Source organism: Scylla paramamosain, chromosome 16 (assembly GCF_035594125.1).
Source record: "Scylla paramamosain isolate STU-SP2022 chromosome 16, ASM3559412v1, whole genome shotgun sequence".
NCBI classification, from domain to species: domain Eukaryota; kingdom Metazoa; phylum Arthropoda; class Malacostraca; order Decapoda; family Portunidae; genus Scylla; species Scylla paramamosain.
The window spans coordinates 5,479,022-5,551,110 of NC_087166.1; the positions used below are offsets into that span (position 1 = coordinate 5,479,022).

The 72,089-nt window shown below is 38.4% G+C and overlaps 3 protein-coding genes and 2 long non-coding RNA genes across 6 annotated transcripts in view; 3 read left to right on the forward strand and 2 right to left on the reverse strand.

Moving 5' to 3' along the window:
- LOC135107927 (uncharacterized) overlaps positions 1-2,128 on the forward strand; it is a 172,229-nt gene extending 170,101 nt beyond the window's left edge. The window contains exons 8-9 of the mRNA XM_064018376.1: positions 1-12; positions 732-2,128. The exon at positions 1-12 is cut by the window's left edge and continues 113 nt beyond it. Of these exons, the coding sequence (XP_063874446.1) occupies positions 1-12; positions 732-897 (178 nt within the window). The 3' untranslated portion in view covers positions 898-2,128. The remainder of the gene's footprint in view (positions 13-731) is intronic.
- A 1,874-nt stretch (positions 2,129-4,002) lies between these two features.
- LOC135107933 (uncharacterized) lies at positions 4,003-11,761 on the forward strand. Its single transcript, XR_010272055.1, has 2 exons — positions 4,003-4,941; positions 7,227-11,761. It is a non-coding gene; the product is annotated as an uncharacterized LOC135107933 (long non-coding RNA).
- LOC135107932 (uncharacterized) lies at positions 10,728-24,987 on the reverse strand. The gene is made up of 5 exons (XR_010272054.1): positions 24,859-24,987; positions 15,781-15,850; positions 12,844-12,971; positions 10,982-12,469; positions 10,728-10,903 (listed from the first exon to the last, which is right to left on the reverse strand). It is a non-coding gene; the product is annotated as an uncharacterized LOC135107932 (long non-coding RNA).
- Positions 13,673-30,346, forward strand: LOC135107930 (uncharacterized). 2 transcript variants are annotated; one of them, XM_064018378.1, is made up of 14 exons: positions 13,673-13,832; positions 18,223-18,357; positions 18,628-18,752; positions 19,746-19,820; positions 22,169-22,285; positions 22,545-22,697; positions 23,609-23,749; positions 23,895-24,065; positions 24,457-24,592; positions 24,818-24,990; positions 25,221-25,628; positions 25,729-25,865; positions 26,752-26,893; positions 28,085-30,346. In XM_064018378.1, exons 2-14 carry the CDS (start codon positions 18,252-18,254, stop codon positions 28,505-28,507), a joined length of 2,307 nt encoding a protein of 768 aa, XP_063874448.1. In that variant the 5' UTR covers positions 13,673-13,832; positions 18,223-18,251; the 3' UTR covers positions 28,508-30,346. The 2 variants fall into 2 exon arrangements, with proteins under 2 accessions (XP_063874448.1, XP_063874449.1); XM_064018379.1 differs by lacking the exon at positions 19,746-19,820.
- A 3,205-nt stretch (positions 30,347-33,551) lies between these two features.
- On the reverse strand, positions 33,552-58,547 carry LOC135107929 (tyrosine-protein kinase transmembrane receptor Ror-like). Its single transcript, XM_064018377.1, has 16 exons — positions 58,378-58,547; positions 54,509-54,694; positions 53,645-53,802; positions 52,678-52,765; positions 41,734-41,860; positions 41,425-41,549; positions 40,855-40,981; positions 39,335-39,494; positions 38,825-39,064; positions 38,276-38,509; positions 37,830-38,050; positions 37,343-37,472; positions 37,022-37,157; positions 36,529-36,661; positions 35,904-36,049; positions 33,552-35,780 (listed from the first exon to the last, which is right to left on the reverse strand). The coding sequence occupies exons 1-16, from the start codon at positions 58,545-58,547 to the stop codon at positions 35,351-35,353; spliced, it is 2,811 nt and encodes a 936-aa protein (XP_063874447.1). The 3' UTR covers positions 33,552-35,350.
- Positions 58,548-72,089: the final 13,542 nt, after the last annotated feature.

Sequence of the window (72,089 nt, forward strand, 5' to 3'; positions counted from 1 at the left end):
GCTGGAGAAGAGGTGGGTCCCGCATGTGGTTCTTGTAAATAGGTAGATAGATAGATGGATAGATAGATAAATAGATGAATATGTATATATATAACTGGACAAATAGATAAACACTTAGATAAACTGATAGATAGATAGATAAATAGATATGTTGGTAGTTATATAAACATGTTAAGATCTTTATTGACCACATACATACATGCATACATACATACATGCATACACATGTATGTATAGTTACATCATCTGATGAGTCACCAACTAATGCATAGAACATTTTATCCGAAACTCATTCATTATAATATATCTTTATTTTATTTATTTCTGATATTTTCACTTCACCACGAAATACAGAAAGATCTTGAACCGTTATTCGCCTGAATACCAGTAAACTTTAGGACATGACTGAATGTTAGAATAATTTTCAGCATTTTATACTAAAATGACCCTTTGGATGCAATTTGAGAAAATATGTATGGAGCTTTTTTTCTTTTTCTTTTCTTTTTTTTCTATTTTGATGTTCTGTTTGATTTGCGTATTGTTTTTTTTTCCGATGCATTACGTTACACATCAAATATACAATAAAATCAAGATTCTTTTCTTATGTGTATTTTTATGATATGTTAAGTACGTTTACGTAATTTTGGAATGTTTTTTCCTAGAAACTATTTGTTTTCGGAATATTCTAAGATTTCTACATCAGAAACGTTTATTCACCGTTTTCTCTTCAGGGAAGCGCACTTGAAAGAGCTCCGTGACAAACTGCAGGCACAGAACAAGAAAGCCAAGCAGGTGAAGCTCAAAAAGATAATAAACGCCCCTCCTGTCCCCGTCCCCTTTGGCCCCACTGCTCAGGTCTTCCTCGGCTCAAACAACAACGACAGCTTTTTTGACTGAATAACCTCAGTTTGATATCCTGGTTATAAAGATTTATATTTATCTCAGAGAATATCTGAATCGTGAAGCTGTGTAGATGGTTTAAAATATGTCACAAAAGGAATTATGCGTGTGCCTGTGAAAGTAAATCTGTGCTTAGAAAGCATCCGAATATGTTGATGAATGGGAACTAGTGTATGAGGCAGCACGAGAAAATGTTTGGAATGTGGCCTGTCTGTGCACATAGGTGGCGTGTGGTTGATGAACAGAAAACCACATATGTGGTGTACGAGTACACCTACACTTTCGGCAGAGTGAATGGAATCACTGGAGTCGTGCGATTGAGGTTGAGAAATTTGAGAAAAGTTTTGATAAAGGACACGACGTGTTTACGTCTGGATTTCCAGGATATCCAGGTGAAAGTGTAGACCTGGATGAATGGGAAGAAACTGATAGTCATTCGTCATAATAATTTAGTAAGAAAAGCAGCATTTTTTTTTTTCTTACCGGACTGCTTATTAGAAATAATAAATAAGTGAAGAAAAAGTTTCAAACTGAAACATTTTACGCGTCACTTTTCGGAAAGAATTATTTTCATCGTGAAACAAACAATACGAATGAATGACTACCTTTCCATCCAAGGTTCAATGTTGTCAGAAAAATCCTACTTTGTTGTTTTGTATGAATATTACAAAGATGAAAATACGACGTACTTGTACGTACGTACGTATATTAGTGCATATTAGGTCAGTAGATCATGTAACGTATGCCATGGTCGTTGCGTGATTCGTACAAACTTAGTCAGTAGTGTTAAGTGGTGCATAACCAGTGGCAGGTCCAGGGGGAGGGTGTAGCGGCAAGACCCGAACATAGCACGTGCCCAGCGTGTCACATGAACACGTGTGCCTGTCCAGGAAACACGTACCTTTTCCTGACCTGAGGTGGTGTACTAATACTATGCCGTCCTTCCTAGGTGAGTCTTTTTAATAAGGTCTGATGTGCCTTAACCCCTTCCCCCAGTACGTACTGTAAGGATATACCGCGCACTTCATTGAGGGACCTGCTCTACGCCCTCTCCCCACTAGCCGGGCAGGACCCGCCGCTGCTTGTACATTTTATCAGTAGGCAGTACTAGTGATATCAGTAGAGACGGTTAATGTCAAGTTATAGTCAGAATATAAAACATATAATGCCAAGTATATTGTATGTCCTAAGTTTCTAAATGTGTATTTAAATAAACATTGTAAGTGAACGTGAAGCTGTTTTATTTCCATGTTGAAAGTGTTTTTAACATTACGAGGTGAGATTACTTATGATAATTATGAAAAATGCTAGAGAAAAAATATGCATTTTCTAAACTTTCCACAACATTTAAATATTACATGTATAATATTGATCACTTCACTTACTTTACCCTAAGTTTCTGGCATCGTCACGCTCTATGTAGTGCAACATTATTACATAAGCCGCAACATGCCATAGATTAGCAATGTACGTACGAGAAGGTTGTGGGTTGTAGGAGGATCCATAGGATGAAACAATGTGGATCTTGCTAATTCGTAGCACTGCCACTAGACAGTGTGCATGTAACCCACATAACCTATTACATACGTACAGCCAGTGGTTAAAGAAATAAGTTTTTAATTGGAAATCATTTTACAGTTTCTCTCTGACGCACGATGCAAGCAATGCGTATTATTTTTTTTTCTCACATTCTTGTCGCCGGTTCTCACAATATGGAAGTATGACTAGAATAGCTTCTTTTTAATACCTTAACATTTTCCATCCTTTGAGGCTGTCGTGCCAATGATATTTACTGCAGGTGCGGCCATCAGCTAATAATATTACTGATAACTATTTTTGTTTTACTAAATTGTGGTAATGGAGAGTATCATGAAAGCTGCAGCGTTGTTTTTATGATGATTAATCCTGTTGTTATGAGGGAGTGAGAACAATGTAATTCTTTTGTCATTTAATATTCGGTTTGTGATTTGGCTTATAATTATCTTAGTGATATTAACACCGTGAACCAACAGTCATTATAAGTTGTACAAGTTTAACGAGGATCTTACGAAATTGCAAGGAAGACTACTGAGCTGTAAAAAGCCCTCATACCTGATTCATAATCATCCTTGTGGCATTCTTTCCTCACCTCCCTCATTCTCCCCTCACACACGATGTTACCATAATACCTGGAGTTTATGAGACACAATGGAATGTGGCTTTGTGTTTTACCAGATATTTCACGCACCCACCCTGTATCTGGGAAAGTATTAGGATCGTTAATGAGCCATGAGAGTAACTTGTTGTAGTTGTATAATTATGATATTTAGGAAAATATCATTAAATTCATGTAATTGATACTAATGCTTGGTCGTTTGCATTTTCTTATAACATTTAGGAGGAGATAAGAGAGAAAAATGAAAAAAAAAAGTGCGTAAAGTAAGTTTTTGGTAGAAATAAGACAACGAGGGAAAGATGAAGCTTCGTGAGGAATGTTTCAGAGTATCAGTGAATCGGAGCTTGAGAATGGCAGCTTCTCTTGTTGGTACAATAAGTTCCGTACATTTAGTGAATCTAGTGCGAAGTGTTACATGTAAGAAAATGCAATTACGATAAGAAAAAAAATAGTAGTCTCTATGCCTGTAGTCCGTGTACTTTTATTTGAATATAAATGTATTATGATTTAGTGAGATTGATTACATGCTACGATGGGAATATTATCTACATACTACAATGGGGATAGCAGTGCAATATTTCGAATAATAGCTATATGAAAATAATTTCTAACAGAAATACTAATCAAGCAGTGAATTGGGAATGGTATCTGAGAAATGTTATAAAAGTACGATGGTTTTGTTCTTCCTGTCACTAATATCATTTCTCTCTCAAATCAGCTTTTTTTTTTTTTTATATGGAGGCAGCAATCGAACAGTATTTTCCCCACTTTTTTTTATATTCCCAAAATCAACATTCCATTTAGACACAAAGAAAAAGGATAAAAGAATATTGGAACCTGATCACGTGATATGGAGGAATAGAGGTGCGCGCTCATTAAGGTGACGTGTCTTGTCGGTGACTCTGTGAGGGTTGGTCAGCCTTGTAAATTTCACGTGGTAAGTATCTTTGTACTCAGGTTCTGTCAAGAAGCCTAGTATATACCTCTTATAAGGTAAATAGTATGTAGTGTATTACTGTAAAAGGGTTTCGGGTGTCAGGGAAAGATACTGGGAAACGGAGAGACCATATTGTTTACGTATCGAGCAATGTATGGTTGATTCTTCATGCTGGGGCTTGTCGACTTTCACGCCGTGCATCTATCCAGTGTTATGTTCTTGTTGCCACAAATTAATCACGGTTCACCCAGTATTATAATAATCATGGCGGCATCATTGCCAGTCTTGGCTTGAGTCTTACCTATTGGCTTAAGTCTTCTAACATAATACTATATTGATGCTGGTTATGAATTGAATCGCCATCGTGTTTTTCCTCAGATTTATATATACGTTTCAAGGTAATATCAGTATGTAAAAGTCTCTCTCTCTCTCTCTCTCTCTCTCTCTCTCTCTCTCTCTCTCTCTCTCTCATGCTACATGGAACTGGGTTGTTTGATTTCGTATATCTGCAGGGTTGGACCTCCTCTCTATTCATTAAAAACACATTGCAGCGTGATAGAGTACTTACTATAGAACATGTCTGTGATGTTTTCAATGTGGGGAAGGCTTTTGTAAGGCCATAGTAATTAAATTAATAGCGCGCCGCCTCCAGAAACTAAGTCCACAATCATCCCTTCCGAGTGAAGCTACACAAATTAATGCGTGTGTTCGTGTGTTGGTAAGTGTGTGGCGCACGCAGCTGGAGCGTGACGTCGTCAATTCACGTGATAATACATCTGTCAATCACCATACAATACGTGTGATCTCTTAGTCACGGCTGGCAAGGGTGGCCTGCTGATATACGAGTACTCTTAGTTGTGCCATGGCGGGAGATGGGTGTGCTGACTGCGATTACGGATTATTTGCAGTTTTACCCGCATTTTATAATATCTCCACAGCAACCGTAAACGTAAGTCACATTGGTGAATTTCTTATTAGATTATCATCATATCGGGAGTTTTTTGGGGGAGGAGGTATAAAATAGCTATAAATACATTTTTTTTCAATCTAGGGAAATTTCCCGAGGTACTGTACTGTTATTGCGTGGCTAAGTTACTATCGCATGGCTAGGTTACTAGCCAAGGATATAAGTTAGGTTAGGTTAGTAACCTTAGGGGGGGATTCAGGGGGGGCGCAGTCCCCCGGTTAGGTTAGGCTAGGTTAGGTTAGTAACCTTAGGGGGGGGTCCAATGCAGTGAGTGTCAAACTAATTGGTGATAAGCAGATGTGATTCTTATACCGATGAGGAACTTTTTTTTTACTTAGAAGTGATGAATGAATGTGACCTTAGAATATAAGAAAATAAGGGGAGCTGCAAGAACCCATCCAGCTTACACGTGAAACATACCTACCTATCAATTTTCACTATCATCCTCTTCCATAAATTTGTATAATCTTTTAGTTTCTTAATGATTCGACTCCCTAATGACGTAACCACTGCCAGAAAAGGTTAGCATTAGTAGCATAAATTCATATAACTTGTACTGTTGTAGTTTATTGCCCCATATTGAATTGTATGGCAATTTGTGACCCATCAGCTAGATGCCACAGGTTCCAGTGGTTCTTTTAATACCACAAACAAAACTGGTATTTTGGCCTGTCAGTCTGTATTAATCAGTAGTAGGCAGTAAATATGTAATGTGCCCTTGTGTTAAGGAATGCATACTTTTATCCCTGACCTCCTTATCCCAACAAATTTGTAGCTCTGGCAGGGAAGCTATTCAGGCATAAGAACACAAGAAAATAATAGAAGCTGCAAGAAGTCATCAAACCCACATGTGTAAGCCTCCAACTGATTTTCATCTGTCAGCCCCATGCATAACCTTTTTTAAGCACCCAAATGACTCAACACTAGCAATCTAATTACCAAATGTTCCATTTGTCTGCCATTCTACTTGAGAACCAACTTCTTCCTATCTCGTCTTAAATTTTTTCAAGCTTGAATCATCATCTTTTTGTCCTATCCTGATTACTGACCTGCAGGATTTTATTTGTTACCCTTATGTCCCTTATACAGTACTACCTAAAGATATCTATCAGATCTCAATCTAAGGAATATAAATTAAAAAAGCATCAATCTCCATTCATAAGGAGCATTTCTCTTTCTCATTCCCTGAATGTTTTTTAGTTATTCTGTTCTGTAATGGTTTGATTTAGACATGCATATATTCTTCCAGAATTTAATTTGAGTGAGCTCTAACCAGTGACAAATACAACTTCAATATTATTTCAGAACTTGTGCTTTTAATGCTTCAAAATAGGTATTTTAGTACATAATCTGCATTACTTCTGGGCTCTGTGCATTGTATTATCTGTCAAACCAGAGTTATAAAAAGGGTAGTTTTATGTGTGGGTATCTATTATGTAGATTTCCTTTACCTGTGCTAAGTATGTACTTTGCATTTGTAAATGTTAAATCGTATTTATCATATATCTGTACATGTTCATCATATTAGAGGCTGTCTGTAGCAACATTCTTGAAAAGTAGTTAAAAAAAATTATAATAATTACAGTGCTGAAAAAAAAAATTGCCACCCTTGTAAAAGTGGTGAGACATTGACAGGTTTTGTTCTTATTATTATTTAAGAGAAACATGAAAGATACAAATTTGCAGCACCTGCATGATGTCACAGTATCCTAAACACTCCCATCTGAAGCAAGCATTATGTAGTTGCTCGCAGGCATCCATCAAAGCTAGTTCTGTGTTACCCATGTTATGCACAAGTCTGGTCGAATTTATGCTGTTAGTTTGGTTTTGTGGATTTTTTGTAGATTTTGTATGGCCTTTACAAATTGAGACCAGACAGATGAAGTACTCCAAGTAATTGTGCTGGAGGCAAACTGCAGAACTAAGGAAATTAATATTTTTGGTGATCTTGTATTCATCACCATAGTGGTGGTAGTAACAATCACATCATAAGAAAAAAAAATAGTAGTTTGCCACTTGTTCTTACCAATGCCTTCACAAATGCCTTAATATTTGCTTAATTTTCTCGTCTTGCCATCACATGGAGGACAGATTTGACAGAATGTTATACCACATTCACAGCCATTGCAGAACCCTTTTGGGAATGGCCATAGGTTTTCTTAAGTATAGATGGAAAACCACTTATTTTCTTTATGATGACACACCCACTACTGCAGTCAACTACATTATATCAACCACTTAATTTCACAATCATCTCTTAATTTCAGGAGATGGCCTGCCTCTACCCTCCTCACCATGAGAGCTTCTCTCAGCTAAGTTATGAGATAGTATATACATCCTAACCTTACCTTAGTCCCATGAATACCTTGCACAAACAGGGCTCATCGTGCTGCCAAAGAATGGTCCTCTGGAGGTTCATGGTCTCAGGGCATTCCATTCTCACCTTAGTCAACTTTTTATAGCACACATTATAATTATACTTTGTTTTACCAGTCAGGAATGACCATAGATATTTATTTTTCATTATAGCTTCTGGTAACAAAAAAATTAAATAAATAAATAAATAGCGGCAGCTTGCACATAATTGTGAAAGTATTTTCCATACTTGCAGTCACAGACTGAAGCTTGAATCATTTTACTTTGACAACCTACTTGTCTGAGACCATATTATGTAGTACACTTTAAAAATACCAATCACCATAGAAAAATATACAAACAACATTTATCATTTTAATATTTGAAACAAAAAATATCTTATTATACTCACCATTGTTACTTACATATTATTAATATTGAGTATTCTTAAAATGTATTTTGTTCTTGGGCTCAGGCATGTGTTGACAGGTACATTGACAGAATTTAGTGATGCAGCTTTCAGCTCCTGTGACTGCTATAAACTAGCCAGTGGGAGCCAAAGTTATTGTGTTTTAACATTGAAACAGCCAGCTGGAAAGCATGCCCCATTTGTTTCATAACTTATCTTCAGCTAATCTCATCCTTCAGGGAATACCCAGAATACACACCTTTCCAATTGTTTTTGTCCTTACACTCCATTCTTCTCATGGTCTGATTCCTCCTTTCTGAAGTATTCAAACATTCCTAACATTTTATCTGCATTCTTCCTCATACTCTCAAATCATCTACTCTTCATCCATCATAATTTCATCCATCGTCTCATTCAGGTATTCTAAGGTTACCTTTGTATCTATTTTATCCTTCCTCTCTTATTTTAGAATTGTCTGTACCTTTGCATCCATTTTATCCTTCCTCTCTGATTTTAGAATTGTCTACATTTTATAGAGCTGCTTCTCATCATTCACTGTTTTCTGCCATATGGTGCTTGGACTTGGTGCCATGTACTGTATGAATGTTCATTTATTCCTGTCCTTTGCATCTTTTGTTATTCCTATTCTTTGCAACTGCATTTTTAAGTTCATGAGTCTCATTCTGTCTCCAGCAATTTCCTGCCTTCAGCAGATGTTATTTATAGGTTCTTCATTTGGTGCAGATAATGAAACCATATCCACTTCTGTTTCCATACCACCTCTCTTTCTCCCTCATTTTTGTTACCAAAGAATTTTCTTTCCTCGCATTATGCCCTTTCATGCTTTCATTTTTTCTTCTCACCAAGATTTTGATGTCTACATACTTATTCCTTCCCTTGTATGTTCCTGTCATTCAGTTTCTTTCCATCTCCAAGCTCTGTCCTTGTATACTCTGATACTTTCTCCTCTTGCATATTTCACATACTCCATCATTATTTACTTTCCTTTTATTCTTTTCTTTACATCTAATCATGTCAGTCTTTTCTGCCCTTTTCTCTTTATGCTCCAACATTATCCTTCCATATCATTGGAGGTCATCCTCCTGGACCCACTACATTTGCATACCTTCATGTATATTGTGTGTGTGTACACATTAGTTTTAATTTCTTCAGCCTTTGTGGACCTTCCAAACTTAATGACCTTAAAACTTTTACCAGTGTACTGGTATATTTGAGGCATTATCATTTCTTCAATAACAGGAAGGACTGAGAGGAAATAAGTATTTTCTTATATTTATTGTTGTTCATTACTTCAAATGTACATATACATAGGTATTTTTATTACTTAAATCCTGCATAAATACTATATATTAGTTATATAAAAAAAAAAATCTACTTACATGATGATAAAATACATTTCAACAGATTATTTGATGGCCTGTGTTCCTCGGGGGAGAGCATTGCAACTAGCTTTGCCAGCTGCCAACAATTCCCTGTGAAGAGGATAAGATGGCTACAGAGAGGAGCAGCTGCATTTCTTCCTTGAGGGAAGGATGTTGTGCATGAGCATGGTGTTGATATTATCAGTGGAGTGAATACACCAGAGAAAAGAAATAAGATAATAGAGTAGAAAGTTTTAAAATGGGGAGTTAAATTATAATCTATATAAATGATACAGGATGTTGGTCAGTGGAATGTACAAGCAAGGTTGGAATGTAATGATACAGGATGTGTGGGCCAGTGGAATGTACAAGCAAGATTGGACGTAAGGATGAGTGGTGTAGTATGGCATGGATGAGGAAAACGGGCTAGGAGGAAAGAAAGATATGCACTTAGTGCATGAGTGGAGAGGACCAAGAATAGTGGAGACAGTTGAGATGCTAGGGAATGTGTGTGCAGAGAGAATTTTGGAATTATCTAAATTAGTGCCTGAGTAAAATTAGGAAAGGATGAAGGAAAATCTTCACTAGAAATGAAAGGGAAAGGTTTGAAGTTACAAAATAACTAACTGCAAGAGGGACAGCATTAAGAAGGTGTTTGGTATAGCAGGCTGAGAGAAGAATGGGAAGTGCATACTGGACAGCTGAAAAAGTCATTAGAGAATAGAGTACAGGAGTTGTTATGAACACAAAACACCAAAGTGAAGTGAGGAAGAGAACTCTGTAATTGTCTTACAAAAGGTGAATGATGTTGCTGGAAGAGCTACATGGCTACGTTCTTGTCCAATGCTTTGAATGACAACATTGTTTAGTGTTTTAATATGCTTGCTTGGAGAAACATGTACTTTACGAAGTGCTTATGATCTTAATCCCCCCTGTCCCTGCAGCTGCGAGTTATGCACACATTTCCATGTGCAAATTTCCCCTATTATCTGAGATATGCATAAGGGATTCTATCTAATATTGTATAAGTCATTGGATGCTGCAGATTAAGGACCAATACTAGGAAAATTTAATGTTAAACAAGAATTAATCCAGTAATATGCCATCTAGTTCCTGAGCTGCTTCTATAGAGTCTGGGATACCTCCCCAAAGATTTCAGGGGATTTTCCCATGGAAATATGTGAGTGTAACTCTCAGCTGCAAAGGTAGTTTAACTACTTAATAAGTACACATTTCTACAAGCAAGCATGATAAAAACTGCCTGTTGCTGTCATTCAAAGCATCAGCCAAGAACTCGCTGTCATTCAAAGCATCAGCCAAGAACTCTATGTTGCCATACACTGCTTTTTCTGGTGCAGTTTTTCCATGGTGTATACAGTGGCCAGATTGACAACAATAAAGTTTCACAACACCCTCTCATTATATAGGGGTCAGCAGCTGTGTCAGTCTAATGTCTCCCACTTTGAGATGCTGATCTCTGCACATTTTCACTTCCCTGTATCCCACTTGATATATGTGATGATGGATGTTTTTTCCATAATTGAACAGAAGGATTGTGTAGATTATAGCTGCTAACAGATATTCAAATTGCTTTTTCATGAAAATGTAAATAAAAACAGTGGTTTGTAATAGTCAAGTCCTTCAGAATAGGATGATCTTAACAGATTTTAGTGTCCAACAGATTTTAGTTTGGACACAAAGGAGATGGTAAGATGATACTTTCTTATCTTTGGTGGTAGGCACAGGACATAGCAGTTAAGCATGTGGAAAGTCATAATGAGCTATTATTCTCCTGTGCCTACAGCTGTGCCTACAGCTTGGAATACAAAAAATTGCCTACCACTTTTCCTTTCTGCCTAATATCTATCTCCTGTGCCTACAGCTTGGAATACAAAAAATTGCCTACCACTTTTCCTTTCTGCCTAACAAGTATTTGATGGTACCATTGTCCTGGGAAACTTACCATAAACCACTGTATTTATATATACTAAATATTACTTACACCATATATAATGAAGAAAGAGTTAAGTTATTGTGGCCAGTGGTATGTAAACATTGTGACATGAAAGGAGAATTAAAAGCGAGAGGACCAAGAAAGGTAGGCATACAAGTATCATGGGATCACTTGCATGAGTTACCAGAGAAAAATGATGTCTGAAGAGGTTTAAGGAATAGTATTCTACCAATAATGAATTATGGAATAGGATGGAGCAAGACGGCAGTTGAGTACATGCATGATGAAATGACAAATGAGGTGACAAAATGGAGGATGAGAGTTGTGAAAATGTCCAAGTGATGCAGTAAGAACACCCATACTAAAGGAGTAAAGTGGTGGTCCTAACAGAAGGCTGCTATTTTTATCTTCCTCTCTTGCGTGATTTCTTGCCTCTTCTCCATCTTCCTCTTTTCTTCATAATAATCTTTTTTTCTTCTCTTCCATCCCTTTCCTTTTCTTTCTTTTTTTGTCTTCTTTCTAGCTCTTGTGGAGTTGCACTGTGGGAAAAGGAGCCAGTGAGAAGTTCTGAGAAAAAGGAGTGGGCAGAATGGGCCACTTCAACAACTTGATCTTAGCAGTAATGTCTGTACACTATTATAATATCTGTACACTTATAATATTTAAACAATGTATAATATGGTAAATAAAATCTATATCAATATATCTCGTTTAGCACTATTGATCAGTGTTCCTCAACCTTTTCTAAGTCCATCCATCCTTCTGAGAGCTTTGAGAAATTCACGTACCCTAGCATTTTGGACAATTAATTTAATTAAACATAGAGAATAGCTATTCCATCATAAATAATTGTTATACAGGTGCTAAATTAATAAAACAAAATGCCACATCTCAAACACATGAGGTGAGTTGTGTCCAAATGTAATAATGTAATGCATAAATTTGTATTACTTTAATCTCAATTTAAATCAATTTCTTCCATGACACTTACTAAAACATCTTTCTGTACTTAGCACTCTTACAAAACCTTGGTCATATGGAAATTATCTATTATAATTGCCCCAACTCGTTCTTTCAAAATGCCTAATTGTTGGGCTATTAAGTGCAATGTGACTCGTCTATCTCCCATGATTATATGAATTTTGTTCCTGTCTCCTTGTGATCACTGTCAAAGGCCTTCCTTCATGTGGGTCATGTTCCAAGTTTCCCCTAACCCGTTTAAACTTAGCTGCCCATTTCTTAACCATGCTATATAGGAAAGACAATTGTCCCCCAGTGTGACCACCATATCCTTGAAGATTTCCTTAGGAGCTAATCCTTTGATGAAGAGGTAGCGAATCTAAGCATGGTGTCCAACTTTGTCCATTTTCTTCATTATATATTCACCCACTTCTATTTCAAGTACCCTACCTGGAATTGAAGAAAAAATAGTATAAGACATTTCAAAGTTTGCAAGCAAGCCAATAAAAAAATTGTTTTATAGGTGGTCAAAATCTCACATCTCCAGCTATTTTCTTTCACCCTCAAGCCACGAACTTTTTGGCCATCACTTGTTTACACACTGGCCATGTCATATACTACTACCCCTCCATGCACCACACTATTTCCAAGTACCTTTTGGAGGGAGAGAGAGCTGACACGATAGCTAATTGTCCAAACACTTAACCAAGCAACCTAACTTAATACTAACAGTAACTAAAGTTCATCTCCATTTCTCTTACTACACTGACACAAGGTAAAACAAGTACAGTGTGAAGTTTATTACAATGTTCACATCCACTTACGTGACTAAACGCCTTCCATGGTGAGAAACTGGTCAAACTACCACAACTCTTCCTCTTCCAAGTACAACTGACACTTGAGTCTCATGGCGGGACAATGTTGCTAAATCTGCCCCTACGTTCCTGCCTGTCTGTAAAGTATATGCATTTTTATTAATAATCACTTATAATTAAATGCAATACATATATGTTCAGGCTATCAAGCTAATACATTACCAAAGCGACGTCCTTAATTCCCGTTAATCTTTATAAACAAACCATATGCGAAAATTACAGGCTCCACTGGCAATACTCAGGATATTCGCCTTTGTAACGGCACTTTTCTTTTGTTTTGGATCCTATGCCTTTCACTTTCTTTCCTCTTAACGTTAGGAACTAACGTAGGGTAATTTACGACTGTAATATTTTCGTCAGTGTCCTTGTCTTGTCATTTTCTTCCTCGTATGGTGGTTATAGTTGCATGGGTTATATCATCCACTTAGAGAGAGAGAGAGAGAGAGAGAGAGAGAGAGAGAGAGAGAGAGAGAGAGAGAGACTATCGAAGAAAGGACAAGAAAGTTCTAAAATAAAGATTCTCATCATACCATGACTGACAATACGTTCGTTGCATACGTGTTTAAGTGAGCAGCCTTTAAATATTTAGCTGCACAGTCTACCAATAGTTTCAATATTCAAACATTATGTACAACTTAGTAAATATTGAAAAAAAAAAAAAACATGCTATACCGAAACCTTTTCCGTGTATATAGCAGACTTTGAAGGTAAGTAATTAAATTGTTTTGCGGGAGGTGTGGAGGCATCTGGCAACACTTTGAGGAGGTAGAATTTCGGCCTTCAAGCTCAGTGGCCTGCAGTCTGTGGCTTGGGAAAGTGTGGTTGTGCAGGCTCAGGATTTCGTTTTCTTGGTTAAATAGTTCCACAAACGAGGCTTTCCAGACCAACCCATTCAAGTTTTCATACATGTCCATGCATCTTGCAGTAGTCTTCTGTGTGTAAGTAGTTTTTTGATCTGGTAGTGAAGTTTGGTTTTACTTTTCAGTGTTTGGATACTTCATGAGTGGTATCGTGTGTTGATAGTATTTTGGTTATTTCATCTGGATACATTTTCTAAATGAAAGAACATGATAATACAACTGGACTAATGTAATTGGTTCACTAATTTAATAATATTTAAGTAAATAAATACGTGTATCGGTCTTGAATACGAGCGATGTAATACAGAAAAAAAAATTTATATATATATATATATATATATATATATATATATATATATATATATATATATATATATATATATATATATATATATATATATTGTGTGTGTGTGTGTGTGTGTGTGTGTCGCAAAGCAAGACGGTTTTACCGTAGCGACTCATGACATGAAGACCGTGCAACCACTACTATGGTAGAAACCATATCAAAACAATACCACACGCAAAAATCTAAGCTCAGCTCACAAACAGCACGCTATTTTAGATCATAAGTATACATGCATACAGTAAGAACAGAAAGGATCGTTAAATTCAGTTATATCAACAATGTGAATATGCATAATGATTTTAACCATTCCGTTTTTATGCTTTCTATGTCTGTTATCATCAGTTGAACGCTTACATTTTATTTTCCAACGGATACTAGAATCTCAACCTAACAGTGTCCTATCCTAACTTATCAGGACATCACTCATTATCTTGGAGAACAAACAAATGGATGCTGAGGGGAGGAGTCCTTCATTAGGACCACTAATGCACCGACTCATCGTATAGACGTCCACTAATCGTGGCGTCAACAACCGTAGGGAGAAGAAAAAAAAAAAAAAATCAAGCAACCTTAAGTCGTGACAAAGATTTCCAAGGAAGTGATGCAAGAGGAACCGTGGATGAAAACGTCAGTTATATTCTGTTGAAGGTTTCAGTGTCCCGGCGTCAGACAAAAAGTGCTGAAATACTATAGCACTCGGATTTCCGGTGCTCGAAGCCAATCATAATCCCGTACTGACCTCTTTCCCTGGGTATCGCCGTTAAATAAGCGAACTTGAGCAGAAAATAACTTATGAAATAGAATTAACAGACTGATTTATGACGCTACAACAACTGAAAAATTCTTACGAGAAACAAAACACCAATCTCTCTCTCTCTCTCTCTCTCTCTAGGGTCACAGATGCGTGTGCGTTTTTATGTCGCATGACTGAACCAAATGAACTGTCTTACGACTTGCTTTGTAAACAACTCGTGTATTGCGATGCAACCACCTTATCTGGTACACACCACACACACACACACACACACACACGTGATTCTTAAAACACTGATGACAAAATACAGTTCACTCGGAAAACTGCAGCAATCTCTCTCTCTCTCTCTCTCTCTCTCTCTCTCTCTCTCTCTCTCTCTCTCTCTCTCTCTCTCTCTCTCTCCGGTGAGCCTCCGAGGATTACAATAAGGAGTAAATATTCCACCAATCTTTCTCTATACGTTTTTTGAATACAAATGACTGACTGACTGGCCTTTCCTTACCCAAAGTGCGCGCGCGCACACACACACGCGGAGGCAGTTACATTATGCAGTGTCAAATGTCTTAAGCTAACGTACTGACAGAGAGAGAGAGAGAGAGAGAGAGAGAGAGAGAGAGAGAGAGAGAGAGAGAGAGAGAGAGAGAGAGAGAGAGAGAGGATGTTCAGGGACAAAGGAAAGACGCTTTGCCTTCTTACTTTCTATAAAGCTTTTATTAAAACTTGCAAAACCAAATCTACCTCTATACCTAGGGAACAAAGAACTATCGTACGCTTCGGAACAAATCTCGTACACATCAAGCATCCTCTTGGTCTTGGAATCTGCAATTTCATTGGCTTGGTATCCCGTTCCAGTGTGGCAAATTGTAACGTTTACTCGGAGCCTCTGACCATCCTCTCTCTCTCTCTCTCTCTCTCTCTCTCTTTACCTTTTATGAAGCGCTTCCTGGAACGTGTGCAGTATTATCCTGGTGGGTATTCAGGTCAGTTCTCTCCAATCTGAAAACAATGAAGTGTCATGACGTTGCGTACTAAACATATTATAGTGGTTGTTTTGTTGTCTTTGTGGTTTGATGTCAGGCCTCCGGTACGATAACTTGGTTGCTTGAATGGTGCGTTAGAGCTTTTTTTTTTTTTTTTTTTTTTTCTTTGGTGTGTGTGTGTGTGTGTGTGTGTGTGTGTGTGTGTGTGTGTGTGTGTGTGTGTGTGTGTGTTAACTTACCAGAATAAAAAAAAATGCTTTGTTACAGTGTTCCGGTGTTAAAACTCTCTCTCTCTCTCTCTCTCTCTCTCTCTCTCTCTCTCTCTCTCTCTCTCTCTCTCTCTCTCTCTCTCAAGGATTTCCTTTTACATTCTGGGAGAAGGGTACAAATTGTCTAGAGCGTCTACGCACAGCAAAACACAAAGCACTCTAGGGCGTTGAAAGGAAGCACGTTTTTCCCTTTTTTTAAGCAAAAGTTACAATAGGCACAAATACGATATGATTCAGTTATTCACTTCGACAATATAGTTTGGTGGATTGGTCAACATGCAAGATTGCAACTGGGCTAAAAAAAAAAAAGTCTTAAAGACTATTGGCTATTAAAAATATATACTTTACACCAATAAAAGGATGGGACTGAACTAGTCAATTCAAGTATGTAGCTTGACGGATCTGTTAGTATTCAACAGCCACAAGGATTGATACAGACTGCAACTGGGCGAGAAGGAAATGGACGGCGGAGGGTTGAAGCAGGTTCAGTAGGACGAGAGGGAGAGTGGCCTTCACATCCGGTGCAGGCATCACTAGAGGAGGATGGGGTGCCTACAGCCAGCCCAATCTCCACGGCCCATGCTCTGTGTACCGTGCACCCATACCCTTACTTTCCTTTTAGGTTTCTCTCGCTGTGGATGATGTGGATCGTCATTGTAACCTAACGCTCCTTTAAAATTACATTAACCTTATGTTATAACAAATGCAATATACAAGTAATTTTCAGGCATACTAATAAGTTTACGGAAGTCTCTTGGTATTATAAATCATCACTATGTAAGACGAGGGTAATGGAGATGGATATGCAGGGGAAAGGATGTAGGGGAAGATTGATGCCGTGATGGATGGACTAGAGAAATTTTGAAAGAAAAAACAACTGTCTGAGAAGACGTTTGAAGAAGAAACATTAAAGTATAAGCATAACTTTACAGCTGAATATGAACCGCATTAGCATAGGTAACACTGCTTTTGAATTTGCAGTGTGCCGGATGTACGTAAACCTATATACATGAATCACATGATAATGGGATGGTGTGTGGCAGTGACATTTAACAGCTGATTGCAGCGACGCATTTAGGGTCGTGGGAATGTTCCGAAATGAATCGGTCATTTTTCAAAAATAACTTACGCTCGTTTTCGTACCTCCTGTACGGCGCCGCATATCCTTGAAGGCCTCTGTCACTGGGCTGGGAAAACTATCAACTTCTAACTCACTTTTATCCCAGAAATATTGGTCTACATATAAACTATCTATAATTCCCATGGCCTATATTCTGAAAGGCCTTGGACTTTCATATGAACGATTCTCAAAACACGTAGAGATGATTAGTTGTTTTATTTTTATTTTATCAATAATCCTTGAGAAACTATCACTAGAATCATAAAAAAAATAATAAAAACTAGTAACATCCAATAAAGCCTCTTAATAGTCAGGAACATTAAATACTTTGGTTCCTCGTGTCTACTTGGCCGACAATCGTGAACCATAATTAATGAAAGCCTCAACACTGTGGGCCATAAACATCCTGGTGATGTGGTGGAGGACGTGGGATCCACCAAGGATGACTCAGACAGACCCTTGCACTGTAACATTATGCAGCAGAGAAGCTCATGTCACCACCACCCCTCGTCCAACACCCCCCTCCCCCCCTTTTTTTAAAGACCCTAACAAAACCATGTGTCTTTTCATGTGTTTTTTAACACCAAAAAGTAGTTGGTATTGAATTGATGACAATCAGCCATTAGTAATATTACTTTTTCTCTTCTTCATTTTATTATTATTATTATTATTATTATTATTATTATTATTATTATTATTATTATTATTATTATTATTATTATTATTATCATCATCATCATCATTTTTTTCTTCTACTACTTCCTTATATTATTATTGTAAACTACTACCACTACTACTAATAAGACGGCTATATTTATTCATGTCTGGTGCTTATGAAGTGATTAAGAGAGCAAGTTAAATGAGAGGATCAAAGGATCCTATCACTGAAAAAAAACCCAGACTTTGACTGATTTGACTGATGCACATGTCAAAGCTTTGACTAATGTGAGTGCCAATCTATTTATAGCTGCCTTATTTTATTATTTTTTCCCTTCACAGGCATACAGCCTATTGACGACTGAGACAAGATGAAGTGGAAATGGCTGTCGTGGTCACTGGTGGTGCTGATTGTGTCTCAGACCCTGCTGACCAAAACTGCAGCAAATGAGGAGGCTGTAAATGCCATTAGTATTGGTATGTGACACACACACACACACACACAGATAGATGGATAGATATATTGTATAGATATACACATAGATATATATAGATAGATAGATCTATAGGTACCTAGATAGACTGACAGACATATGTACAATATATATATATATGATACATGTCAAACAAATGCTACAAAAACTGTGATTTCTATTTGAATATTATAAATGCATTCTCACTATCAGCAATTTTACTTCATTAAGTCAAGAATACCTCCTCGTTTTCTAGCAACAAATATATTTTCAGAGAAATCAGTGCTGGACTTACTAACTCCACTCATAGGAGATGTGACCACAGCTCTTCAAGGTTTCATTGACATAGGCAAGATTGGGATGGGTGTTGCAAAGTTTATTACTATAATAAGTGACCAGGTAAGGCACTAATACTGATAGCATGTATATTTCTAATATGAAAGTAAAATAACACTTTGAAAGATAAAGTACTAATTCTTTGGTGTTAAGGTGGGAAGATATGCACGTCATAGATGGTAACAAGATTCCTATTGTAACAATTTCACTCAGTGAAGCACATGGGAGTTATGGAGGTACAGTAATGCAGGGAAATCTAAACAAAAGACAGATGCATCACATTAATGTGTAAGCTGCATGTGTCTTGAATATATGGATAAGGAGAGCTGACCCTACCTTTCCTTATCTAGATACATACTCTGGAACATCTGTCTTAAGAAGAGGGGATAAAACTGCTGGCACCTCTCTTTGATGTTATACAGATGTGTTTATTCTTTGAACAATAATATGAATCATCAGAGGACAGATGGTAATTTATAAATTCCAGCTGATTTTTTTTTTTTTTCCTTATGAAAGTCTTGTTCCCCTCTGAGGTATCACCATTAATGAAAAATGCTTGATTATGGTCTCTCATCCTCAGCTTTATAAAATGCAAGATATTTTCTTGCAGTGAATTCTCCTAATGTTGAAAATTAACTTCAATTTATGTGTTAACAAGCACAATTCTTCACATATCTATTGAAGTTCTTTTAAGCAATATTGGACATATCAATCTAAATAAAATTAAAGGCAGTGAAATATAGTGAATAGAACAAAGACATGAACTTATGTAGTCTGCATACATTTATGTAGGTAACAAATATCATAACTTCCAACATTACCTGAGTTAACAGCCTCAAAAAGTATATCAGTCTTTTTTTTTTTTCTCAAAAATATTCCTGTATTTATTTGGAAGCACAATTGTATTCAGGATACTCAACTCTGCATGTCAACTACAGAAATTAAATTACATGTGCATGGATAAATATCACCTTTATCAGTTGATGAGTTCAGGATGAATGCAAAATGCTATTAAAAACAAGATAAGAAACTCAAGAATGATAAGCTTCTCTGCAGACTGATGGTAATTTAGTTCCTAAGACCAAGACCCATCATTGGCGTTCCCGCAGACAGGCCTTTAATTACTTACATGTGAGTACTATAACCAAATAAATACTCTAATATTTATAAGTGTGGGTTTTGTTAGCTTTCTGTAATTTAATGGGTATCTATTTTATTGTCATAATGTACCTCCTTTGCTTTAAATTTCAGCTTGTATACTAACTGCCAATTTCTCTTCACAGCTGCTCATTTTTCTGAGGTAATAGGCATTCCAAAAGCACAGCTTATTTAACTGCATGCCTTTCAATCATGAATACCTTTGATAACCCATTTTCCTTGCCATTGTCTTACTCCTACTTTGAACATTACCACAGTGAAATAACACTGCAATTTGCCTTACATTATACATGATAACAATATTCTTTGTAGATATCTAATGAACAGTGCTGCATAAGTGGTGTCATATTAGACTTATGGTTATGTCTTATTAGAATCAAGATTGTGCAAAGTTTTGTTAGAGTAGGTCTGATTGGCTTGTTGTCTAATGGCTTGTTCTCTCTTTCAACACTTCCAAAAATGGGCAAGGTTACCCCTTAATACAAATGAGGTGATGACATAATTACATCAAAAGAAAGTTCCTTTGTTTCTGTTATGAGTTTTCACCTTTAGAGCATTGAATAAAAGTAAACTTTTAATATATAAAATTAGTAACCTCCTACACTGTTTTAATCTTTCAGTTCCTTGCACTGCATATCTTGCAATGTTCAAAAACTTTTCTCATAAATACTGCTCTTATGATTAGGTATCTGCATGCAGCACTGGTTTTGTATTACAGTTCTGTTTCTATATTCTCATTTTTGTCATATTAATCTTAAGTATCAGTTAACTAATATCTTGATGTCTTCATGACTTACTGGTTAACTGCAGAACAATTTGCTTTCTTCATCTTCACTTCAAGAATAGAGTATCAAGACATTGAATTTCTGGGAATAACACTGATTTCTAGAGTTACTGTTCTCCTTTGGGTATTTTCAGGAGTTTTCAAATGGTTCACTGGTGAGCACAAGCACATTAAAGGAAAATGTAATATTAACATCTTAGGTCTTCCTTCATGTAATAAAATATTTGAAAAAAGCCATGAAAAATACACCTAATCAAATGGGAAAGCATACATCTCTAAAATCAGTGACAGCACTTTTGCCCTACAGCAATCACACCTCACCAACATGAATTTGTATTATTAACTGACACATGTTGGAATGTAAAGTGCATGGGATGCTCTGAGAATATGACAATAATGGTATGCATTGTGATAACATGCATCACCATAGGCTTATCATAAATAACATCCAAGAAGTAGATAATCCTTTGCTAGACTTAAAACTTTAAATTACCAACACAAAGTTAAACTGAAGAAAAAGGCAAAAGTAATGATGCTCACATGTGTGGCTATTGTATTAATTTTATACATGGAATTTCACTTGCATTTAATTCATATGGGTTATTGATGTAAAGACCCAGTAAAGTGTGCACTTCATCCATATTGCTACTGTTTGCTACGTACTTGTAATAGCCAGGATGTGACATTTCTTATGCATGATGAATGAAGCTACAAAAGTTTCCTATTTACTTTACATTGGCAATTCAGTTTACAGTGTGTGTGTGTGTGTGTGTGTGTGTGTGTGTGTGTGTGTGTGTGTGTGTGTGTGTGTGTGTGTGTGTGTGTGTGTATTTACCTAGTTGTGGTTTGTTGTTAGGAGAGTAATCTCATAGCATCCTGTCTCTATATCTATCTAGTTTGGTCTTAAAAGCATGGACAGTTTTGGCATTCACAATGTCTTCACTGAGTTCATTCCATTTGTTCACACTTCTGAGATGAAAACTATAATTCTTGATTTTGTGTGCGTGTGTGTGTGCACCTATCAATATAGTATCTGCAGGAAACTGATACTCCTATGTAGCCAAAAACAAGTAAGACACGTCATGGTTTTCAAGTACTGTGACACAGCAAGTAAAAACAACTTTATGTTGTGACTCATGAAACCCTTCACTTCTTAGTCAACTCCGTTGTTGTATATCTTTTAATAAAAAGCATGGAAAATGTAGTCCTTTGTGAAGTTTTATGTTGACTGATCATAGTATATGTATTGACTATTTCTTTCCTTAATTAACTGAACCTGCATTATTTGCAGTGAATTTTACTTTCTGAGGATCAGTATACACTGAACTGTGCATAAACTGAAATAGACTCCACAAAAATGTCCTGAATACTGGTCTTTCCATGTACATGTAAATAAATGCACATTCTATTGTCCTACCATCCTAATGAAAAGTGTATGTAAGATATAAACTATCTAAACTGATATACATGTGTTCACCCATTTGTTATTATAAGTGTATTATTTTTCTTTTCTATTTTGGAGTTTTATTTTCTTCAGATATTCAATGTTTCCCTGGAAGACATGAACTTTGGCTCATATATTCCCTTGGCAGACCGGAAAATGTTAGCAATGTTTGAAGTGCTTTCTGATCGTCTGGACCAAATGGAAAATGGAGTAAGTTTATATAAAGTAGTGATATATATGGAGAGAGAGAGAGAGAGAGAGAGAGAGAGAGAGAGAGAAATTTCATACACTGTAACATGCCACCTTGCTACCTCTTACATGGCCATGCAGTAACCTTATTAGAAATCAAGTTCATTATCCAAGTGCATATAAACTTTTACAAGTAATATATATAGTCCAAATTTTCATATTTTAATATCACTTAATATTGTGTTTAATGTTTTAATATTGACTTTAAATGTTTCTTTAGGTCAATGGAGTAGCAAACTCACTGCGAGACCTTGCCAATGGGATGCAAAACATGGTGAGATGGGAAATTGCACTCAACACCATGGAAGAGTACATCCGGCCCATTAACACCTTGTACAGAAGATTCCGTCTATACCAGAAAATGAAAGACAAAGTAAGATGCCACGTTATCAAAGAAATTTACATTCATCTCTTTTAGTTTGTTTGACTTACTTATTATTCAGTTCTTCATAACAATCCTTGCAGTTAGGTAACTGAAGTTAATGTTAATGTTTACTATAGTCCATTTACTGTAAGCTAATAACCAAGTAAGCTGTGTGAGCCCACGTGATTTTTAAAGTTTTGTTTTACACATGCTGCAATTGAGGCATTTTTATATTTTAGAAATACTAAAAGCCAATAGTAACTGTAATATTCAAGATTTACGTTGGGAAAAAAATCTAAATGAATGCATCCCAAACATCAATCATCAAGTACATGACAGTTAGGCAGCATTGTTGCAATATAGCCACAATGATGGTATACTCGTACACTACTTCTGTTCATTTTCAGTAAAACCTTATAACATCAATTACCATCAAAACAATAATGACGACACTAAATTCTGAGAGGCACTGGACCACCGTGGTGCCTAAGTGGTGGCAGTATTGTCTAACTCTCATGTACTCACCAACAATGTTGGTCATGCATTCATTGATACTTTTTTTTTTCACGATAGGTTAAAATACAGTGATTACTATTGCCTTTTAGTATTCATGAAATCCAATAAAATGCTCCACTTGTGACAGATGTAAAACACAGAAATAAATAAATAAATAAATTTCTAAATAAAAATAATAATCAGAATAGCGAATATATGAAGGAGATTAATCAACACTCAGCTTACAAGGATACCTTGGCTCATGCAGCTTGCTTGGTTCAACAGCCACTGATTAAACTATAGTCCCCTTAACTATTTTAGTTACTCAACAGTAAAGGCACATCTGGGATTACTGATAGATCCTTTTTACTGTCATTGCACAGAAAATAATAAATAATAATGTTCACATGTTCTCTTGCCATCAGATTGAAGATTATACTCTTATGGACTTTGCCAATACTGTCGTGTCCCATGACACTCACTCAGTCATGTCCTTAATGGCTCACCTGCACAGTATGGCAGCACCAGAGGCATCACTACGAACATCATCCCTTGACGAGGCACTGGTGTGTCAATATCCTTTAATTTCTGTTTTATTTCTAAACTCAAAAAGTTTTACCAAGCATTCAAGACAAATTTTCTCTCTTGTAATATGCTGAATTATTTTTAACAAGGTAAATAAACAACCTTTATAATATACTTTGTGCATAGTCTGTTTCAGCTTTGAATGACCCAAGATTTTTCTACCATGTGAATGAAAAAGTAACACGCAAGATGATACTACAAGAAAAATTGATAACTGAAAACATGCATGATGATAATCGCCCTGAACAACTTTCACTTCGTCCAAGCCTCTTCCGTATGCTGCAAGACACCTTAAAAGTAAGGCCATTTTAGACTTCCATACTGCAAATTTGAGGTGAAAGTTTATATATATGGGTCAATATACTTCAAATACCCAGTTATTTTGCTAAGGTTAAAAACAGTTTAGTTCAATTACATAAGCAGGTAATATAAATAGTTATTCTATGTGACTGACTAAGACTGGAGATTTTCTCTATTGTCCCATTCTTTCCATGATGATTTCTATTTATTATTTTTTATAACAGATTCATTCCTCACAGATATTGGTACTCATTCCTTTTACACATAGCACCTTGCATATTCAGACCTTTCATTATGTAGAATACAGGATCATTAACACTATCAAATAACATGAGAATCCACAGGTTGACAATAATGAATTAATGAACAAGAGCATTTTCCTTTACAGACCAGTGATAATTGCCACTTGCACCAATCACCACAGCAACTGATTGAAGGACTCAATATAATACTTGCCCTCACTGAGGCACGAGGATTTGCAATGTTGGAGTTCGCATGGATGATTTTAAGAGTATATAATGAAGGTAATATATTACAAGAAAGATCAATATCACTTCCTCGTGAGAATACTTTATATGTTACCAATCTATGTATTCATTCTGCTATTCTGATGAAATGGTTGCAATAGGAGCTCCAATTTCCACATTTTCATGTTCATACACCATGATTATGACTATACATGCTTAATTTTCTGCACCTTCCTATATTAAAATTCAGTAAATGATGTGATTATTTTTCAAATTTTCTAGGCAATTTTACTGTAGAACAAGAAGTATCAAAGAAACTGTACCTGCAGTATTCTGAAGATATTATGAGTGAAGCAAAGAGTGTTCTGGACGAGGTACCTCGGGAATTCTTCAGATGTGATCCACGGCACCATGAAGAAGGCGAAACATATATTCAGTTGACTGAACTTTTGCAGGTAAGAAAAAAACAATATATAATTCTTCATGAAAACTTTGCAAGGAAGCTAAGTGATATAATGCATATAATGATAGGCTGAAAGGAAGCATATAATGACAGGCTGAAAGGAAGGAGCATCACATACATAGTATATCTAAAAGGAAACATACCAAACCTATCCCAAACATTGCTGATAAATTCTTTACATATGAAAACATATCCCAGACTTTCATGATGAATTCTTTACAGGGCTATATAGAAAATGAGGTTGACATGAATGCAGATGGCTCATGTTCACAAAACTGTGGGTATTACCAACATGCTAGAAACGAAGGATGCTACATGCCTCAATCCCAGTACTGTGGCCAGCATCGACGTTGTAATGGCATCATACATGACTGTAAGTTCTATGATGCAGATGCCACAGTGTGTCTTTCTAGAAAACCCTACAGACGGTATGACTCCATCACCTATGAAAATCGCAAGCATCTAGGAAGCTACCAGGATTGCAGAGGCACAGAAATGAAGGTGGACTCTTGGTGGAGATTTTTGTATCACTGCTCCTATTGTTTATGTCTGTGTGATGATGGTAGCTCCCCCTCAAGTGATCGTTACATCAGTCTGACTCCTGCCCTCAGTGACCTACAGAAGAACATGGTAAGCAAAACCAGGAACTATAACTATTCATGAATGTATAATTCTTTAATGAATATGTAATATGATGGGTATACAATCTAATGCATGGGTTGATTTACAGATAGTAACAGGGGTGAAGTTTACTAAACAAAGGCGAGTGATCCACGTGCAGATACAGCAAGGGCAGGTACTTCCTCAAGGCCAAATTAATAGTTCAACCATTCAATGGGTGGAAACAGAGCCCATTGTAATTAACAAGTAAGAACTTTACACAGATATGGTGCTTTTATAGTTCTGTGCACACATCCCATTTGTGTATTTTCAAGATTTCTAGATAACATGCTGTTGAGGATATTAGATATAATCATTATCATGAGTCTTTTGATCTTATTTTACTCTGGGAGCTTCCTATAAGAGATGGCCATGGCAGAAAATTCCCAGTGGTATCTTAACATAAAATTCTTACTCATAGCCACAAAGTGTCTCTCCTGTCCCCAAATGCTTTATATTATCCTCCACTTCACAACTTTAGTTTAGTCTTGCTCTTTGATGCATTCACTTCTCTTGCATACACTCAGATTCTGGTGTACACAAATTAGTTTTTTGCATGCTATCTCCTGCTACCATTCACCATACTATTCCTCTGGTCTAAAACCGTCACCATTCCATCCATAAGCATATTTAATACCCTTTGCCCAATGCTGAAGATAGCTTTCCAAAATCATGGATAACTTCATCAGGTGTCACAGCCAGGTTACATAGTGTGGCTGAGTTGGAAGGTTACTGGCACTCTCAACAAAGGGACTAGGGATCTCCTTCTCTCTATTCTAATTCTTTTGAAAAAAATAAAAAATAAAATAAATAATAATAATAAAATAAATAAATAAGTAAATAAAACAAACAAATAAATAAACAAATAAATAAATAAATAAATAAATAAATAAATAAAATTAATTTATTTATTTATTAATAAATAAAACATGTCTTACCTACCCAACTTTAAGGGCCTTAATCCCACTTGTATGTTTGGAACAGTTTATAAAAATTTTTTTTTCTTAATTTTTCATCCTTCTTGAGTATGACAGCAAGCAAGTTTATGAAGATTTATTTATTTTTATTTATTTATTTATTTTATTTTTTTCAGTCTTAATTACACTGAAGGTACAGATTACAAGAAACTGTCATTTGAGGACCGCAGCATTGATTTAGACAAACTTGAAGGACCTGGGGGCCATGTAGTTACTGGTGTACGCTTCAGAATGCTTGGTTCACACTTAAACCTAGAGGTAAGTCCCATAAATAACCTTTGAATAAGTAAGTGACTGGAGTCACCTACAGACACAAGAATTTTTGTGCATGCTCAGTAAGAAAGCAGCCACCTAATACTTATATGGATTTTGCTCATGCATTATTATTTTGTGCTAAAAATTCAAGGTTGGATACTTTTTGACTACACCTCATATACTTAATGGTATATATTTTTAGTGAAAAGAGAAATTCAAGAGAATTGATCTTGCCTATCCATCTATCTCTGATGGCCATAACAAATCATTCCCAGGGTATGATCACAACAGAGAAATATCCAGTTTTTCTTACCCTTTCATTCCCTAATTATCTCATTCTGTAATATTTTATTCCTTACAGTTACTCAAGTGCTGTCATTCCATTTCATTTAGATGTCTTCTTCTTGCATGACATTATTATTTGTATCTAAAAAAAAAAAAAACCCAAATAATTTCACAACCATCGATCACCATCATACATCTTCAGTACATACCAGATACAATCAGTTATGCTGTACTAATGAAATTAGCACAGTACATACAAGACCTCTCATTATCATGATTGAAAAATCTCATTTACACAGTGCATACCCTTTCCAAATCCTCCCTGTTCTTCATTAATTCTACAGTGATCTTTAGGACACTTTTAAGCAGAATTTCTCCATAAGCCCTCCAATTTATACTCAAGAGACTTACACTTCAAGAGTTCCCACATCCATTTTAATACTCTTCCCTTAAAAGAATTTGTCTCATCTGTTAGTACTCTCAACTCTTTCCATGCTGTACCATACATCTTAAGCATCCATTCAATTGCTGTTTCTCCTTTATTGATTTGACATCTCAGCCATAATCCTATCCATCCCTATTTTCATGTTCTCCAAATTTGCAATCATTCTCACCTCTTCTTCCCTTTTGATTTTCTATACTTAGCTTACTTTCCAGCCACTTTAGTTCTTATTTATGTTTTACAACTGTTTCACCTTCACTCTTTACATTAATTAAATTTTCCAACTATCTCACCACAGCTACTCTCTCTCTCTCTCTCTCTCTCTCTCTCTCTCTCTCTCTCTCTCTCTCCCTTTTTTTTTTTTTTACTTCTTTCATTATTTAAGTTTATTTCTTATAGTCTTTCATTTTATAAAGCAAGTTATGGTACTAAAATGTTTCATTGCTATGAATTTATATTTATTGTAGATTAAAATTACACCAATCAACTACACGTCTGGAGTGATGCAGCCCATCATGAGCTACTGGATTAGTAATGACAACACTCCAGCCATGGCAAAGAACCCTAGACAAGAAATTGACCTTCATTCCCCTGATGACCCTACCAAGTTCCCAGCTTTGTCTAAGATTGACTCTCTGCCCGACACATTCATGCGATTTGTTCCCACAGACCGAGTGAAAGATGTTGCTCAACTTACAGTTCCTTTCTTTGACTCACAAACTGTGGCACCTACTCCTAGTTCTTGGCTATCAGGCATAGAGCTCTTCCATAAGGGCCAGCCTGGGTCTGGGGGATTCTTGGCAATGAAAGTCTTTAATTATGATATGACACCTCACATGGAAGTAAGCAGTAATGAACCTAGAACAGTATTATTGCCTAAATCTCAGTAAGCAATAGTGTTTCCCTTGAAACAGATGATAACATATTTTTTTAAAGCCACCTTGGTATATGTACCATTATTTTCTGATTAAAACTGTATGAAGCCTTTGATATTTACTATATGAATATTTTTAAGAAAGAATTTTCAATTTGGATGTAACATGTTCATCAAACTTAAAAATTCATTGATATAAGCCACACTTTCATGATACAAGTTCCTTAGAAAAAGACTATGCTGAATTTTCTTATTGATAAATTTTCATAAAGCATCTCTCAAATTCAAGAAATTTACCTAAGCATATATATATATATATATATATATATATATATATATATATATATATATATATATATATATATATATATATATATATATACAGTAGTACTTCGTAATTCAAACTTAATTGGTTCTTTTGGGCTGTTCAAGCTGGGAATGTATTGGGAAGCAATTTATCCCATTCAAATTAATGTAAAAAGAATTAATCCGTTCCAGGTCCCATAATCCCTTTATTTTATTTATTTTTTTTATTTATTTTTTTTTTTATTTCAGTGGGTTTATGTTGCTAAATAGGATAAGACTGATAGAGAATGAAAATGGAATTATACGAGTGAGAAAGGATGAAGCGAAAATGACAGAATGAATGAGGGAGAGAGAGCGAGGTATTACTCTGTTGTCCCTTATGTCTGACAGATAAGGAGGAGGGGAGGTGACAGGGAGGGAGTTTGAGACAAGACGAAAGAGGAAGGGAGGGGAAAGGAACAGTGGGAGGAAGGGACATACGTGTAAGGGGGGAGAGAGAGAGAGAGAGAGAGAGAGAGAGAGAGAGAGAGAGAGAGAGAGAGAGAGAGAGAGAGAGAGAGAGAGAGAGAGAGAGAGAGAGAGAGAGAGAGAGGGGGGGTGGGTAGATAGAGGGAGGGTGGGATAGATAGAGGGGTGAAAGAAATGGGGAGGGATGGGTTAGAAGGGCAGGGAAGGGGAGGAGGAACGCAAGAGGGACTATGGCGTCGCTTGAACGGGTGTGTTGAAAATGGAAGACAAAATTTGTTCGCCAACCCTGTTTGAATTGGAAGTGGTTTGAATCGAAGGACGTTCGAATCACGAGGTATGACTGTGTGTGTGTGTGTGTGTGTGTGTATATATATATGTATGTATATATATATATATATATATATATATATATATATATATATATATATATATATATATATATATATATATATATATATAATCACATACATACATACATACATAGGCGCGCGCACGCGCGCGCACACACACACACACACACACACACACACACACACACACACACACACACACACACACACACATTCCGATACTATGCTACTTTATAAAGTTTATATGTGAAGACACAATGTATGAAAAGAAAATATGTGTTCATCTGTCTCCCTACTCCCATTTTGTTGTTGTTTTCAGTATATACTCAGGAAAATAACACACCCTAACCTCTCTGATTTAACACTGATCTTTTTTCTATCACTTATTTGTAATTCAGTTTATACCTTATCTATATAAATTTCCCATTCCTAATGACTAAATTTTAGTATTCCTATGATTAAGTAACTACTTTATATCTGGTACTAACAACTTTCGCATAGCATTCATTTACCTTTTATAGTATTCCTGTCATTAATTAGTTTATAACTGGTACTAACAACTATGACATTCAATTACCATAGAGTAAACCTTGATATGCTACGTGTTGATTACTTGCTTTTCCAGCAGGCTGGTTAGATTTAAAGCTCAGTACCTTCAACTAATTAAGAATTATAATTTATATGAGCCTGTGTGTGTGTGTGTGTGTGTGTGTGTGTGTGTGTGTGTGTGTGTGTGTGTGTGTAAAAAACTATGATGTATAGAAAGACTAGTTTCTGAACTTACCTGGGATGAATAACGATTGTGCATCTTGCTTCATTTAATGCCATACTTTTCACTGGCTCTCTACTACTCTCCTCATATTTTGTATTTGAAAGAGGTTGCTGTTTTAGATGATACTGACATGATTTTAATGCTACAACATTTGCAACTTTCTTCCTTGAATACAAGAATTACAAAAACTTACCAGCTTGCAAGACTGTAGTCAATGGTAAACCTTTGCAGTATTGTCTGAACTCGTGTTTATAATATTTTCCTTTCTATTCCTGTATAATATACACATCAGTAATTATAGTAAATGCTTGAGCTCCGTTAAATTTACTTTACTATTATTGCATTCCACTCCACTCATCTCTCTTATCACAGAGTATAAATGACTTGATAGATCTATCTCATCTATTGGGATGTTCACTAACATATATATATATATATATATATATATATATATATATATATATATATATATATATATATATATATATATATATTATATACTACTATATAATATGTACCAAGGATATACACATATCACTGATGCTTTCCTATAAAAAAAAATCAATGATGAAATTCAGCAAATAATAATCGCTGCATGTTTACCAAGCTTATTATAGAAGGTAAAGTATGACACTGTTTTGTAATTTTCTTCAGCCTTAGATAATAAACAATTTTAACATGATTTTTTTTTTATTATGCACATGATGTTGCTGATTGCGTAAGTGTAAAGTGAAAGAATCGCCAAACACCTTATGGAGCTGAAGCAATAAAAATATTTAAAATTCAAAAACTTCAGATGAATACCTCTTACCGATCCAGCTAAACTGGATGGTCTTCAACTGACTGCTCAATGGTAAGGTGGTGGTCACTCTTAAACAGTCCATTGCCTATGCGTTGCTGCTTGCTCACGTTGCACCTCTTGATATCTGGTTAGTGCACTACCTCTGGTTCCTTTTTTGTCTTTCATTAGCTCTACGTTAATAAAGTATCTCGGACAAGCGTACGAGTCAACTGGTGATTTTGGGGTCTTTGTACTCACCAACTACACAGATGTCGTCAGATTAAAACTCGACACTGTATTGAAGTAACTGTTCAATTTTGTCCATTTCTCCATGATGAAAAAAAAAAAAAAATGCAAAGTTTGGGCTCTTAGGAAATGCCCATGCCTTATTAAGTCATGACGTCACAGCCAGGTCCGTTACTTCAACTAGTACAGTTCTCTTTCTTCACTTATTTGAATCCTCACTACTAAAAGGACATTCTAATTTAGTAATGATCAATAACTCCACGAATAACAATCAAATCAGGAAAAAAATAGCACACATAGTTTTAAGTGGTCGTTCATCTGTCATGACTACACCAACATGATGACTAGTGAAGAACGGAAACAATCATTTGAAGTAGATTTTCCTAATTATTCATAATGCACTACTTTCCAGGTTGCTTTTTTAGATCAACATCTTTGTAAGGCACCGTAACATACCTTGTCTGGTCTCTCCTTGCTGATATTCATCCACATGCCTCCCGGGAAGAGAGAGAGTACACTCTCAAACACGCTGGCTGCCGGCGAGTGCGCCAATGAACATGTGAGATAAATTTGGCGAACTAGCAACTCTTATGAAACATCTGAGCGATGCCTCCCGCATTTTTTCTTAAATATTTTCTATTGGTTCACAAGTGTATAGTTTATACTAAAACGCTGTCAGAAATCATACTGAAAGAATTATTTATATGCTATTCTAAATATGGGATGTGTAATATGTATCAATGATGCTCAGTGCTTCACTGCTTCACTTGATTCGATTTTTATCTTCTAATTTTCCAATATCATATACAATAGAGGCAGTAAATCCCTTATGCATGGCATTATGAATAGATTTAGTTCCATCCCGTGATGATAAGGTTAGGTGTTCAGCAACGTCTAGAAATAGTCCTAGCTTGTGTTTTGTGATTTATTATTTTGACCTTCCTTTGGTTGTTAGAGCTAGTGGGAATGGCCTGTGAAATGTACATATTTACTCGGGGATACACTCGAAGGCAAATGACATGCTGCCTGTAACCTGAAATTTGTGTTATTAACTACACAATAATCATACAGCTCACCATCACAAGCGGGTGCAAAGTCAGGACAGTCAAGGCTTCCCAAAAATTACTTGGGCCTAGACCACGGATTTTCAACCAGTGTGTCGCGAAGCATCTGTGTGCATGTGTGCCACTGATATTCGGGAAGGAAGATTCTTTCTCCTTTAAACAGCATGCTTATAGCAAATGTGACATCTATGAGTATGACATTGTCATGTATCACGGCTCGATGACAATAAACTTGTGAATTTTTACCATACCATATCATAAAAAAAAATAAATAAATAAAAAATAATAATATGATAATAATAATAATAATAAACAATCAACATGTTTTACGTATGGAGGTTTATTAGCATTAATCAGTTCCATTTTTAAGTATTGGTGGTGTGCTTCCCCCATTTTATCGTCTGGCTTGGTATGCCGTGAGAGGAAGAAATTTGGCGATTGCTAATTGACTTGTAACAAAGCGGGAAAAAAAGGAACTTAATTACAATGTTTATTCCACGGCAAGGGTACTTCCCATGGCCAAGAATTTATCTTGCCTTCACAGATCAATTTATCAGTGTTTTCATGATGCTCAAAATTTCCAAAACTGACCACATAGAGGCTAGATTGACAAACAAGTGGTGACGAGTGTTCCTGTAGCCTATCGCGCGTGTGTATCAAGATTTTGTTGTATTTCTAGAGTTGTTACATTTCTCAGCAATGATTGTTACTTAATCTACTACCGCTAGTGGAAGGCGGAACAACGACCTTATTCACTGGAGGAGTTAAAAAAAAAAATAAAAATAAATAAATAAAAAAAAAAAAAAAGTCGCCCACTCTTCTAATAGTCTACTTGTTACTTTTAGGACACTTTACAGCAAACATTTCTGGCAATATGCATGTAGAAAACAAGCTTCCCACTTTCTGCCCCTTCTGATATGATTTGTTACTGACTGGTATCAAGCAGGATAGCTGTCCATGTTAACCCTTTGTGTTTTCAGTTTACCAGTGTTTGTGTATTTAGATGATGAAATTTTTCTATGTTCAGAAAGTTAATGTTTGTGTTGATATTCATTAATATCCATAGTCAAAGATGGACAAGGTACCATGTTTAATTTCAGCTTGTAGATATTACATAAGAATATTCCACAAGTCCACAAGCACAGCCACTGTCATAAGATGTAACCAAGTACCTAGCAAAACAGAATGCCACATTTTTTAAAAGTCCAAACAATCACACACAAAACACAATATCACACTGGGAGAATAAAACTCTATCTCCTGTATCTTTACCACTTGCTTGCATGTACAAAAGACTCAGTTGTGGTAATCTTAAAAAGGATTTGTTATGATTATAAATAGCATAATCTACAGACCTATTTACACTTTCTTAATATCATGATAAAATTCTTAAGACCAGTCAGATGACACACATGACTGATTATACATCTTAAAATCTCTTTTTTCCACAATTTACAAATAGGTTTTTACTACATAACTATGGGTATCTGATAATATGCGCTGTAGTGAATGATTATGAAACTCATGAACTTTCAAACAGTTTTAAAAGAGAAAACCATTTGAAAAGGTATCTCACTACTGATGTATTTTGCCAATGTGGTATGCTGTGATCTTTGTGGGATTAGTATGGAACCACCTTCCTGGTCTGACATGTCAAGAATGATTCACATGTACTTGCTTATGACAAATAAACACCTAACACATTTTGCTGCAATTAGCTGACCAGTAATTCCATGACTATTTCACAATAACTCTTGCTCAGAAGCGTTTCATAAAATATATGCAGTTGTGCTAAGAGGTCAATGTTGAGATTATATACTAATACAAACTGTAGATATCTATGCTGGTTATTATTTCACCAGGCACAAAAGTAAACTACATACTTTCTTTTGAAAAGGAAGCTGGAGAGAGAGAGAGAGAGAGAGAGAGAGAGAGAGAGAGAGAGAGAGAGAGAGAGAGAGAGAGAGAGAGAGAGAGAGAGAGAGAGAGAGAGAGAGAGAGAGAGAGAGAGAGAGAGAGAGAGAATAAAGTATCACATCAAAGCTTACTGCATGTATTAGCAAAATTCTTGACTTAGTTAATTTATGACAATAAAGTATAAAGCATAAGTGCATTGCAGCATAGCATAAAAAATATTTTATCTCATAAAGCTCTTCACAGTTACGTAATTACATAAAAATATCATCAGTGACCTCTTTGAGACTTCCAATTTGTATCATGTAACTGACTCTTATCATACATCGACTGGATCAAGAAAACATACTAAATGCATCTTATAGTTTTCTTTTTTAATATTTCAACATCATTCCTGATTAGTAACTTTTATCTGAAAAAAAAAATAAATAAATAAATAAAAAATTCAAGGCAGAAACATGAATGGAACCACATTTTTTCAAGCTGTGTTTGATTCCTGTACATGATAAAATCATATCTACCTTGCACAAAACACAACTTTCATTTTTCAAATACAGGTTTACAGTTCTTTACAGAGACAGAAATAGTGTATGACACAAAATCTCTTGAGGATCTCAGGTTCAATTTTTTTCTTATAATCAGTGTTAGTTTCTTCATGCAAACACTTTTCCACTGTACAGACTAAACAGACACCTGTATTCAGATATAGTGTGGCTTGAAGTTTATAGATATATGTACGTATAAGTATCTAAATCTATGAAACACTCAGGAAATTATTTTATTGCATTTTCTTGAGGAGTCAGTGTCATTTGCTTTAATTAAGCACTTAAATGTTGTATCAGGTGCACTGTATGATTCTCAACAATAAATTTAACACCAAAAAATATGTTGAGATTCACATTTATCTACTCACAGATTCCTTTGGACCATAATCCAACTTCCAAAGAAAAATGTCCTTTCAAAGATTGGCCAGCTGAGTTTCAGTTCCTACATTTACTGACTGTGGCTGAGCGACTCTGACTGTGACAGGAGAGCCACCCAGCACATTACTTCTCTGTGCCAGGTACACAGGCTGCTGGTGTCCCACAGGAGCATTGAGGCGCGGGTATAGCCCTGGGATCATCCCTGGCGGGGGAGCTGGTTGATATGGGGTTGAGTATGCTGGGGAATGAGGGGGTCCTGGGGGAGGATAGTGGGCCCCTGGATGGAAGGGGCGCTGGAGGTGTGGAGGGTGAGTGTTTGAGGAGAGATTGGTAGAGCCAGTATTGTTAGAGGGGCCAGTGCTGGAGTGCTGTGAGCCTGAGTGGCCTGACACACTGCCACTCAAAGTACCAGCCAGCCCCCCATTATCTAAACCCTGCCAGGACCTCAAGCGACCATGAATCTCCCTGTTCAAAAGAAAGAGCATCATATCAAACAGAGTTAAAGTGGCTTAAACAAGTAAAGGCACCAATTTTCAGGATAATTGTGAGTGAATTGAGAGAAGAGGAGGAAAAATCAAATACAAGTACCTGAAGGTTGGTCTCCTATTAGGTGTTTCATGCCAACATTCCACCATGAGGGCATAGATGCGAGGGGGGCAGTCCTCAGGGCATGGCAGAAGGTGGCGAGAACGAATCATATCTATGACCTCCTGGTTATTGTAACCATAATATGGCTGAAACCAAAAAAATGTAACTGTGAATTATAAATGTAGAAAAGTTAGTCTTCATTCATCTTTACTCACTAAATATATCTATCCTAATGCCTTTTCCCATAGAAATTAAGCACTAAGAGATAACTTCAACAAACCCTTCCTTATATACATAGCTTCTTACAATCTAGAAGCCCCTACCCCTTTTATGTTAGTATTACATAACCTGTACAATGTTTTTTCTCTCAAACATAAAAGGGTAAGGACATGAGAGATGACCTCTCTCAGAATGGCAGTAGGTTTTAAGACTGGAAGGATATACGAGTAATTAAAATTATGGAAATGAAGGACTGGCTTGAGAAGAGCCATGTTGACTTGTGGAGAGAAATACATGTGGACATGTCTAGAGGATAGAGCCCAATTATTTGAGCACTGTTTTTCAGTTCATGGATAACCATATGCATACATAAATAATAGTGTATACTGAGCTTATTGCAACTCACCTGTAAGCCATAACTAAATATTTCCCACAGCACCACTCCAAAGCTCCACACATCTGACTCTGTAGTGAATTTTCCATACAATATGGACTCTGGAGGCATCCACCGCACTGGAAGAAGGCTCTTGCTCTGGACTCTGAAATTGTAATATATAGGTTACTAGAGGATAAATTCCTTAGCACTATATTCTAAATACTTTTATTGTAGGTTTACTCCATTAAAATTGCAGATCATTTCAGGATGCCTTTTACCTTAGAATTTCTATCTCAAGGATTGCTTTCAACACCTTAAAAATATAACAAGTTACCACAACTACCACAAATGACAAAAATCACTTTTCATACAAGTGACACGAAGGATAGAAAGTATATATTCTAAAAAATAAATAAATAAAAAAAATAATAATAAATAAGAAAAAAAAAAAAAAATAAAAAAAAAAATAAATAAATAAAATAAAATAAATAAATAAAAAAATGCAAATATATATGTAAATTACCTGTAATAATCTGAGGAATAGATGTCCCGTGATAGTCCAAAGTCTGAAATTTTCACTGTCAGTTTCTCACCCACCAGACAGTTCCGGGAGGCAAGGTCACGATGCACATAGTGATGGCTGGCCAAGTACTCCATACCTGGAATTAACAGAATATACACCACTAAGCACAATGTCATTATCCACAAGCAAATGAATGACAAACCACACCCAGTACATGACTAACTGACTTGATGATTTTCTCACAAAGGTTTATATTCATAAAACTCCTTGATTTAAGAAAATTCATGGGTATATAACACTAATTTCCTTAAGAGTAATTACCTGCGGCTATTTGAGTAGCAATTGCCAGCATGTCGGGCTGTTCCAGAACAACTTGAGACATGCCATCATCACTACATGCTGAGACATCTGACCTTGGAGAGTGAGCAATCAAAAACTCATGTAGATCACCCTGTAAACAATATCAGAACATGAGTGCTGTGACTGAAGTTTTTGTAGGAACTAAAATAAATTTCAAGAACAAATTTTAACAGAGCAGTTATTCTGATTTTTTAATAACATACCACATCACCATCCCTCTTCTTAATCACTATATATATCACAGCATATTTACATAAAGTCTAGTTGTATATGAAAAACCCAATAGATAAATCCTAAAATGAAGCCCTGCATTTTATATATATATATATATATATATATATATATATATATATATATATATATATATATATATATATATATATATATATATATATATATATATATATATAAGGCCAGAGGCTGACATACTTCAACAAATGCTTCTAACCTGTGACATATGTTCAAACAGCATGCACATTGGTTCCTCCTTCATCACCACACCCAGCAGGCACACAATGTTGGGGTGGCGTAGGTCAGTCATCAACTCCACTTCCCTGTGGAAGTCCTGACGGGTCTTGGCTGTAGCATTTTCCTTAAGAGTCTTTATGGCAACTAGCACTGAGCTGCCATCAGGACTTACACCTTGAAGTTCTCCTTTGTAAACCTTGCCTGTTGGTTTAAGGAAAAAAAGTTGGTGAAATCATGAAAACTAGTCTTAAAAAAAAAAAAAAAAAAAAAAAAAAAAGTCAATTATGTATGTCCAGGGCATTTAATCCCTTAAAAGCCTGAATTAAGGTAAAGCAGCTTATAAATACATAAAAAAAAAAAATAAGCAAAAATAAATAAATAAATGAAAATAATAATAAAAAATAAATAAATAAATAAAAACCTTACCAAAGGCTCCTTCACCAAGCTCTTGCATGAATCGCACATTAGCCAGTGGAAATTCTCTGGCTCGAAGCTGTTGTTGCTTGGGCAGTAGGGCATTCAGTTCCACTGTTTTAGCTTTGGGTGATGGTTGCTTTGGAAACTTTGTCTTCCGTTTGAAACATATATATCCAACAACTGTCACCAAAATGACAGCTCCAAGTATACAAGCAATTGTGATGTACACCACAGTATTGTTACCTGAAATGAGAAAGATGGTGTTAAGACTTTTGATCTGTGACAACAAGAAAGGTACTGAACAGGCCTCTATATTCCTGTTATGGGACCATTAAATACTCACAAAAAAGTAAATAACTCTTAAGAGCTGTGTCTTTAAATAGAATCTGCTCATCAAAAGTAATACACTTTCAAGAAAGGAGGAATTATGTTTTGAAGGTAATGGTGAATTGCACAAAAAATATTGAAGCCTAATTTCAATAAATATTAGTTTTACATTGCAATTCTGGAAGTTACTTCTTCCTTACTCACTAACAGCACAAAAAGGTGATTACTTACTACACACAGGAACAACACATGCTTCCTTAGTAACAGAGTGTTCAGTTGTCACAAAACACCAAGGCTGAACCTCAGAGCCACCAGGGTTCCGGCAGAAGTTGTGTCCACCAATCAGCTCCGGATAGTCTGCTGTACGCATGTACAGTTGGTTCTCACTCCAGGGTTCACATATCCGGTCAGAAAGAGTGCGACTCTCGGTGCCACGATAGGACTCACCATTTCCTACATAGCACTTTTCATCTGCAGCAAAATACTTATGTTAATATCTGGTATGTGTAATCATTCTAAATAATATTTCTGCAATCATTCTAAATAATATTTCTGCTGTGGTTTATTTTATGATTTTATAAAAATATGAAATGGTAATAAGAATTGATCAAATAAATTTCTCAGTATTATCTGAGCAAGATTTCCACAAAACACATATTTTCAGAAACATAACAGTGACATATATCAAACATTTTCTAAATGACTTTTATATATGTAATATATGAAAAAAAAAGTCAGTACCTTCAACCAGAGGTTCACTCTGGACTCCCAAACGAATACAAGACATGTGCTCAGGGGAGATGATTGGGGAGAGGTCGTCACAATCTGGGATTGGCAGCTGTCTGCCAATGAGCTGGTGTTGCTTGGCAATGACATACTCCATTCTGCACACATCATTCACCTGTTTTGGGTTGGTCATATAATTAGGGCATTTCTTTAACACAATGCTTGTAGGTAAAACGTTTATATCTCAGTTTTATGAAGATTTCCATAATTTTCTATGTAAAAGAAGCATAACTGTTTTATAAAGCAGAGAAGAGAGAAAATTAAATGGAAGTATGAAATCTTGAAGGAAAATTAAGTACATAATGAGTCAAAAGATGTAAAAAAAGTGAATATGCATACAGTCATAACTGGGCATGATGACAAAAATGTTAATCATGATAACTGATAAACTGATAGTGATAACCTTATTGGCAATAACAAATGATCGATAACAGGTGATAAATTTATTGCCCGATAACCAATAAATTCATAAATCCAAAATTCCAATACTAGCGATAACAATATTGATATTTTAAATAAAAATGTTGATAAATCAAAATCTTTATTTTATCTTTATCTTAGAAAAACCTAGAAAAATCTTAGAAAAAAAAATTAAAATTCAATGTTTATCCTGTCTACTCATGAAAAGTACAGTTAAGTAAAATAACATGCTCATGCTCAAAACCTAAAATGATCAATTATATTGCTAATTTGGAAAGAGTACTGGTGATACTGATGAATCTATAACGCAGGAAAAATAATTATCGGATAACTGATAATCCAATATCTTTATTGTGATAAATTACAGTGATAATTCATCGCAATAACGCACATCTATGCATACAGTCAATGCCACTTGATATGATGATGACAAGGTGTGTGTTGTAAACCTGCGTGCCAATCATTTTACCCCTGTATCCACCACAGAAAAGATGCATGGGAAAGAACACAGTTACACAGCACCACTACAGTTCTTGCCCGATGCTTTGATTGACAACAACGACCAATTTTAATTATGCTTGTGAGGAGAAATGTGAGCTTTCATATCAGGTGCCTCCATCTTATCCCCTCTACAGCAGTGAGTTATGCACACATCACATGCAAAATTCCCATGATATCTGAGAAATGCACAAGTCAAGCTAATATAATGTGTATGTACCTGCAGAGTGGTAAAGATGGAGGCATTTGATAATAAAGCACACATTTCTCCAAGCAAGTGTAATTAAATCTCATCATGGTTGTCAATCAAAGCATCAGGTGAGAGCTGTAGCATTCCCATATAGTTGTGATTTTTCCCACGCAGCTTTTTCATGGTGAATACTGTGGCAAAATAATACACATGCAGGTTTGTGACATGTGACTTGCTGTGAACACATCTAATAGCATTGACTGGATGTATAGTTTAATTTAGATAACTGATAAAAATCATGTTCTATAAGGGTTTCAGTGCATAAAAACTATCCTCTCATTAGAACAACATTTAAAATTCAGTTTACCAGAATTTCGCACTCTTCTCTACAAAGCTGCCGGGGTTGTGGGTCAGGAGAGTTTTCATCACACAGAGGAAGAGCAGCATAGCACAGAGACTTGATTGCATAATCTTCACACTTAGCAGAGAGGTCACTTAAGAAGAAAAGAAGATTAAATCATTAGAATTGTGTTCTGATGCTCTTTTGATGGCCTGGAAACATGAAGAAAATGCTAAAATTCATATTTAGGATAATTAAATGATTGGATCAGAGAACATAGGTGCCTATAATTAAAATGACGATAGGTTTTATAAAAGCAAATTCTACTTACAAGAGGTATATACACAAGGGTTTCACAGATGGTAATCTTTGCATGTAACAACAAACTGATATAGTTAATATCTAAAAAGTTGAACTGCACTAGAAAAAGGAATGTTGCTCTTGTTATCTTATACATTTAATACTTTACAGTAATGTAATGGAAGAAAATAATAAAAGTATATATATATATATATATATATATATATATATATATATATATATATATATATATATATATATATATATATATATATATATATATATATATGGACATACTTTGAGTGACTGATGACTGTGATTGCACTTGTAAGGCGCTTCTCCATGTCAGCCAGGTGATGAGGGGAGTAGATGTAAATGGAATGGTTGCCAATGAAGCCACTACAGGTGGCTCCCCTGTATACCTGATGTGAAGGAAGACACTTTTACAGTCCTCAATTAACATATCTCATCCTTGCCTTCATTACATATATATTGTAAATAATTTGTACATAATTAGTGCTTTCTGCAGTGGTTCATTAATACACAGCCTATAACAAACACATCACTATGACTTTACACTTTACAAGGTGCAAACAATTAACTCACCTGGCAGTACCCTTGTACATTTTTGGTGTCCACCCCTGACTCAGGGATGCCACTGGGATGCCCTCCATGCCCACCAGGACTGTTGGGGCTGATAGCACCTGGTACACCTGGAATGCCATCGGGCAATCTGCAAAATAACCACATTTAATATAGAGAAAAGAAAAGAAAAGAAAAGAAAAAAAAAGTGATTAAGCTAAAAAAAAAAAAAAAAAAAAAAAAAAATATATATATATATATATATATATATATATATATATATATATATATATATATATATATATATATATATATATATATATATATATATATATATATATATATATATATAATAAAATAAATAAATAAATAATTAAATAAATAAAAGGATTTGAAGGATGGAAGAAGGGATTCCTAGTCTCCTTGCTTCAACTGTCTCAGTTGCCTTTTTACAATGTGCAGGGAATATGATGGCATTCTTACATTCCAGCTACAGAATGTAATACCAGGTCAAGTCTCCCTATTACAGACTTAAGTGACCTACCTTAAACTATTTAAAATATATGAGAGAATCTCATATTTAGACCATGTCACATCAACATATTGTCCTTTGTCCACTATCACCAAAAAGGTATATATAGTATACTGCAGATAGCAAAATTACATTTACTGGTATATTTTGTCGTTCCAAGTGGTCAAAAGACTATAAAATCAGGTTCCCTCACTCACACATGCATGCATGCACACACACACACACACACACACACACAGACACACACATATTATATATATATATATATATATATATATATATATATATATATATATATATATATATATATATATATATATATATATATATATATATATATATATATATATATATATACACACACACACACACACACACACACACAAACCCCACACAAGAATTTAAGAAAATATGGATAAGGAAAGACATGAATAAGGAAGTGATAAACTAAGTGAACTGCGTGAATCTATGAAAATAATTATGGATGAGAGTGGAGAAGAGTTTATTGGTAAAGATTTAAACTAAAATAATGACACATGCAAGAAGAAAGAGCAGTATAATGGAAGAGAAAAAAAGAAATGAAAGTGAAGTAAATAATCATTCTCTTCTACTGCAGCTTCAGTAAGATGAACATCACACATAACCACATGTTGGGATTTGATCATTTTATTTTGAAAGGCAGTAGCTAGTGATGAGTAGCTGTGGGAGCTGTGATGGTGAAGCAGCAGTGAGTCTAGACAATAGTGTTCATTCTCATTAAGACAGTAATGCTTAACACCAGAAGGTACAGAAATTCTCCATGAAAAAGGATAAGAAAAATCCAGAAGGCACTGGAAACCACCAAAAATCTCCAAAAAAGAGGCACTAGGAAGTATGAAAAAGGCATCCCACTCAGTACCAGAAGGTACAAGAAGAATCCACAGAAAGCATGGTAATGGATTTTAGTGTAGAAACTCAAAACATAATACAAATATAATATTTATCAAGCTATATTTCAGTGCTTGCCTTGGTTTGATACAAAAAAAAAAAAAAAATCTTGATATCAATATTATTTTTCATAGGAATGTTAGCAGTTAAATTCCTTTACCAAACTCATTAATATTTTTTTTTTTCAGGTTTTCATAAAAAAACCTAAGACATTTTTTTTTATTCTTCCTCACTTTTGTAAGAAGCTATTAAAGAGTTGAAGTTTTCATACAAAGTGGGGAAGAAGACGCTAAATGATAATCGGAACTTTCCATTTTTTTCAGACATTATCGTCATAGTCCAGACACGCCCTTCACGAGACTACTTTGACAGTTGTAGCTGCGCTGCCTTAGACTGGCAGCTTTTATACTCTTGCAAAGAAATCGGGTAATGACCTCTCCTTCCGCCTAACACAATCCACTGCCTTATATGGAGCCATTCTGTGCTTTCCAATGCCTTTCGTAGAACGTCCTTGTAGTAGTGCTTGCCCCTAGCTTGGCTTTAGCCATCCCCACCTCATGTTTCACGATATTCCTGAACTAAATGGTACACAAAACTTCTTATAACACGCACACTTACAATGCATTCCTGTTTGTTCCATTCTGAGCCCCATGTGTGTAAGAAATTGTAAAACAAGCTAATATCCAGGTAAGGGAAAGTATGTACGGAACCGCTCTTCCCATTTTGTTTACAAACAAGGAAGGATCATGACGTACTCTATAGCACCGCTGACTCACACCACACGTTCTTTTCGCGACGCGAATTCGACGCCATATTACTACTCGACTCGAACATTTCTCGGTGTGTTAAATCTCTCTCTCTCTCTCTCTCTCTCTCTCTCTCTCTCTCTCTCTCTCTCTCTCTCTCACACACAGTGGTGCAACCAAGGCTAGTTGGGAAATGGGGGGTTACGTGTTTTTCATCACAATCTTCTGACATTCTACTATAATTTTGACGTGTAGATACGTGCTTGCTTCTCAAAACTCTAGTAAGTTCAGCCGTAGCATCACTAGTGGCCACCTAGCATGGTGCAGCTGCAACACACGCACCCCGCACTTGTGCCCCGCCCCCCAAATCCTCAGTGAAAACCCTGCCGGTGTCACTGGTCATCTACAGGGAGTGGTACCTCTCACAACTTTTAATAATTGCAATAAGTTGTTGCTGGAAGTGGCACTTACAATAAATTATAGCTCTTTTGCTGCAGAACTTCTGAAATTAGTGGAAATTAGCAGCTGGAGTACCGTACATATTCAGACATTATATCATGCCCATTTCATTACTTGGTGTATAAAAGTAACGGAACTTTTCCTCCCGAATACATGTGACACGCTGTAATTATACTATATATAAAGTTACTACAAATATTCTCCTCTTTTCAAACGCGCGCTCGCACGCGCGCGCACGTACGTGTGTGTGTGTGTGTGTGTGTGTGTGTGTGTGTGTGTGTGTGTGTGTGTGTGTGTGTGTGTGTAATAATAATAATAATAAAGGTGTGTGTGTGTGTGTGTGTGTGTGTGTGCATTTGAGCAAACTGCTACCAAGCCACACTCACCTGAGGTCACTCGCCCCATCCTGGCCAGGCGTCTTGCCCTCCACGGACTCATTAGATATATGAGGCTGACTGGTACTTTGTTCCTTAATGCCATCAAATAAATGTTCGTTTCCTTTATTTCTCCACTTTTTTCTGTTTTTCTTTCTCTTCCTCTTATTTCTCCACTTATCACCACCTTCTGCCACAACATCCATAATGACGAGCGCCAAGAGGAAGGCTGTCCATAGGGGCTTCAGATTCATGGTCAAGGGCACTCTCTGGGAGCATGAGGACAGCTGTGTCGGCACAGGAGTTACAAGAGGTAATGATTCAAGTGGCGGCACGGGGAGGATATATTCATAACTGCGGGTTTTATCCACTTCCCCTTCCCCTCTCTCCCTTATTGCCTCTCATATGCATATCGAAACCCGCCCTGCTCCTCACTATGATCCCTAACGCACACCATAACTCACCCAAGACGTCGTATCCCCCTTCCCATCACATAACATAACTCACAATCTTAACTCGACCCACTCGTTGCCTACCACTCCTTCCTCTACGAGCAACAGCCCCTCCCTGTTGCCGCGGCCCACTAGCATCTCACATTTATCCACTGGCACCGCGCTCTTTCCACCCCTCCCCTGAAGGTATACGCTCCACTGCCACTATCCCCTCGTCCACCAACACTTACGCACGCCGCTCCTCACTGCCGGCACTCCTACGCACATGATGGGAGATTCAATCAATCCTATTCCCCGTGTCCGATTCTTCGCTCCGCCAATGGTTCACTAGGGCAAGCCGTAGCTCCCTCTCCCAGGCTGTTCTTACCTTCAGCCTCCACACTGGCGCTCTAGTAATGCAAGGCCGATTCACTACAGCACCAGACCACAGTCTACAAATCACGACTTTTATCTCTGTACTGCTGGGGACGTCACGCGGAGGGGGAAGGATCTCTGACACTTAACACTGGCAGAGAACACAGAGGCATCATTGTGAGGCGAGTGACGCGGCTCGACTGTGCAACGCTCATTGACCTGTGATGCAACAAGTGCTGTGCTTGCAGGCAGATCATGGAAAGGCTGGAGCGCTCGTGGCAAAACACATCCTGATTCTTTGCCACAGGCTTAACACATATTGATTTCCCAAGACCTTAACGTTCATTTTAACGGCTACGTGTACTTATGAGTCACTCCATCACACACTGTCTCTTCGCTGTGTCTTCCTTCTTGAATACTTGGCGTTATGTTGATTGGGTAAACACATGGACACTGCAATAGTCTTTTCACACGCTGCTCAACGTTTGTGTTCCCATGTTGTCTTCCAGCGACCTTCCCTGATCCCTCCCACTCACACTGGTCGAGGAACGTCAATACCACACCGAGTAAACACCCGGCGTGCGGTAGCAGTACTCAGCAGGCCGCGGTGGTGGGTTACGTTGGTCACGCAGAGGGCAGTGGTAGTACTCCAGCTTCCCTCACCACAGCCGCCGCCTCCCTCTGCGCTCCGACCTCCACACAGATTGAGTGACTGGACAACAGTTCAACAGTGATGCCACAACTCGCCGTTCTGAGTTTCCCATTCCCTCCCTCTCTCCGTTCCTCTCCCTCTCTCACTCCCCTCCCCCCCCACTCTCTCTCTCTCTCTCTCTCTCTCTCTCTCTCTCTCTCTCTCTCTCTCTCTCTCTCTCTCTCTCTCTCTCTCTCTTTTTCGTATGTTCGGTGTCCGACATTGTTCAGTGACATGAACTCTATACATACAAACTTCAGCATTGGCAATATAATGTAGATATTTTTGAGGAAACAAAGTTTGCATGTGTCACCTACAAATGTGGACAGAAAATATGTTTTTAAGGTAATAAAATACTCGCGAGTAACGGTAATACATGAAAAATAATGAAAACACACTAGTCCAACGGAAAAACATTTAAGAGCAGCTGAGCTCTCCCGTGGTGGGAAGGGAGGGGAGAACGTGGAGTGGGAGGGGCCAAAGGGGAGCGCAAGGGGGAGCCAGGACGCACCAGGCCGTTTGTTTACTTCGCTACTGAGGGAGGCAGGCCCGATCGAGCACCATACCTTCCATTTCATCACAATAAGTGTCATCATAAAGCCGTGCATCGCAACACTTTCCACACACGCGGGAACGGATACGCGCGATTCCCGCCAACGTTGATTCATTCACTCGACGCAGACGCAGAGCAGAGGTCCTCGGGCGCTAGCAATTTCATGCTGGAGGATACGGGCACCACTGCTCTCCAGCTCCTCTCTTACGCTCTTTGTCTCTCCACCCCTCAGCCTCCGGGGATGCTTATACCAAATGGAAGAGCGGTGTTTGTGTACGTCTCTACGCGGGACTGGGGTCGGCATTTTTCTCTCCGTTAGCAGACGGAAATACTAAAAAGAAATCGAGGGTTATTAGGACCATCGTAAGAGGGAGTGGTGGATGGAGGGGCCACGCATGGTGAGCCTCGTTTATTCGCTCCCACGGGTCTCATAACGCGGCGACAATTTGCAGGCCTTTGCCAGAGGGATTCCGTGAAAGGCGTGGAGTGTCTGGGGTCCTCGACGCTCCTTCTAGGCGGCAACAATCTGAATGACGCAACAGCACAGCAGGACAAACATGATTGGAGGCACAACGGATGGCCGGCAGGAACCTTTTAATAAAGGAAATAATGGCTTTGTATTTATCTCGGCAATTTCAGTCCAGACATTAAATTCCAATACAGAATGATCGTCATGGCAATACGCCGTTCCCCTCCGCCCTTCTCTAACTAGCGCAGAGATTCTCCCCCGCTGGTACCGAAACTATGAGGGGAGAACGTTGAATAGCCTTTAAATATTGTCTGCCGCCATGTAATAAAGACATATAAATCACACGTCTCCCTCACCACCTGGCAGGCGAGGATAGACGTGATCTGCTGGGGTAAAAACGAGCGGGGGCGCCGAGTTTCACGTTCCCCCGTGCCCCGGCCCGGCGGAAGCTGTATCAGATCGGGCGTGGCGAGACCAAGGAGGGGAACGAGCCGGGGCGGGGCGGGGAGGGGCTTTGCGTGCTGGCCGAGGTGTTTGCCTTTGTTCCTCCCTCAAAAGAGTTAAGGCATGTACGGACTGCCTACCTGGGAAAGGGGAACACGAAGGCTCTTGTCACTCTGAAAAGCGGCCAAAATTTTCTTTAGTGTCTTTCGTTTGGTCTTTCGTTGTTATCTAAGTTTTGTCTGCTCAGTAGGTAGTCTAACATAATTACATAACATGTTTGTTTTCCTACACACACACACACACACACACACACACACACACACACACACCATTTACTTTCACAAATACGTGACACCAGAACAAAGTACAGTAATTTTTAATCTGTCTACACGCATATTGTTCTCCTTACTTTAAATATTTTCCTCCAGAAGGAAAGCCTGGCTGCGTCCCACCAGCGTAAAGTAAATACCCGCAAGGCTACCTAGGGATCCCCGTAGGCGAACATCAGCCTCACGCCCTTGATTTGCAAACACCTTTCCCTCGTGCCGCTTCGGGAACAACAGCAACAAAACGAGACACATTATGCTAAATTTATCTACGGAATCCTGCATGTCCAAAACATATGTTATTATCTTTAGTGCAGCGACATACGTTACTGTACGGTTACTAAACTTCACAATTTACACACGGCACACATGGTCAATAGGTAGTTTGCATTATCGTAAAAAAAAAAAAAAAAAAAAAAAATCGACTGGCGGGATCTGGATTTTAAGGGTTCAATTGGCAACCCCCAACACGATTAAATGGCAAAATCCTCCCCTGAGGGCACCACGCACTTTTTAAAGAGGGACAGCGACAGCAGGAGGGTTGGGCAGCAGCAGCAGCAGCATTGGCAGCAGCAGACGAGGGAGAGGAGCTTTGTTAAAGGGGATGAGCTTGTAAAGGAGGGAGCAAAACATTGTTAGCTAAAGGGAGGAACTGGAAGCCTTTGAAGGTGGGGGGGAGGGGGCTGAGGGACACATAAGCATTCCACTTCATAGGGCAAAATGAAACTGTGGATGAAAAGTGTTTGTGTCCATTACAGAGAACAAACAAACGTATTTGGCTTTATTTTTTTTTAAGCATTACGCGATGTTATGCAGCGGTTTTGTGCCGCGACAACAACAGCAATAAAAGCGTACAATGCACCATCACTACGCTGTGAGCAGGATTACAAACAAAACAAGATCACAAACACGCAAATCCACCCAACAAAGCACGCGCGCAAATTGCAACTTTTCGAGGCATCTGCAAATTTAATTAACATAAAGAAAAAGATCCCACCACTCTCCACCACCTCGCTCTCTAAGCTGACTCACTCCTCGCCATGAATTATTAACCGCGGACTCAATGGGAGAAAGAAAAAAAGAAAGCATATCAATGAACAATAAGTGCAGGCTCATGCTTCCCTGTTGCGTGGAGCGGCAGGTGGCGGGGTCAAGCTATCGTTTATGTGTGACTCAACAGAGCATCTTTACGGCCCCTTGAGAATGGTGTGGCCTCCTAGTACACCTTGACGAATGGTATTGATCCCAGCACACGCGCGCCGCTGCGAGTCTGCCACACCACGCCCGACTCGAATATGGATTCACTCTGCCACTGCGCTCAAATATATGTGTCCCAGCGTGTTCGCCCCTGCACCGAGCACACGGCCCGGCCCTTCACGGCACCAATTCCCAAGTTACGTAACCCAACCTGACGGGAAGGTCGTGAATTAGGCGATTTGTTGCGGCATTTGGAGTTTCATCTGTTTGGTCTGAATGTCCTGACGCATATAAACCCTTGTATAATACCCTCAAAGCAAATACGATTGACTTCCAACACAATGTAATTAGACGCGACCAGGGCAAAGGGAAGCAGGGAGGCTTTGTCTGGGAGGAAAGGCACCGCCCACTGACACGCGGGCGGTGGCTTGTGGGATGCTGCGGCCGCTACACGTGAGGCAGTGAGGCTGAAGAGAAAGCAATCTTAACTTTCATCTTACGCAAAAAGTAGCGCATCATACAGTAGGAAGCGTTAGTTCTGAATATTGTGTTATTTGTTAAGGTTACATATTTTTCACGTTTCTTTCTTACTTTTTAGTGAGTATGAACAAGGGGGTTCTGATATGCACGTACTGATATTTGCTGCATAAATTAACAAGCACAATACAAAGGGAAGCCCAGTGGTGCGGCATCCGACGCGGTGACGCACGTCGATGGTGAAATAAAATATGGAAGGGAGGGAACATGTATTTTATTTTTAGACGGTGAGGGAAGGACAACATGGCTGACTTGGTGCCCTTTGGAAGACTGCTCGACTGAATGCCTGTGGGCGGGAGTGAAGATGTGTTCGAACTTGCAGAATGAGTTATGATCACATGTTAAAACGGCGTCTTATCTCGACTACATTTTAAGTGGCTGCAATGGAAGTTATTTATCTATTTTTTTTCCAAGGGTACGCCTTTAATTCTCGTGATAATTTAATAAGGATTATGACTCATCAGTGGAAATAAAACATCTGCTACACTAAGATTAACCATATCAGAGGCCCTTGAACGTAATCATGCAGAGAGAACAAAGCGTTTCGAAATATGAGCTTTAGATTCGCAACTCCGATCAGTGAGTGGTTAGCACGACGCCCCGCTGAGCCAGGGATGCAGACAGGCAGACCAGTGTTGTTGCTGTGCCGATGACAACACCTGTCTGAGATGAGCTCCCCCCCCTTCTCTCTCTCTCTCTCTCTCTCTCTCTCTCTCTCTCTCTCTCTCATATGAACGCTCCCCTTTGTCTTGCATCTTGTCCCTTCATTCATTATTATGTGATGTGGTACACGAGTTATTCTTGCATTTTTTCCTGTTTCATGTTCCTTCATTCGCACCGAGGGATATATGGGGTGAGAGGAGCGTCCAGGCAATGATGAACGAGTACGGGGCGGACAGGTGGACTCAGAAACAAAGACCAATTTAGTGAGTCTCCTCTCAAAAGGGTGCGTTGGCTTGCTTCGTTCACCTGTGCCTACTTATTTTGTTTATACTGGCTGGGACTTGAACGTGGAAAATATATACAAATGAAAGAATCGAAGAGAGATGTTCTAGGACTTGTTGAATGTTTTTTTTTTTTCAAGGAAAGGTTGAAGGTTAGAAGGTACAGGGGAAGAGAAGGTGGAGGTGTGTGGATTGTGAATGTTATACACAAATAAAAAGTAGATGAAGTGATAAATTCCTGATGGATTTCAATGAATGTTTAACCCTGCCAATGCAATATGCAACACTTCATAACACTACAAACACTGGGAGGAATGTTTACCGGAACCAATAAGAAATAAGATGGATAAGGTGAACGGGATTTTAAAATCTTTAGCCAGATGTGGCTGCTGAACGAAAAGCAATATGTCAGAGTAGTTTGTGAGTGAGGAACCGTGAGCCATGAGCAGTGAGGAAGGAGCCTGAGGAGGGAAGGCCACTATGATAGGATGTGAATGGAGAAGTTAGTGATAAAAACATGAGTGAAAACAACATGTACCACAACAACAATTGTGTACATGAATTAACAGAGAAAAGAGAGAAAAGAAAATCACCAGTACTGCTGATCCTTACGACACTGCTTCTAGGTGATACACTAAATGACAAGTCGACTATGCTTGGCTATGCTTGACCTGCTTGACCATGTGGATAAAATAAAAGATAAAAAAAGAAAACAAAAACAACAAAACATTAAGATGATTAAAACCACGTGGGATCAGATTATTACGCTGCACTAATGACTACGTAAGTGCAAGGAAGGTTTCAAGACACTTCCCTTCGTAATTTTGATTTTCTTTCTGGTAATTCTTTCTCTTATGGAACCTGCAGTAGCCTTTTTTTCTGTATTTTCGTTTCCTTTGGCCAAATCCTCCGTGAAATGGAAAAGAAGAAGAAGAAGAAGAAGAAGAAGAAGAAGAAGAAGAAGAAGAAGAAGAAGAAGGGCGCATTTCCAGAAAGCAGGCAAATGATGAAAAACTGCCATATGAAAATGTGAAGTGCGGAGTAGGTAAGGAAGACGAAGAATGAGTGAGGAAGTGCCAAATACAAGAATATTAAGGATGAAGTAATGGAAGCCGTGTATGAGATGTCCATCAGGGAGCAGATGGACAAATATATTCTTATAGTTGACATGGAAAGGGGCTTCAGTAAAAAAATCAAAGGAATATTAATGGAGGATGAATTGGATTTGGAGACGCTGTTAGAGAGAGAGAAAAAAAATATATATAAAGGAAGGATATATGATCTTTACTCGGAGAAATGTTAGCATGCGTGTTTAAAGGAGAGAGAGAGAGAGAGAGAGAGAGAGAGAGAGAGAGAGAGAGAGAGAGAGAGAGAGAGAGAGAGAGAGAGAGAGAGAGTTAATATCTGACAAATGTATACAATTTTGAACCCTGGATCTGACCGTACAGACCTATTAAACAAGCTCTGTATGCCAAAGACCTCATTATTCAGCTCCTGCCTTGGCCTGTCCTCTGTTATTCATATTTCAGGTGCAACATTACCCAGGTCCTTCATTTAACCCCTTCAAAATCATTTGGCACATCTTTCCTTTTTAACAAACCACTCGGGCATTTCCTTTTTCGTTCCACAGCGGCATTTAATCCTTTCATAGCTATTTGGCATCTTTTCTTAATAATAGACTGCCCTGGCATTTATTTTGCGTTCCACAGCCAACCCTGAATATTATACTGGTTACGAAATCTATCTTTTATTTATTCTGAAGTCTTTTCTTTCTTTCTTGCAGGAACTTGTAATCTGTATCTATCTCCTAACTATTCTGATGCTTGTTTTCCTTCCTTTTTCTTGTACGAGCTAGTAAATAATTCTTAGTGTTCTTGTTGTTGTGATCTGTTGCATACAAGAGTGAAAAGATTGATTAGTGTAGCATCATTGAGAGTAAATTGAAGCAAAATAATTTACTTACTTTCCTCCTGGCAGGTTCTGGAAGTGCACGCCGAGATCTTCAAGAAGGGGGATGAAGGCTTCGCTTTCAGCGGTGTCTGGCACGCGTCCTGTGAAAATGGCTAAGTTTACCTTCCACTTCCACCTTAGAAAACCAACGCTCGAGAAGCCAACGACAGAAAACGACGGCATTTTAGGGGTCACGTTATTATTAGGGATTACTGGTGGGGATTATGAAAAGAAGAGGGGACAAATTTTGATTGTTACGCTTTTTATGCATGTCATTAACTAACAACATATCTGATAAAGAGTGGAGAGGAGATACATTTTGATTATTATGTTTATTTTCCATGTGACTGAAAAGGATTAACTGACAACAGATCTGACAAAAACTGAGAGAGAAATGAAGATGGCAGACCACATACGTAAAAAGACTGTGAGCTTAAATAATCACAGCCCTTTGTAGAAATAACACTGTAACTGTCAATGACGGCATGGCAATTACAACTTTATCTGAGGAGCCCTAATCAATTTTACAAAGCCAAAAATAAAATTGCATATATTAAAGAAGACGAACTACTTGATGACTCCTTTTGCTTTCAATGTAGTTCTTAAAAATTATCCTCTAAAACTTGCATTGCGTCATTTAATAGTCTTGAGAAGTCATAGCAAGCAGACTGACAATAATCAATAACTAACAACACATCTAAGACCAGCAGAAAATGGAAAGTGAAGCCACACAAGAGGGTAAGACCACCAGTAATGGTCGTCTAAACATGAAAAAAAAAAAGAGTTAACCTTTTAAGTATTAAGAATGAATGACAGTTGTGCTGAGAGACCGGAATGTGAAGAAAAAATAACTGGCAACAGAATGTGAATAATGAAATAGTTCAAATATCCCGGTGCCTGCTGTCCTTGGCTGTGTACACTGTCGAAGGTTAATCAGATGAAGTGAACAGTGCGTTATTAGTTAATAAGTAGATACTCACGCCACATTTCCAGCTTGACGATAAGGATGCCCGTGGACTCAACCTTCTCGTCGCCATTGCTCGCCTCGCATCTGTAGAAGCCCTTGTCGTGGATCTCCAAGTCCTTGATGGTCAGCTTGGTGCCGTAGATCGGGACTCCGTCGGCCTTCAGCTTGTACCTGACACGTGGGTGAACATTTGTAAAACCCCTCTTTGTAAATAATAACCAAAGTAAGCTCTGCACACGAATAATCCTTCCAAATTTTACTCATACTAAATCTAACCAAACCTAAATTTTTTATGTAAATTCCACCTTAATTAATTCCACTCATGAATACGGCTTAAAAATTCCATCCATACTAAACCTAACCTGACCTGACCTTGCCTGTCTTGGGAGGAGTTATCTAGGAAATCTTGTGAATGGATGTTCGTGGGGAGTATTTACATAAAACATCAAGCACACATTTGTAAACATCCAGTGCAGTGTTATCTAATGCTGAATGTAAAAAAAAGAAAAAAAAAAGTCTCTGAGGTCACTACTGCTGAAACTGGTTGGTATCAAGTCACACAGTTGTTATCAAGTTGTATAAAGTATGTGCATATATGTTGCGGAATGTATGAATGGATTTTACCAAGAAGAATGTACGAGTATGTTATATTTGAGTACCTGTTTTAATTCATCACGTTTTCTTATATCCAGATAAATGCACTGCCTTATCTTAACTGAAATTCTTATAAAAAGGACCAACAAAACAACAAAATACAGGAACAGTAAAAGTAAAACAATAAAATCAAAGCCTGGAATTCCTCCTTCCATCTTTCTCCCCCCACCCCTTCTCTCTCTCTCTCTCTCTCTCTCTCTCTGAGTATGCACGACACACTCACTTCCTGATGTTGACACGACCCTTCTCCTCGATCACGGGCGCCTCATTCTTGTACCACTTGAAGCGAGATGGGGGAGGATCGCCTGTAAACTCACACTTGAGCCTCACATTCTCCCCCGAGCCTTTGGTCTGGTTCCGGAGAAGACGGATGACCTTAAGGCTGCTGCTGGTGTCGTTCAGTCCAGTCCTGCAACAAGGGTAATGATTCTGTCAATGTTGAAACTTGTGCTTGAAAAGGTGAGAATGGATTGATGCTTAAAATACGTGTCGTTGTTTGAAGATAGTTTTATTTATTGAGGTATTTCTTTTTTTTTTATGCGTCAAAGAGATTGGCCACGAGCTTAAAAAAAAATAAATAAATAAAAAAAGTAATAATAATAATGAAAGGAAGGAAAATTCAACTTCTCGTCCTCAAAAGTCAGAGAAAGAGACAAGATAAGTTGGGCAGTTTAGTTCAAGAGGTGTCTTAAAAATCCTCTTTTGAAACGGTGCAAGTCGCAGAAAGAATGAAAAGATAAAAGAACACACACACACACACACACACACACACACTTTTTTGTTCTAGAGAGTAACTACATCCTCTATAGTCATGGTTGAGGATAAGGTGAATTGTACTATATTACACTAGACCGTTACAACTACATCATGGAGCTGAATATGTGGCAAAATTACTTGATCCTGTCTAGATTAGAATTCTACTTTATATTTCTGCCAGTTGGAGAGTAACATCAACATAGATAAACGAGAAGAAGAAGAAGAAGAAGAAGAAGAAGAAGAAGAAGAAGAAGAAGAAGGAGAAGGAGGAGAAGAAGGAGGAGAAGAAGAAGAAGAAGTAAAAAAAAAATAAAATAAAATAAAACAAGAGAATCTGGAAGACAAACAAGTTAACTCACCGCTTTTCAGTTTTCTCTCGCTAATTAGAAACACTCAACTAGTTCCGGAAATACCCGCAAAACTTTAAACACTTCACCGGGTCACGTTCAGAGCAAAACACAGCGGAAAACCACGATCCCTTTCATAACCGTGCTTAGTGTCACTCGTACCCTGGACATTTGTATACAAGGACACCAGAACTAGGACATGGCGGACACTCATTACAAGGGTGGTGATTAATAATGCAAATAACAATGCAAAACACCACGGCGCACAATAGATAGCAGTAATCAAGACCGTAATAGTTCCGTAATGATGGTGATGGGGGAGGAGGAGCGGGTAGAGGGAATGTGGGTAGCTATAGGAAGGGCAGGAGGGAGGGTAGCTGCAAGGGGAAGGGTTGGCATAGGTGGCAGGGGTAAGCAGGGCGCCAGTGGGTAGTGGATAGCAGAAGCCCCTAGCCGGTAGATCGAGTGTCGGGGTGGCGTGGGGAGGTGTGAAAGAGCCGCACCACCGCTGTGTTCCGGCCGATCAAGTTACCATGCCTCATCTCACACATGACACCTTTACAAGCAGTTCATTTCCCCTCGACATCCACACACCTCCTGGCCGCCGCTGCCACGATACACTGCCTCTCATATATACGCTGCCGTGACAGAGGGAGGATGCGAGCAAGACCAAGATATGTACTTGTACTCTATCTATTCTAGTGAATTTGTTTATGACTAAAGTTCGTATTTTGAGAGGTTTCGGAGTCCTATCACGACTACCTTCAACAGGCTTTCGTGCTAGCTATTGGAGCTTTTTCAAGGGTGTTTTCATGAGTCTAGTGGTAATTTAACAAATATTTTACACATCCATCATACTCTAGTGGAAAGGCTTTCAAGTGTTTTCATGATTCTAGTGATTGGACAATAAAGATTTTACATTTTTAAACAAGATCTAATAGAAGTTCTTGGGAGTTTTTACGGGTGTTTTCATAATTCCAGTGATAGTTTAACAAAGATTCTTGACTTTTAAACAAGTAAAGATTTTTGGAAGTATTCAAGGGTGTTTTCAGGATTTTAAAGATAGTTGAACAAGGATTCTGAGCTTTTATCAAACTCCAATGGAAGATCTCAGAGTTTTAAGGATGATATCATGATTCTAGTAATTGTGCAACGGGTTTTGAGGATATTCTTATTGATAGATTGACATGGATTCTGTATCATCAGCAAGAAAACACCCATGACAACCATACCAGTAATCTCTGTGCTTCCTGAAAATACTAGTTATGAAAGTCCATAGTGTTTCGAAATACAGTCCACGGATTGCATATGTAGTGGCTCTTTACCATCTGTGAGTTATTACTTATTTGTACACACACACACACAAACACACACACACACACACACATACTCTCTCTCTCTCTCTCTCTCTCTCTCTCTCTGCCTTTCACACCCTTTGACGGAAATAAACGTTTCTTTAAATGACAAGTACTCATACAGCTAGGGAGCTCAGCCAGCTGTCGCCCTGAAGGATATTACGCTTACTCAGCATTCACGATGACCATTGCCAGCCAGACCCCAGCATTAAGTAAGTATGAAGTAGATAAGGGGAATGTTTTTAGCTTTATGAGAGAGGACATTTTAACATGATCGGTATTGTTATGGGGGGAAACTCTCTCTCTCTCTCTCTCTCTCTCTCTCTCTCTCTCTCTCTCTCTCTCTCTCTCTCTCTCTCTCTCTCTCTCTCTCTCTCTCTCTCTCGTACAATTATGTTTTCTTGTCTATACATATTGTATACTCTTGAAATTTTGAGTTCTGACAATTTGTATGATAGTTCAGTTTAATAATTACATTATATTCATTAATACACAATGCAGTGCAACCATGAGTTGATGGATGAGTAGAAGACTCGGTAATGAGTGCAAATTAATTCTGTTCTGTCTTATCTTATTCTTGTTCAGCAAAACATTACAAGAACTTATTCTTTTCAGCAAAATATTACAAGAACAGAGTAGTTATCCCTAAGGAAACGACTTGAAGAAAACGAATGAAATTAAGGGATAGACTAAAACAATCCTATTCTTAGCTACACCGCTTACTAGTAAGAACGTAATAACATAAAAACTAAAACAATCCAATTTTTAGATATATCTTTTACAAGTAAGATCACAAGAACATGAAAAAAAGGGAAGCTGCAAGAAAACATCAAGCTTACACCTGGCTGTAATAGGAGGTGAGGGATAAGACTGAAGTAACCTTAGCGTTTTCATCTTAGGGAGAGGTTAGGGTTACATTCATCCACTTCATTAATTTCATTGCTGATCCTTTCATTGTTTCAATCATGATTTGAGAGAGAGAGAGAGAGAGAGAGAGAGAGAGAGAGAGAGTTAGGGGCATATTTTGCCGAGAAATAAATAGTCTGGAAATCTGAGTGATCTTCCGCATATATGTAAGGCTGCAAACCACTAAAGAGAAAAAAAATGCAATTAAGAGTAAATAAACAAATGTGTACGAAAATAAGTTATGTATTCAAGAGTAATCGTATGATCATAACTGCACATTGAAGTTCTAATTAAAACAAAGATCTTTTATCCTTAATGCAGGCCAATATTAGTCCCTTTGTCTGGGATGTGTGCAGCAGGAAAATAATTAACGGTGACAGTAATGCTCACGGACAACGATCATTTGATATACTTAACGTCAAACCTCTCAACACACAAACATACAGACAGACAGAGATATTACTTATTGGTTTAACTCTTTCCTTTTATGGCTAATTATAACAACAATAACTACTACTACTACTACTACTACTACTACTACTACTACTAGTACTACCAAGTCCTTTAATTTTGAATCTCCTTTAATGCTGGTTAATTCTTCTGGCTCTATTCTTAAGGGAGTGGCATCTTCATTAAGCCTTTTTCTTTCTCTCTCTCTCTCTCTTTTTTTAACCTTGGCCAGTATCCCTATTACATAATAAAAAAAAGGAATAACGCTGTCTACTTACACATCAGAGGCGTTGGCGTTTTCTTCATAGTCGTAGCTGTATTCGTAGTCATAGTCGTCTGGGGGAGGAACGAACACTCCCGGCTGCGACCATACTGCAAAGAGGCAATAGATGGAATGATTAATAACAGAGAAGATAAACAATAAGATAAACGACAACAAAAGTAACATTATCATCACTACCACCAACAACAACAATAACGGTGATGACGACACTACCACCACCAATAACATTATTATCATTACCACCACCACCACCACTACCACCACCACCACCAACAACAACAACAACAACATAAGTGCCTACAATACGGATCGTCTTTTTTTTTTCACTATATGGTAGGTACCGATAAATAAATATAATACACAAATACATAAAATGAATATATGGTGTATGAATAAATTAAAATTGATAACACAACGTATGTAAACTACAACACCCCCCTTTCATTCACAGTCGTACATTGCATGGCATTTTATTCATTCATCTATTTATTGTGTGATCGCTTTAACAGTTCATCGTTTTTAACATTCATCAACATTGCCACCATTCTCTCTCTCTCTCTCTCTCTCTCTCTCTGCCTGCCTGACTGTCTGTCTTCCAGCTGTGTTTTGTATTTCAGTGAATTATCTTTTAAAATAACTTGTTCTTTTAATCACGAGCCTTTGTGTGTGTGTGTGTGTGTGTGTGTGTGTGTGTGTGTGTGTGTGTGTGTGTGTGTGTGTGTGTGTGTGTGTGTGTGTGTGTGTGTGTGGTTTTGATTTCCGAACCAGGAGAAATAAAGAAATTCCACATTTTAACATAACTCTTAAAATAACTTTCCTCCTCCGAATATTAAACTCTGGAGCCGCGTCCTCTTCCCCTTTACCTCTGGAATTCATTGAATAATTAATTAAAACTTAAATCAGTCACATATGGAAAGCTTTGGCTGGTTCCTCTGGATATTGTATATATTATCTAGAGGTGCGGCCAGCTTTTCCTTATTGAAATGTGAAAGTTTTCGAATTGCAGTATCTGAGTGAGAGTGGTGGTGGTGGTGGTGGTGGTGGTGGTGGGTGCGGTAGTGATGGTGTTGTTTGTTGTTTTTTCGTTGTTAGAGGAGGAAGTTGTGGTAGAAATGTTGTTGTTATAATTTTTGTTGATGTTGTTGTTGGTAGTGGTGGTTATGGTGGTGGCAGTTGTGGTGATGGTGATGGTGTTGCGTGTTGTTATAATATTGGTGGTGGAAGTAGTTGTTGTAGTAATCTTGTTATCATTGTTGTTGATGGTAAGTGGTGGTTATGGTGGTGGCAGTTGTGGTGGTGGTGATGGTGTGATGTGTGGTAGAGATGGTGATGCATGTTGTTATAATATTGGTGGTGGAAGTAGTTGTTGTAGTAATCTTGTTATCATTGTTTGCTGTTGGTGGTGGTAGGAAGAGCAGCGATGGCGGTGGTGACTGTGGCAGTAACGGCGGTGTAGAATCCTGGTGTGGTGGTGGAGGTTACAGCAACGACAACAATAATAATAATAATAATAACACTAATGACGTTGGATACTGGCACATCATTAACATTTATATAATTAGCATAAATAATGACTATCTAATTTATTGGTGGTGTAATTTCATAGTGTATGTATTAATTCATCATATACTTCAATGACAAAAAAAAAGTGGCGCACCGGGTCTTACATAGCGAGGGTGGGCTGCGTCAGAATCATTCCCGGTATTCATCGTTAAATATTCTGCTTGTTGAGGCAAAAACTTTCAGAATTACAGGAAAGGAATAAAATGCCCTTTTGATTATAAATTTAAAGGAGTGTGTGAACAAAAAACGAGCCTGCAGGAGTAAGGCACTATGATGTTATGGATTATTCATGCATACCTTACCGCTTCGAGTCTGTATTTTCTGAAACACTTCTGCGCTTCACTTCCACTATTTTCACAAGGCTCTAGTTGAAGTTACACGGGTTTATAGGTGTTTTTACGGTTGTAGTGAGAGATTAACGAGATTTCTACATTATCAATAGGAGAAACACTTGAGAGAGTCCAGGTAATCATCTCTGTAGTCTTTGAATAGGCGTTTCTAAATATGAGCCACTAGCACCATACTCTAGAGCTGGAAGGGTTTTTAAATATTTTTTTTTTGCGGTTCTAGTAACAGATTAATTATATTTCTACATTATTAACAGGAGAAACAATCGTGAGAATCAGGCCATTCATCTCTGTAGCCTTTGAAAAATAGTCGTGTTGAGACAGCAAAGCGTTTCTGAATACGGGTCTGTAATGTGATCAGACTGACAGAGGGACTTAGCGGAAGACTGGCCCGACGGGTAGCTGGTGGAATGACAACTTGTCCGTGGAGTTCATATTATTTTTTAGATGGGGGAAACAATAAACAAATTTTTATTTTTTCTGAATTTGTTTTTGCCTTTCGATCTCCCTTGTACACCAAAGAGAGAGAAAAAAAATGAATAAAATAAATAAATAAATAAGACTAAAAAGTAAGGAAAGGCACACATACCATAATCAACGACGTGGTATGAAAAATGATGAAAAACTACCATCATAGCGGTGGATGCATGAAGTGTTGTATACATATATTTGCGGTGACGTTTCAAGCAGGTAATGACAGTGGCAGTGATTACAGCAGCGCCATGCAGGTCCTGGCGGTGGTGATGGCGGTGATGATAATGATGATGACAGCGCCTCCCTCTCATTGACCTCCCACACTATTCCTGGCGGCACTGAACCAGAATTCCGACGATATGATTGGCTCGTAACTAGCAGGCATATCCGAGCTATCAGCCAATCAACATGCAGCCTCTCGACTCCATAACAATACCATATTACTCCAAATGGGATTCGAACATACTGAATACCGAAGCGAATTCCAAGTCTGCTGGAAAACTGGCGGCATAGCATTAGGCAGCTTTTCGTCGCTAGCGCTCAACAACTCCCCGATAACCTGCAGAAGTTTGTGAATTCACTTTCTCTGCAGGTAAGGGAACCGTCGAGGCTTTTGTCAACCTGCTCTCCCTCTTCCTGTTTGCTTGTTTACTTACTCGTACTTGTTTGGCTGTCTGTTTCAGTTTTCAGTGTTTCAGCTTCTTTGTGTAATTCTGTTTGATTTATTTGTTCATTTTATTTGTTTGTTTTGTTTATATTCGTACTTATCTCTGCTTATTTGTCTGTTCTTCTCTATTTCTCTGCCAGTCTCTCTTTGTTCCCTTCTATTCTCCAATGAGGCAGCAAGTAAATATCTGGTGCAGCTTTTTCTCTCTCTCTCCTTAGTCCTAAATTGTAACTCTGATCTTAATGATGCTTATATCCTGAGTGTGTGTGTGTGTGTGTGTGTGTGTGTGTGTGTGTGTGTGTGTGTGTGTGTGTGTGTGTGTGTGTGTGTGTGTGTGTGTGTGTTTCCCTTTCTTCTGCGCAATGTAGGTTCTCTGTACATGCCGAGTCCTGCTAAAAAAAACGATTAGTACAGAAAAAAATAAAGACTTTCATCAGAGCCATTATATTTGCATAATTATGTGTCAGTTTAATAAATTTATTCAGTGTGAACCTTTGAATTCCTGATGAAGATTAAAATTTAGACCCATTATTTCTTCTCCACATTATGTGTTTACTAAATGTCAATCCGCAACAACACTCAATTAATGTTCAGATAACGTATACATATATTTTTCATGCATTATCATAAACACTTCAGTCTTTCCTTCTTAATTAACATTTATTCATATATTAATTTGTCTTTACTGGTGTCTTTTTTTTCATGTTCGCCGCGTTCAACTGATTACACAACAAGGTAAATTTAAAGTTCACTACAAACACGTTTCAATCTCCGTCACTTCCAGCCATCAAAGTCATTACGCGCTATAAGAACTTGCTGCCCCAATAACAGACACAATGACACACGTGCTTAGAACCTTAACTCATCCAGCGCAGAAACCATAAGCACTAAAAGGTTCAAACAGTAAGCAGAAGCAGTAGAGGTGAGAGGTACGAGCACCCACACTTCATGCACCACCACACAAGACAATCCTCACCTACATAACGCAAGAGCTACACCTTTTCCCCTATAATTTTTTCCCCAGGCAGACTAACTGTACTACATCTCTCGACTCTCGCTAAATTTTCATCCCCTCAAGGTCTCTCGGTGCCTGTGACCCACGAATAGTTGTAAAGCCACGTAATTCCAGATTGGCACACAGGCCACTGATGATGGAGAAGACAAGGTTAAGGGCGGTGAACGTTCTCCCCTTCGCTTGTACGGGGAGGGCGGAGGGGCATGAGAGAGAGAGAGAGAGAGAGAGAGAGAGAGAGAGAGAGAGAGAGAGAGAGAGAGAGAGAGAGAGAGAGAGAGAGAGAGAGAGGGTGGGGGGAGGCTGTCTAAAGATTACGATGTGAGTCCGGAGTCAATTTAAATCCTGTGACAAGCTTGACACTACCTGCATACAAATCACCTCACTGACTCATTACTCCCCTCTCTCTCTCTCTCTCTCTCTCTCTCTCTCTCTCTCTCTCTCTCTCTCTCTCTCTCTCTCTCTCTCTCCCCCTCGTGGCGACAATCCCGAGAGGAGGGAAAGAAAATATATTCGAGTTTGAAGGAGAATGAGGGAGAGGGAAAAAAATGTTTGAAGAATTTGACTGGCATCAGGTTAGGGTGGAGAGAGAGAGAGAGAGAGAGAGAGAGAGAGAGAGAGAGAGAGAGAGAGAGAGAGAGAGAGAGAGAGAGAGAGAGAGAGACCCATAAAACAACAGATGATGCAGAATACTGATGTGGAAAAGTGAAAATAAAAATACAACAGATAAATGAAAACTGTGAAAAAGGAAAAAGGGAAAAATGTAAAACAAAAGTAAACAAACACACATGTCACTAAATTTGTGACCTGCAAATATTAAAGAAATTGTGATAAAAATTTTTGGTAACATTTCGGCTACAGCAAATAACTGAACACACACACACACACACACACACACACACACACACACACACACACACACACACAGAGGCTATGAAAAGAGTATGGAAAAATACAAGGAAAAATATATTCCAGCTGTATAATGGTTTCCTTTGATACATGTGAAAAATTCTTGCTCTTGCTGCCGCCCTACAAAAAAAATCCCTCCATTTGTATGTATTTCATGAGTCGCTCGTTTGTCTGCCACTGGTGAGAAAATTTCATATCTTGCCGCATGAAATATGGAGATTAAAATATGAGATCAAACTAATACTTCCTCCACTTCTTAGATGGGTGACGAAAATTACCACTACTACTACTACTACTACTACTACTACTACTGTGTGTGTGTGTGTGTGTGTGTGTGTGTGTGTGTGTGTGTGTGTGTGTGTGTGTGTATGTCTGTGTGTCCGTGTGTGTGTGTTAAGAGAGGGAAGAAGGGAGTGTTGAAATTAGCTCACTTTACGGGAAATTGCACTCACTGCTCGAGGCTGTATTTAGCTCCCCTTGTGTCTCTCCCTCCCTCTGTCCCTCCTCTCCGTCTCTCCCTTCCACTCCCGCACTTCTTAACCGAGCAGCTTTACAACATTCGTCAGCCTTCCCTCACTCTCATGTCAAAATATATTCATGTATTCCAAACTTGGGGGTGGAATATAAAGACACTGCATGGCGACACACGCACATTCTGCCCGGTGGTGATGATGGAAGGGGTCCTTTTCAAGCCGGCTGATAAAGGCTGCACATGACAACACTGCAACCTGGATACTTTGAGGTACTGGCAACGCTGCACCTCTCCTTTGAAGACGTTGAGTTCCTCGGGGCAACGGAGAGGAAGAGAGGAGGAGGAAGAGGAGGAGGAGGAGGAGGAGGAGGAGGAGGAGGAGGAGGAGGAGGAGGAGGAGGAGGAATCCAAAGACAAGGGAACATAAAGAATGAACAAGCAGCATTAGATTTGTTGATGCTTACGAGTCTGTTTGTGGGTACCATACTGTCTATCTATAACATGCAGTGAGAGAAACAGGACAGTGTAGAGAGAGAGACGAGGAGGAGGAGGAAGAGGAGGAGGAGGAGGAGGAGGAGGAAGAGAAGGAGGAGGAGGAGGAGGAGGGACCGTGTGGGTAGCCCCGTGACGAGTCCTTCCAAGATCTATGAGGTCTGGGGAAGCCCACAAGTCTTCTCAGCACAGTAATCACAAGGCGGAGGGCGTGATGATGTGTTGTGTCAGCCACGCCGCCACCAGTACCACCACAACACTCGTCACCACCACCACAACACTCATTACTACAACACTCGTCACCACCACAACACCATTCATCACCGACGCAACACACATTATCACCACCACAACACCCATCACCACAACACTCATCGGTTCATGGGAGTAAGATTATTTTTTTATTAACTTCATGATATCAAACGTTTGAGTGCAAAGTGATCAAAGGCTTGGATCAATTTGAAGATAACCTGCTGGTGTCACTCCGCAGTGTTCACGGCTGAGCGAACGCCAGTATGCACATCAACACAACGTTTATGCTTGCGTGGAATAACGTGCTGGCTGATTCCACCTGATCCCCCTGCACGGTGTGGCTCGCTTCCCCACAAACTTGCACCTCGATACATACATACATATACACTAATAGTTCCCAGCGCGTTTGGAGGTATGTAATGAACTGTATTATTAATGAGGTCAATTAGCCGCGGTAGTGTAAGCGAGGCCGCGGCACGCTCTCGTCACACCTGCATAATATTAAGCCTGATGGCGGCACCGGGTTGATAAAAGCTGCAGAATATAGGCCACAGTTCTGAAACGCTTCGCTCTTTCACCACGACTGCTTTAGAAAGCCACAGAGTTGATTAGGCTGGTTCTCAAGAGTGTTTTCCTGTTCATAATGTGGAAATCTTGTTAATTTGTCACTTGAACCACAACAACACGCTTAAAAACTCGTGTTGCTTCAAGTAGAGCCCTTTGAGTGTAGTGTAGATGGAGATGTAGTGGAGAATATGGTCCGTAATGTATAGCGTGGTGTCAGGGCAGGTCTTCTTTATTATTTCTTTTAAGTACGCGTAAAAATCCAGTAATGAGAATATACTTTTTAAATATTTATTTTTTTTCCTTATTAATGCAGGAGAGGGTGGGGGGTGGTGGGGAGGAGCCTTTGTCTTTGCTATCCTATATCACTGAATTTGGATCACAGTAGATGGCGTAGCTTTGTCATAAACAGTGGCGTAAGGATCATCAGATACAACGTTGTTTAATTTCTCTTTGTGTTCTTATGAAAAGAAGCAATAATATACAGTGTGAGTGTATGAGTGACCGAAAATCCTTCTATATAGCAACAAAACAACAGGAACTATCACCACCACTGCTACTACTACTACTACTACTACTACTACTAATACTACTACACTACAGCACCCAATATCATATCAGAATAAAAAAAAAAGTACAAAAGATCCACAATCGTAGCAAGTGGCGGGACTTTACAGACCAACAAACAAAAGTCATAACCTTAAGTTTTCTCCCCTGAGGCGGCAATAATGAGGCGGCCAGGGAACCAAACCCATTAAAGACGCCCCCCTCTCCCATTCCCCATCAGGTGTGGTGGACGCCTCGATGCCCAATACCTGACGCGGAAGGAAGCGGAGAGGGAGGAGAGATACGAGAAGGGTGATAGGGAAGGAAGAGGAAGTGTACTGTTTATAAGACCAGAATTCTGAAATACTGCTCTCTCATCACTTGTTTTAAAGGCCACAAAGATGATTAGCCGGGTTATCAAGAGTGTTTCTCCTGTTAATAATGTAGAAATCTTGTTAATCTCTAAAACCATATATATATATAAAAAAAATAAATAAATAAACACTTTAAAATCCCTGTAACTTCAACCACAGCGCAGAAGTGATTCAGAATATGGTCCTATGTTGCTCCTTCCTTATTTCGTCCTTTTACTTTCCTACTACTTCTTTAATTTATTCCACACAACAGCACACACTCCTTTCCTCTCCTTCTCTTCTTTTTTTTTCTCTACTTCCTCCTTCTCATTCCATTCTTGTTGTCGCATATTCTTCCTTCTTTCGTGTTTAATCTCTTATTGGTGTTTCTTGGTTACGATAAAAGTGAAGAAGACAGGAAGGTATATGGAAAGAAGTAAAGGATGTCTGTCAGCCTCTATGCACTTCAGTGGGTGATAGCAGATACATACTGGAAACAAGGGACAATAAGCAAGCTGAGTCACATACAACTAAAATCTATGGCCGTATTTTTAAACATATCAACGCTTTATCTCGACTGCTTCAAATAGGGTTTAGTGGAAGTTATCGCGGTCTTCAAGGGTGTTTTCATGATTCAGTTGATAGAATAACGAGGATTCTGTATCGTGAATAGTTAAAACCCTCAAGAAAACTCGACTAACTATCTTTGTGGTCTTGAAAAATAGTCTTTGTGAGAGAACAAAGAGTTTAGGAATGCGTGTGCGAGCTGTGTCTTCCGCAGGTGGCTCATAATTTTCCTTTCCTCTTTGAAAAGCTTCTAAAGAAATTTATTTAAAAGCACAGCGTGAATATTCCTCTCCACTGATTAATTAATACGTAAATATAGTGCCTATCACATTTACACACTGAATCAACCCTCAAATAAGCAATTTCCTCATTAATACTTTGATTTCCCATATTGTACTTCCTGATTTATTTAACCCTTCTTTTCCATATATTGCAAAAAATGAATTGAAAGCTAAGACGCATTTCTATAGAGCCTAACTGAGTGTATCAATCTATATATCACTATCAGTCTCATGCGTGCTCAGTTCTCTCTCCCCACCTGCCTCAGGGAAAAGCCAGCAGGGATTCTACAATTAACCAAAAGGTGGAGGATAGGGAACGTGATAGAGATTTGTCAAGGTCCTCGCCGGCGCTTCTGTTAATTAAATCCAATATGAATACCAGATCAGTGAGGCGAGACTCGAAGCTGTTGTCTTTGCACCGTGACGAGGGGGTAACTCTCACTCTCTCTCTCTCTCTCTCTCTCTCTCTCTCTCTCTCTCTCCTCTCTCTCTCTCTCTCTCTCTCTCAGCTAGGCGATTTGACGAGATTTTCCGCCATAGTGGCACTTGGGAGACAATAAAGTGGCGCTGGGATAATCATAACTAAAAGGACACTTGCACAGACGCTCCTATCTAAGAAAAGAACAAAAAAGTATTAGGACCGTTTATTTATTTATTTATTTTTTTTTCATGAAAGCTTTATTTTTTCTTCATTTGCTTAGTTATATTTTGGAATTGTTCTGCGCGTCTCACCTCGTCTATAATACACTGTTTGGCTTTACACAGCTTTTGTTTTTATTGCTTTTTATTGCTCTCTGGTATAACAGTAGTTTTGCATCAAATCTGAATTTACGTAGTGATTCGTATTTGACCCAGGGACGTGCAGAGAGCAGCGTGCGTATGGAGGTGCAATAAAACAACAGTAAATGATTAGATTCATCCTGCAATGGTGTGATATAAAATGAACTACACTAATTGCCGTCCAAACTGATTAAAAGTGCTGCAAACACGCTCTCTCTCTCTCTCTCTCTCTCTCTCTCTCTCTCTCTCTCTCTCTCTCTCTCTCTCTCTCTCTCTCTCTCTCTCTCTCTCTCTCTCGTAATAATAATAATAATAATTACTATGCGCGTTCAGTTTTTCTTCATTTGGACTCAATTTTACACATCCTCTCTCCCCATCTTTCCTCTCCCCTCCCGCCAATTGGCTTTCCAGACTAGGAATTTCCATTCCCGGGAGCAGCACGACTGGAATAATGATTTGATACCCTCAGGACAATTATTTGCATAGTTACTGTAGTTTCTAAGTCCCCCTCTTTCCCTTCCTATCCCCCTCCTTTATTCACTTTCCCTCCCATTCCCTCCTTCCACATAGTACGTACACTCATCACACGCTTCTCCCCTCTCCTTCTTTTGTTTTCCTCTTCTTCTTCCTTCTTTCTTTTACCAGCCTTATTTTTCCTCTCATACCTGTAGATCCTGTCACTTTTTTCCCTCTTTCCCTCCCTTCATTACACTCTCCTTTATCTTCTCGTAACTAGTTCTTTACCTTTTATCAAATGTTCTCTGTTCTTTCCTTCCTTCCTTCCTGCCTTCGTTATTTCCCTCCCTTTAATTTTCCCCTCCTTCCCTTCCTTAGAACATCCATTATCTTGCCCTCTCTAGCACTCTATCTTTCCCTGTTATCTGCTCGCCCTCCCTCTAATCTTTACTTCTTTTACCCTTTCCTCGATCCTCACTTTTCATCCTCTTATACTGATTCACCTTTCCTTCATTCCCCTCTTTGTATCTACACGTTCTTCTTTCCCTTCTCTTTTCTCCCCTTCCTCATTGCGGGTACTGTGCTTATAGTGTGGACAAAGGGAGGGGGAAGACAGGGCGACATGGGATGGGGAGGGTGTAGGCAAGGAAGGAGAGAGGAGGGAGAGGGCGAGACGATCCTGTGAGAGGGGAGAGTAGATTAGGTAGAGGGGAAAGTTGTCAATTTCAAAGAGTAGCAATTATCAGGGCGTTTACGTTGTTATTGTAGGCTACGAGGAGGGCAGTGCGACGTGGATGAAATAAGTGAATAAATACGTGAATATATAAATGAAATAAGCGTAGGAATGAGGAGGTGAATGGTAAACAAAACACATGCACTTTCACCTCGATATTGACTCAGGCGCTAAATGAAAGTGTTGCTTTACTTTTACAGAATTGATATGAGAGAGAGAGAGAGAGAGAGAGAGAGAGAGAGAGAGAGAGAGAGAGAGAGAGAGAGAGAGAGAGAGAGAGAGAGAGAGAGAGAGAGAGAGAGAGAGAGAGAGAGAGAGAGAGAGAGAGAGAGAGAGAGAGAGAGAGAGAGAGAGTATATGCATCAGGATATTACACGCATTTCACAACAAAGACCACCTTTCTGATCTCGTAACCAGCCGTGTAACTCTGCAACACGCACTTTGCTACATGCACTTCAATGGCTTTAAAAATTCACCTGCTTTATTTCATCACTTGAACGTTTTCCTTTATTTTCTCATCCCTTTTCTCTCCCCCACAAAGTTGACACCACCGAAGGTCTCCATACAACTCCCTTTATCAGAGCGTAAAGACTTTCACCAGCATAGGATGGCTCTCCTGTGATCTGTCGTGGTCCAGTCCTTGGGGAGAAGCGGAGTGCGACATGTGAGAACCGCAGAGTCGTGGTGAGGGGACGCAGTGGTTCAACTTTTCTCATGTCAAAGTGTGCCAGTCACGAGTTGTTAGGAGCCGTCAGCGGTGAGGGAGAGGTGTCAGGCTTCAAGCGGTGTCCTATGAAGGCAATACTGTGCTCCTGTTCTTTTCCATGGCGTGAATAAGAAGCAGATACGAGTCGGAAGTGGAATGGAAGGTATTCGTTTATTTATTTATTTTTTTTTCATTATTATTAACACGTGAATCAGAAGAGGAGAGAGAGAGAGAGAGAGAGAGAGAGAGAGAGAGAGAGAGAGAGAGAGAGAGAGAGAGAGAGAGAGAGAGAGAGAGAGAGAGAGAGAGAGAGAGAGAGAGAGAGAGAGAGAGAGAGAGAGAGGAATATAATGTTTTTGTATTAAGACGCGAAAAAGGGAAGGCATGTAACAGATAATAGAGCAATTAGTGTGGATGCAAGGCAGTGTCTGTGCTTGGCTCACTCACATCACTTCCATAAGCTACGTCTATACATCTACATTTCGTATGATGACACGAAGTGGAAGAGAATGCAATGAAGTAAGTGGTAATTAAGAATTTAGCGAGGATAGAAGATTTTATGGATCACGTAATCAGCCACCGTAACCACATTTGGGGCTTGTAAGTTATATTGCACTGGGTTATGTAAAGTTATATTAGACTATATGACGTCATTTGACTATCTACAATTAGCTTAAATTATCCTAGTCCCTTCCAAAAACAGTTGCAATGGCTGCTCTATGTGGCCGGGTTTTTGTCTGTGGTTACATCACTCATATCATCCTCAAACATCATCTGCAGGTAATATCGGGGCCGCCCCTCGCGCGCCACCAGGGAGGCTGAAACACTACCGCCGCGCCCTCCCAACGCTGTTAAGTTTTGCGCACATGTTCCCGTTTTCGCTGATGGCCCCGGGGAGTGAGGGCTCTTGGTCTGGCACTCACGTATTCTTATTCAATATTTCACCTCTTTCCTTGAGTTACTCCCGCGCTGCACAAAGCCACAATATTCCCGCTTCGAGTGTTCTTTACAACCCTTTCCATCTTTGAATATATTTGCTCAGGTAAAGTGTAGGTTAATTTGCAGTCCTTCACTTTTTTTTTTTTTTTCTAGTGTGTATCGTTGTTAACTTTACATTTACTTATACGCTTTTCCTTTCACTAACAATTTATCTTTCACTGCACGTGTTGCTCCGTCCCTCCATTCCCTTTCCACTGTACTTCCTATCCCTTCCCTCCCTTCCCTCTCTTCCTCCCTCCATCCGCCATCCATCATCATCCATCAACACTCCACACCGAAGCTACAAAATGCAAACAAAAATTCCGTTTTCTCTGCGTTGTCAGTCCCAAGGGGGAACTTCCCTCCTGCTGGGCGAGACTCCAAAACTCCCATCAGGCAAGAGCAGAAAGTCTTCACACACACAACCTTGCTTCCTGGAGACCGGCGTTCACACCCCATTCACCAAGAGGCCAGTGTGGAATAAATATGCTTTGTTATTTGCGCCAACACGTGGAAGCAAGGGAACAGCGAGATATTCTGGGATGTTGCAATGTCTCATGTGTTTATTCTTGTCTTATGTATTTGCTTAACTGCTTCCCCGGCTCCTTGTTAGTTGTCAGTATATATTTCTGTTTAACTGTCTGTTTTATCTGTTTATCTTGTTTTTACTTGTTTTTCTATTTGTCAATGCCAGTCTTCTCTTACTGATGACTTTTTTTCTAAAAGAATTAACTAAAGGTTTTGTATGCAGCACGTGTATGCAGCTGAAATTGTTATGAACCTTACTATAATAACAATTCCACTCCATCTCTTCACCTTGCAATCTAATATTATTCACTATCATAACTCTTTAAGTCTCCTGTCTCCAACCAGGGTAGCCAAAATTCTCTCTCTTCACTGTTGTGTTACTTATTCTTTCAGTCTATTTCAATATTATTAGGTTTCGTATTGGACAGAACTGCAGGATTGGTCATTGGTCACTTGGTCAGTCAGTGTGTACGTGATCGGCTTTATATCTTTCTTTCTCTTCGTTATTCTATGTATTTTCTTAATTATTTACATGGCTGACTATCTTGTATTTGTCATCACGTCTGTTTATCTTTTTCCCTGTGTTTAACTTCTATCTATTCATTTTTTAATTCTCTCTCTCTCTCTCTCTCTCTCTCTCTCTCTCTCTCTCTCTCTCTCTCTCTCTCTCTCTCTCTCTCTCTCTCTCTCTCTCTCTCTCAGCATCATAATCAGATCACATATCACCAGCAGCTTCTCTACAGTCAATGCATTAGAGTGTAAAGGATTATAAAGGTATTTCCAGCGAATTGCGGGGTTGGATTCAAAGCTTTTAATGCGACTTTCTAAAAAGATGAAATCTGCATTTGTGACAGCTAAAAATGAATGCAATAAAATTTAATTAATGCCAACGATAGAGCAATCTGTGCATTTATGTGTGGGATGATAGCATGAGTTGTATTTCATGAAGTTTTAAAAATGTATTAATATTTAGTTGCAGTAAACAGCGTGAATTACAGAAATGTCTCTTATGTATTAAAATGAATTC

What these genes read in the sequence shown, in the direction of transcription:
- LOC135107930 (XM_064018378.1), top strand. Translation starts at nt 18,252, where the DNA reads ATGAAGTGGAAATGGCTGTCGTGGTCACTGGTGGTGCTGATTGTGTCT. An exon ending in CATCCCTTGACGAGGCACTG is followed by an intron (nt 23,750 to 23,894) that starts GTGTGTCAATAT and finishes CTTTGTGCATAG; the next exon opens with TCTGTTTCAGCTTTGAATGA. An exon ending in AGTTGACTGAACTTTTGCAG is followed by an intron (nt 24,991 to 25,220) that starts GTAAGAAAAAAA and finishes AATTCTTTACAG; the next exon opens with GGCTATATAGAAAATGAGGT.
- LOC135107929 (XM_064018377.1), bottom strand. Translation starts at nt 58,547, where the DNA reads ATGTTACTTTTGTTGTCGTTTATCTTATTGTTTATCTTCTCTGTTATT. An exon ending in TGTTTGAACATATGTCACAG is followed by an intron (nt 37,473 to 37,829) that starts GTTAGAAGCATT and finishes TATTGTTTACAG; the next exon opens with GGTGATCTACATGAGTTTTT. An exon ending in TGCTACTCAAATAGCCGCAG is followed by an intron (nt 37,158 to 37,342) that starts GTAATTACTCTT and finishes TGTTAATTCCAG; the next exon opens with GTATGGAGTACTTGGCCAGC.